The 71,413-nt window shown below is 33.3% G+C and overlaps 6 protein-coding genes and 1 pseudogene across 10 annotated transcripts; 5 read left to right on the forward strand and 2 right to left on the reverse strand.

Moving 5' to 3' along the window:
- Positions 1-6,635: 6,635 nt before the first annotated feature.
- Positions 6,636-7,429, reverse strand: LOC148190827 (uncharacterized; annotated as a pseudogene).
- Positions 7,430-23,384: 15,955 nt separating this feature from the next.
- Positions 23,385-25,470, forward strand: LOC124827008 (beta-conglycinin beta subunit 1-like). Its single transcript, XM_088101926.1, has 6 exons — positions 23,385-23,773; positions 23,853-24,028; positions 24,120-24,200; positions 24,324-24,623; positions 24,749-25,025; positions 25,132-25,470. Exons 1-6 carry the CDS (start codon positions 23,443-23,445, stop codon positions 25,332-25,334), a joined length of 1,368 nt encoding a protein of 455 aa, XP_087958052.1. The 5' UTR covers positions 23,385-23,442; the 3' UTR covers positions 25,335-25,470.
- A 3,490-nt stretch (positions 25,471-28,960) lies between these two features.
- On the forward strand, positions 28,961-35,641 carry LOC148190828 (acyl-coenzyme A oxidase 4, peroxisomal-like). Of its 3 annotated transcripts, none has more exons than XM_088102215.1 (13): positions 28,961-29,103; positions 29,885-29,989; positions 32,207-32,313; positions 32,434-32,511; positions 32,590-32,713; positions 32,827-32,900; positions 32,984-33,043; positions 33,187-33,296; positions 33,770-33,929; positions 34,321-34,397; positions 34,472-34,643; positions 34,770-34,862; positions 35,249-35,641. In XM_088102215.1, the coding sequence occupies exons 2-13, from the start codon at positions 29,905-29,907 to the stop codon at positions 35,372-35,374; spliced, it is 1,266 nt and encodes a 421-aa protein (XP_087958341.1). In that variant the 5' UTR covers positions 28,961-29,103; positions 29,885-29,904; the 3' UTR covers positions 35,375-35,641. The 3 variants fall into 3 exon arrangements, with proteins under 3 accessions (XP_087958341.1, XP_087958340.1, XP_087958339.1); XM_088102214.1 differs by having other exon boundaries at positions 28,984-29,252; XM_088102213.1 differs by lacking the exon at positions 28,961-29,103 and adding an exon at positions 29,650-29,785.
- Positions 35,642-41,756: 6,115 nt separating this feature from the next.
- LOC124830599 (protein trichome birefringence-like 3) lies at positions 41,757-44,622 on the reverse strand. Its single transcript, XM_047304369.2, has 6 exons — positions 44,427-44,622; positions 44,076-44,316; positions 43,420-43,591; positions 42,985-43,184; positions 42,677-42,835; positions 41,757-42,372 (listed from the first exon to the last, which is right to left on the reverse strand). Exons 1-6 carry the CDS (start codon positions 44,605-44,607, stop codon positions 42,042-42,044), a joined length of 1,284 nt encoding a protein of 427 aa, XP_047160325.1. The 5' UTR covers positions 44,608-44,622; the 3' UTR covers positions 41,757-42,041.
- Positions 44,623-51,246: 6,624 nt separating this feature from the next.
- LOC148190829 (uncharacterized) lies at positions 51,247-55,630 on the forward strand. Its single transcript, XM_088101187.1, has 4 exons — positions 51,247-51,331; positions 51,971-52,506; positions 52,593-52,654; positions 55,528-55,630. Exons 1-4 carry the CDS (start codon positions 51,247-51,249, stop codon positions 55,628-55,630), a joined length of 786 nt encoding a protein of 261 aa, XP_087957313.1.
- A 4,142-nt stretch (positions 55,631-59,772) lies between these two features.
- Positions 59,773-63,474, forward strand: LOC124834088 (bifunctional monothiol glutaredoxin-S16, chloroplastic). Its single transcript, XM_088101707.1, has 2 exons — positions 59,773-60,231; positions 62,773-63,474. Exons 1-2 carry the CDS (start codon positions 59,848-59,850, stop codon positions 63,274-63,276), a joined length of 888 nt encoding a protein of 295 aa, XP_087957833.1. The 5' UTR covers positions 59,773-59,847; the 3' UTR covers positions 63,277-63,474.
- Positions 63,444-70,089, forward strand: LOC124834089 (receptor-like protein 8). 3 transcript variants are annotated; one of them, XM_088101701.1, is made up of 6 exons: positions 63,444-63,568; positions 63,705-63,729; positions 64,921-65,030; positions 65,138-65,212; positions 66,525-66,593; positions 67,261-70,089. In XM_088101701.1, the coding sequence occupies exons 4-6, from the start codon at positions 65,152-65,154 to the stop codon at positions 68,754-68,756; spliced, it is 1,626 nt and encodes a 541-aa protein (XP_087957827.1). In that variant the 5' UTR covers positions 63,444-63,568; positions 63,705-63,729; positions 64,921-65,030; positions 65,138-65,151; the 3' UTR covers positions 68,757-70,089. The 3 variants fall into 3 exon arrangements, with proteins under 3 accessions (XP_087957827.1, XP_087957828.1, XP_087957826.1); XM_088101702.1 differs by having other exon boundaries at positions 65,148-65,212; XM_088101700.1 differs by lacking the exons at positions 63,444-63,568; positions 63,705-63,729 and having other exon boundaries at positions 64,064-65,030.
- The last annotated feature ends 1,324 nt before the right edge of the window (positions 70,090-71,413 follow it).

Genomic DNA, 71,413 nt, shown 5'->3' on the forward strand with positions numbered 1-71,413 from the left:
AGATCTAAAAATGGTTTGGTGAGTGAAAACACATAAGGATGTTAAAAATCAAGATTCTTTACCATGAACATGTTTAAATAAGTGAAATGAACTTGTGATCATAGCTAATTAATGCTAAACAACAGTTTTTCTAAGATTCACTTATCCAGATGTGTCAATTTAAACAACTCAACCAATCAATCTTAGATATAATGAGTCAAATAACTTATGGACACTTAATTAGTCTCAAAAATAGTTTAGAAAACTTGAATAAGACACTATGAAAAGATTGCAAGATGTTCAACAATGAACTGGTGGAAAACCAGAATTTAAAACTGGAAGATTGACGCACACAAGGAAATGCAGTTTCGACTAACTTCTTTTAAAGAGTATTCTGCTGTGATTTTCACAATGGCAATCAAGCTTATGCAGAGGATATCATTGATTGTATGGTTTGCACATTGTTATTAATCACTTGAGCAATTCACAACAAAATTCAACACAAAACTGATTCAGATTTTATCTTCCAACAATTTTTAAACAAAATAATTTACAACAGAATTATGCAAATTGGATCTGTTCATTCACTTCATCCAAGCTCTCAATGTGAATTATCATAACTCATATGGTATACATTTTGAACATATAAATAGATCTCCACAGAAACAACTATGTACCAGAAATGCCAATTCAATCATTAAATGACTTAATCATCCAAAAATGCTAATGGAAATCTGTCAGCCAGCTCATTCAAATGAATCTTTCATTGCTTTTGGTGCTTGACAGAGATTACACCAAGGCTAACTTCAAAATACTCATGAAATTGAATACTAAACCAGTTAAACACAGATTCAATTTATAATTAAAAAAAACAAAGCACTGAAATAACAATGTATATGACTAAAAATAACAAAAATAAAATTCAGCACATGAATGTCTCAAATAGATGAATTTCATTGATTAAAATGTGTAAAAAGGCAAGAACACACCACAGGATGAATGAAACAGTGATTGACATATCATTTGACCAAACAGAAATGAATATAACAGTAATCAAATAATGGAAGATCAAAAAGACAAGCAGAAAAAAATGCAACAACATAGGTTAAACAACACCTAACTCAATCATGTGGTGCTCGAACTAAGGCTTTGGATACCACTTGATGGATTCACTTCCTGGCCTGGACCATCAATTTCAAAAGCAGAATACCATGGAGCTTTCCTCTCCTTTTGTAAACTCATCCTGCAAAACAAAGCAATAGAGTTTTTGGTCCCCATAATCTCATTTGGGTCCTTTGAGGTTAGAGACAAATTACTTTATAATAGGAATCCAAGCATATTTTCCATTAGGAACATCAAAATGTTTGATTCTACATTTGTTAGAAGTGTGTCCCTTTTTCATACAATAAAACCATGTGACAACGTTTAAATCTCTATAACAAACAGTTTCTTTTTCAACCCAAACCCTAAGGGTTCTCTTACCTAGTGGTTTCTTATGTTGATGCATGTTTTTCTTTTTAAAATTATTTCTTTTAAAGCTAGTTAGAGCATATGAGGTAGACTTGGTTGCTTTAGCAAGTAAGTTCTCAAGTATGTCAATATCAAACATATGAGTCTTACAAGATAAACATTCAACAGGTTGTTCATTTGCAATAAAATCAGATAATTTAGTTTCAAGATTACTAGCTTTATTGCTTAAAACTTCTTCTTCATCTAATGTTTTTTCATATTTCAATTTTAATTCATTATGTTCTTTCTCTAGCTTTTTATGAGCAGCATCAAGTTTTTGATATTCATTCATCAATTCAGAGAAAGCTTTTTGTAAATCTAATTCACTAGACTCAAAGCTAGAATCACTTACTTGACTTCCAGCATCTTCTGAGTCCGCCATTAAACACAAATTTGCTTCCTCATCTGACTCACTTGAGCTTGAATTACTAGAAACATTTTCTTCCCAAGCAATGTAAGCCTTCTTTTTCTTGGGAAATTTCTTTTCCTTTTTTTCTTCACTTCTTTTGTTTTTAGGAAAGTCAGTCTTTACATGTTCTCTTTCTCCACATCTATAACACTTGATGCTTGATGGAGATCCTTGAGTTTCCTCTCTTTCTCCATGGTGTTTATCCTTTCCTTTTGCTCTCATGAATTTGGCAAATTTCTTTATCATGAGGCTCATGTTTTCCTCATCATCAGAGTCATCATCCTCGGTTCTTCTTGAACTCTTTCCTTTCGAAATTTCAGATTTAAATGCTAAGGTCTTGCTTTTGCCTTGATCCTCCTCTACAGTCAATCTGTTTAACTTAAGCTCGTGCTCACAAAGCTTTTCGAAGAGAATCACCATTGACATTTGAGAGAGGTTTTGAGACTCCGAGATGACAGTCATCTTTAGTTGCCAAGACTTGTCCAATGATTTCAAAATTTTTATATTTAATTCATCAACATCAAAGGTCTTACCCAATCCTGTTAAATGATTTACCATGTGAGTGAAGCGCTTCTAAACATCAGAAATTGATTCTCCAGGCTACATTATGAACATCTCGTACTCCTGAATGACTGTGTTTTTCCCTGCACGTTTCACATCATCAATACCCTCATCTGTGACTCTTAGAACCTCCCACATTTCCTGTGCTATCTTACAAACAGAGATTCTATAGAATTCATCAAGCACAACAACAGATGCAGTAATATTATGAGCCTTAATATCACATTGGGCTCTTCTATTTTCCTCAGCAGTCCAGTTAAAGTATGGTTTTTCTACTTCTACACCATCAACATTACTTTTAATAAAAGGGACCATTTAGTACAGCTTCCAAGATGCCTCTGTCAACAAACCTTATAAAAATTTCCATTCTGACTTTCCCGAAGGCATAGTTATCACCAGTAAAAAGTGGTGGTCTGTTGATGGAAGCTCCCTCGGCATATACTTGATTTTAATGACCGACCATTTTCACAAAATTTAAGAGAATATCAAAGCAACCTCTGATATCAATTGTTGGTTTATAACAACTAGTATCGTAGAGTCGCGCAACGGAATAAAATTGCGGAAAGCGTGTTCGGTCAAATCAAAAATTGGTTCCTTTAATTTTCTTATAAGCGTTTTATCAAACAGTTGATGAATAAAAAATATAAAGAGTGTAGGGAGTAGAAAAATCACACAAATGATTTTTATCCTGGTTCGAATCAAAAGATTCTACGTCCAGTCGTTAATCACTATGAAGAGTGATTAACTTTTTCACTAAAACAGTTTCACAATTACAATGAAAGTGAATAGAAAATAACAATAACAAAACACGTTCCTTCTACAAACGAACCGGAAGAATGCAGCAAGATCCTTCCTTCGGCAAATGAACCGAAAGCAACAACTCTGCCAACTTGAAGAAAAGCGCTCAAACCTTGGACATACAAAGCGCAAGCTTCTCCTATTCACAACACTTGACAAGAACCATGAACTAAAACTTGAGAAATTCCTCAGATCACACTGTATTCTCAAAAGGCTTAGCTCTGAACTTTCACTCTTAGAGAGCTTCTCTTAGGCACACTACTCTAATACTCTTAAAATGAAAAGTTACTGTTAAGAGTTGTGGAAAACACTATTTATAACCTAAGGTTCGTGCAAATTCAGAAGCTGGAAAAAAAAACACATTACAATTGTCCGTGATAATTGATTATTGTAAGTGATAATCGATTATCTGCGAGACTGGAACAAATTAGATATTTCACTTCAACCGATCGGCTTCAGTTCTTCAACTTCTTCCACTGTTCGATTCAAGTTCTTATTGCCTTCAGCCATTCGACTCAATTCTTCTTCACTCGAATACCTTCCAACTCTTTAACTTTTTATGCTACAATGTTAGTTGGACTCAATACTGTTTGGCTTGTGAGCAAAGCCGTTTGGTCTTGTGCATGTGTTGTTTATCTTGTCTTGTTCGACTTTTCATTGTTATACATCGTTCGACTTTCATCTGCAATGCGTTGTTCAGCCTTTATGCTGTGTTTGACATTCAGCTGTGTTCAACCTTGATCTGATTGAAGTCGTTTAGTTTTTAACCGCATTCGGTCTTTGACTGATAGTGACTGTTCGGTCCTCTACTGTGTTCGGCCTTTAACTGTTTGTGACCATTTCGTCTTTAACTGTGTTCGACCTTCATTTTTTAGTGATCTTTCGGTCTTCAACTGTTACTTTTCGTTCGGTCTTAACTGCTCGGTCCTGGTATCTTCTCTTAAACATAAATGCTTTTAAACTTCATACAATAGAGGTCTTCATATTCTTCACTTTGTAACATCATCAAAATCATTATCTTCAAGACACCAATGCTCCTCATTGGTAACAAAAGATTTCGATTTACCACTTCGGTTTGTCCATCTGTTTGAGGATGACACGTTGTAGAGAAGAGAAATTTTGTACCTAAGAAATGGCTAAGAAATTTTACATCTTTATCTGACACAATGCTCCTTGGAATACCATGTAGTCTCACCACTTCTTTTAAAAATAAATTTGCCACATGGTTGGCGTCATCAGTTTTATGACAAGGAATAAAGTGAGATCTTTGAGAACTTGTCTACCACAACAAAAACAAATGTTTTTCCTCATTTGGACCGTGGAAGTCCAAAAAAAAAATCCACAAAAATATTGATCCAAGGAGATTCAGGAATAGGTAATGGCATAAACATTCCATGATGCATACATTTAGATTTAGCATGCTTATATTATGTTTCATGTGAAGGAGAACACGTCATGTTTCATGTGAAGCCAAAAGAAATTATCATGTAATATATCCAATGTCTTTTGAATTTCAAAATGTCCCATTAACCCCCTTCATGAGCTTCTTTGACAAATAATTCTCTCATTGATCCTTTAGGCTCACACAACTTAGTTCCCTTAAAAAGAAAGTCAAAACTATAAAAATCATTAAAAGCTCATTGTTCACAATCTTTATAAATTTTTCCAAAATATTGATCATCATCATACAATTCCTTAAGCATTTAAAAACTAAGCACTTTAGTTTCAAACCATGGACAATAAGGCATGCCTCCTAGATAAGGCATCAACAACATTTGTTTTGCCTTGTTTATGCTTGATAACATAAGGAAATTGTTCAATAAATTCCACCTATTTGGAATGTCTCTTATTGAGTTTGCCTTGACTTTTTTAATGTATTTAAGGGACTCATGATCACCATTGATTATAAATTCTTTAGGAAGCAAATAATGTTGCCAAGTGTGCAAGGTTCTCACTCTTTGTCACAAGTGGAATAGTTTCCCATTGCCCCTTTCAAATTTTCACTAAAATAGGTTATAGGATGTCCTTCTTGCTAGAGAACACCTCTTATGCCAACATTGGAAGCATCACACTCAATCTCAATTTTTTTTTTTCAAAATTTGATAAAGCCAAGACAGGTGCATGTGTGAGTTTGTGTTTAAGGCTATCAAAAGCATCTTATTGTTCCTTTCCCCACTTAAACCCCACATATTTCTTAATAATTTCATTTAATGGGGATGCTATGGTGCTAAAATCCTTGACAAACCTCCAATAGAAATTAGCTAAACCATGAAAACTTCTTACCTCACTTACAATTTTAGGAGTGGGCCAATCCCTAATGGCCTTGACTTTTTCTTCATCAACTTGGACTCCTTAAGCTAACTACAAACCCTAGGAAAACAACTTCATTTGTACAAAAAGTGGATTTGTCCATATTGGCATATAATTTCTCCTTCCTAAGCACTTCTAAAACTTTTCTTAAGTACCCCAAGTATGAGTCAAGTGTTTTGCTATATATCAAGATGTCATCAAAATACACAACAACAAACTTACCAATAAAATTCCACAACACATGATTCATCAATCTCATAAAGGTACTAGGTGCATTAGTTAGCCCAAAAGGCATAATCATCCATTCATACAAACCAAATTTAGTTTTGAAAGCAGTCTTCCATTCATCTCCCTCTCTTACCCTAATTTGGTGATAACCACTTTTCAAATCTATCTTTGAAAAATAACAAGCATCATGCATTTCATCAAGTGAGTCATTAAGTCTATGAATAAGATGTCTATACCTGATGGTGATGTTATTGATGACTCGACAGTCAACGCACATTCTCCATGATCCATCTTTCTTAGGAACAAGGATGAATGACATGGTGCATGGGCTCAAACTCTGTCTAACTCATCCTTTCTCCATGCGTTGTTCCACTTGCTTTTGTATTGCTCCTATAGGTTGGCCTGTTAGGAAGAGGTGTACCCAGAATAAGGTCCATGTTGCATTCAATACCTCTTTTAGGAGGTAAGCTGTGAGGAATGTCCTTAGGAAAGACATCTGCATACTCCTTGAGAAGTTTCTCCATACCTAAAGACAAAGAAACTTGCATAAAAGACAAACAAATATTGTTATGCATAAGCAAATATAAAGGTTGTTTCTTAACCAACGCTCTATGTACATCTTTTTCTCTTAAGAAAATGCTTTTACAACTCTTTATTATTTTACTTTCCTTTTTCTTGCGTTTTTCTGAAACTTTCTCTCTTGTTTTCTTTTCACTTTCATCTTACTTTGATCCTCACAAATAGCTCTACGAGATAAAGGTGTTAGAGACACCTTTTTCCCTTTAAACAAGAAAGAAATTTTATTGGTTATACCATCATGGGTTCCTTTTCTATCATATTGTCAAGATTTTGCCAACAACAAGTGACTCGCCTCCATAGGTACCACATCACATACTACCTCATCAACATACTTACCTATAGGGAAAGCAATATTCACCTGCTTATCCACCACCAATTCTCCATCCTTACTCAACCATTATAGATCGTAAGTACTAGGGTGTATAGATGTCACCAAACCAAGCTTCTCCACTAACCGTTTACTTGCTACAATTGTACAACTTCCTCCATCAATGATGAGTGAGCATACCTTTCCCATAACCATACATCTAGAATGAAAAATATTCCTTCTTTGAGTCTCATCCTCTTCCTTATTCATACTACCCAACAACCTCCTAACCATCAAAAGATCGCTCTCCAAAGGTGGTACTTCAAACTCCATGTCCTCCTTTTCCCTACTAGTTGATTCTCTAGCGGAATGCTCACTAATGTACTCCCTATTCTTCAACAACATCATAGTTCTTCTGTTGGGACATTGAGCTGCTTTATGTCCCCTACCTAAACATTTAAAACATTTTCTGAAGTAAAATGTGAAGAATCATCATTATTAGATTAGGAAGTTACTTTACCACTTGAAGACTCCATTTCCTTAGATTTAGAAATGGTAGAAGTAGTTCCCTCCTTCTTATATTTCTCTTTATCCCTCGATGAAATGGATGACTTCCTGTAGGAGCTTCTTCTCTTGAGTTGTTGTTCCACTTTGGTGGCTTGGTGACTAAGATCCTCTAAAGTATCGTAATGGTACATTTCCACCACATCTTAAATCTCTCTATTTAATCTATTCAATAATCTAGCCATTGTAGCCATAGGTGTTTCTTCTACATCGGCTTTCATTAAGCTAACCTCTATTTCTTGGACATACTCTTCAACACTCCTATTTCCTTGTGTAAGTCTTTGTAATTTATTGAAAATCTCCTTTTTATAATAAGGAGGCACAAATATTTCTTTCATGGCTACCTTTAATTGCTCCCATGATTGACAACCTTCTTCTTCTAGCTATGTCCACGGTAATTTGATTCCACCAATTCATAGCATAACCTTCAAACTCTAAGGATGCCATTAGAACCTTATCATCATCCTCATAATCATAAGAGCTGAAGGTTTGGTTAAGCTTAATTTCTCATGCTAGGTAAGCTTTCGGGTCATTAGCTCCATTAAATTTAGGGATAACAATCTTCTTCCATATCTTATCTTTTCTAGACGTGTGGTTTCCAAACTCTTCTCATCTTTGGCCTCACCTTTGTCTAAAAATATAGACATCTTCATCATTATGAGAATAACGGTCTTAATCATTGTGTCTCCTTCTCCTTTTCTCCACTTCCTCCAATCTCACACTCACATCTTCATTAGACTTTTGGAGCCTTTCAAACTGCAATTGAGTGTGTTGTTGCATTTGAGCCATTTGTAAGTTCAACTTCTCAAGTGCAACCATAATATTTCAGTCTTAGGTGATGGAGGATCACTAGTTTGGGAAGAAGTCATGTTCTACAAGAAAAATGTTAGTAATAATAATAATATATTTAGGACCTCACCACACCTCTAAGTGTCTCACTCAAATTTCACTCGTGTATCACACAAATAGGCTTCTTTTTTTTAAGTACTCTCTTGCTTTTTTTTTCACTCAAATTCCCTTTAGTGCTCGGAAAAGAAAACTCCAATAGCTTAAGCAAAGATTGAACAAACAATGTGAAAATTGTACGAGATCTAAGTATTGACACAAGAGGTTAAAGCAAATAGAAAACTCTAGACAAAATTCAAGAAATTCTTAAAAGACACAAAATAATAAAATTAGAAAATTATAGGACTACCAAAAAGAGTTAAATGAGACAATACAGGACTCTAAAAGTGAGATAGAATATAATTTAATAGATTAACATTCATAATGCAACATAATAATTTGTGTTAAACTCTACAATCTTTTTTACTCCTGGATCCGTACTTTCTCTCTTTTTTTTTTAAATATATATTTGTGTTTTTTTACCTGAATCCTATATATATATATATATATATATATATATATATATATATATATATATTAGTTTGGCAGTTCAACACACAAACAAAGATTGTCTTTCAAACATAAAACTCATGCAAGATCAAGGTAAATATTTAATTGCGACTACAATTAACATAAAAACACAAAAAAGAAAAAAAGATAATTTCCACGAATCAAGTGTAGAAATACACAAATTAAAAGAAGAACATAAAAATACAAAAATTAAAAACTCAAGGAAATTGGATTTTGTTATTTTTAATATGACAAAAAAATAAGATAAAGAGGACATTCAAACCAGAACTTTCTTTGATAATGATACGATCTTGTCCAGGAAAGAGTATGATCTTTTCTAAATTTGAATTCTCAAGGGGCACAATAAAATAAATCAGAGAAGAATGCGGAATAAAACAGAGATGAGGATGCCACAATCTAGCATATTGATATAAGTCAAGAAAGATTCGCCACAAAGATGTTAATATTTGATAAGAATAAGAGTTTTAAAAAAGGAACCAAGAAAATCCTCTCTAAAAAATTCAAATGCATATATTATAACTCAAAAGTGTCTACATATATATTTGGTTCCCTTATATATAGGCACAAATGTTTAAGGTACCTAAGAAACCCTAAAAGGCCAAAGGCATTGAGCCCAAAAATAATTCAAATTAGAAAAAAGAAAACAAAAACAAAAACAAATTATTTACCATTAAAAGAAAATTGCAAATATTTTTAATTGCCTAAACTATTTTTATAATTATGCTCCAAGTCATGATCTTCAAGTCCCATGAATTCCAATCTTCATGGAGCATCATGAGCCTAAAGGAGTTTTGTTCTTCCAACTATTTTCTCCTTGACCTTGTTATAGGTCCTTTGAATTGTAAAGGTTCTTCCTCAAGTTTGTCTTCAATAGGATTAAGGGATAATCCTCTATCAATGCTAGGAATGGAAGCCTAACTAGGGAGAGAGAGGCTAAAGGAGACTGTCAAGCTCTCTCTTGGTGACTTGTAGGCAAGAAGATAATTTTGGAATAAATCAACAAAAACCAATCTTCAATTAATTCAATGGTGTCCAATACAATCAAAGAAGCAAGTTATTTAAAGGGAACCAAAGTCCCAGTCAAGCCAATAGTAGCTAGCTATGACAAATGTGAGCATCCATGTGGAAAGGTGTCCTTGAAGCTACTGAATGCTCCTTTGCAATCTGCTTGACGTACGTGGAAGCTTCTTGTATTTTGGATGCTCACGCAAAGCGGCAAAGGCTGGCACTGGGCGCTGGTTTTGATTAACTTCAATTAAGTGGCTGAAATTGTATGTCTCTTGTTGGACTTCTCAGATAGCTTGCTGGTCAATTTCAGATACATTTTTCCAAAGCTTCCAAGTGAAAACTTGGCTCACTTCCCTATTCTTAATGCTTCCTTCCTTCTCTTTGTCTTTCTTCAAGTTTTATGACCTTTATTGTGCTAAGGCTTGGCCTTATTCCATCATGGGTGGTACTATTGAAATGTGTGGTCGTGTTTTATTTTGGGTTAGATGTGTAAAATATTGGATTTGGTAGAGTTATATGTGTTTTTGGTCAAAATAAAGGGGTTTTGGTATGTGAGTTTTTTAGTTAGGGGTTAGAAAGAGTCAATTCAATTTTAAAGTATGTTTAGAGGTGAATTAAGACTTGTTGGAGATGTTAATTAGTTGAATTCTAATCTAGAAAGAGTTAGTAGTACTTTGGTGGTGCTTTGGTTAGTTTTTAGGTGCATTTTAGAGATTTTAATTAGTGAAATTTTAAATTAAAAGTTTTGGGCTAGAGGTAATAATTTGTAATGTGTTTTTGGGTCTATTAGGACTTGTTCAAGTAGTTAGGCTGTAGAAATTGGGTGTATAAGGTAAAATCTGAGTTTAAGTGCTTTTGGAGTATCAAAAATGGTTTGATGCAATTAATCTATAGTCTAATAATCAAATGGATACTTACTTTCACTTATAAATGTGTTTCCCTATCAATTATAATGTTTAAGGAACCAATTTGATCAATATAACAAGTCTCAAGTGTATCAAAAGCCATTTTTGAGTGTGCTATCAACTGGTTTGGGGCTCGAGCGCCCCTTGGGTGCCCCTGAATTAGAGTTTCCAATGCTGAGCGCCAACTTTCTGGCATTGAGCGCCCCCTATCCAGTAGGGTTGGCATTGTGTGGTAGCTCAATCTAAGCTAACACACAAGGTTGTCTCATGTATATTTACTTTGAGTATAACTTTTCAAATTGAGCTTTTGTTGTTTTTGTCACACCCGGGATCGCGACGAGACGACGAGCCGAAAATAAACGGGTTTAGGAAAATATTTTGAGAGTCGCCACCATAATTTATTCTGGAAAAACTATGAAAAACCATAAAATAAGACATGGTCACGAAAAATAGATTTTAGGTTCGGGAATCGGTTACGCGTAAGGAAGGTATTAACACCTTACCGCGCCTGCCCAAAAGCAGTACCTTTAATTAAATGTATAAAGTTGACGTGGTTTTCTCAAAATGTTTAATTTTCCCTAAAAAAATTATAAAGAAACTATTAAGAAACAAAAAATATTTTTTGTTTTATGAACCCGACAAGGATTGACCTTGCTCCTATGTATATCCATTTAATGGAAAATCAGGGATCACATAGTTCTTTATCTAGAAAAAGGTTTGTGAGTTTATTTAAAAATCATTATGGATTGTTTGGGATTTTTGAAAAGCGAACCCCGACAAGGATTGACATTGTTTTTTTAAAAGGTTTTTTGTATTCTTTTATTTGAAAAAATATGGTGGAAAAAAAAAAGAAAAGAAAAGAGACCGACCATAAGCCGACGCGTACCCATACCCTTTTATTTTACGATTTATATTTTTTTATAGGAAAATACGTGATAAGAAATAATTTATTTTTTTAAAAATTGTTTATTTATTATTATTTTTTTAAGTAAAATTTTAAAAAATAAATATCACGTGATGCGAGAGATATAACCAATAAAAAAACATTATAGTTGTGAAGTAAATAAAATAAAATCTTTTAACAAAAACCTTCAAAGTACAATAAAAGAGAAGGAGAATACTGCAGAAATGACATACCCTTTTGGCTTTAAGTATTCCCCAGTTCTTCCTTGCTAGTTTTTTTTGGCAGAGTTCCTCTAGTGTGAGAACTTACTTTCTTCTATACTCTCTCCCACTCTTTCTATCTCTATTATTTCAAAGTGTACCTCTTTTTTTTTTGTCCCCTTTTTCTATCACAGGGTGCATATTTATATACGCACATTGTAATATTATGATAATCTTGCCTTAAATGTGAATTAATTGATAATGAAAAAAATAGGGAAAGAAAATGTCTTGGTTCCAAGAAAATCAAATAATATTCAAGAAATTGATTATAATTATTGTCACAAAATTTGTCCATTTTTAAAATCATATTTTCCTCTTTAAAAGCAACTGACATAACAAATTATATTAATATACTATTTTAATTACTGCTTATAATTATTGGCGTAATGTTGATTCAAATTATTACTATATCAAACTAATATTTCAAAAATATTTTCTAGTGATGTGTCCTGCATTAAGGAAATTTATTTTATTATTTTCTTTTTTCCTTTTTTTTTGTTATCCACCATTAATTATTATTCTCTTATTCTCTATTTTTATTTATTTACTTACTAGGACAAAATTGAATGTTGACAGCTGCCCCTCTTTATTTAGATTTTGCTAGATAACATGAACCTTAGAGTTTTTGTGTTATCATAGTAAAAGCTAAATAAAGATAAAGACACTAATTTCGTTCGGGTCTAAAGAGAAGGAAAAAAATTACCTCGAAGCGTACTTGGTAGAGAGTGTAGATACCTTGTGGATTTTACTGAAGGGCCATGATACTTGTGGAGGGTGTGTCATACCCTATGAACTTTGCTGGAGAGGTATATGAACCTCATGAATCGAAACTCTTTTTTTTTTGAGAGGCGCAAGAACCTCGTAAAATTTTCTAGGGAGGCGCACGAACCTCGTAAAATTTGATGGAGAGGCGCATGAACCTTGTGAAATTAGTTGGGGAGGTGCACGAACCTCATGAAATTTGATGGAGAGACGCACGAACCTCGTAAAACTAGTTGGGGAGGTGCACGAACCTCATGACATTTGATGGAGAGGCGCACGAACCTCGTAAAACTTGATGGAGAGGCGCACGAGCCTCGTAAAATTTGATGGAGAAGCGAACGAACCTCGTAAAATTTGATGGATAGACGCACGAACCTCGTAAAATGTGACAAAGAGGCTCACAAACCTCGTAAAATGTGACGGAGAGGCGCACGAACCTCGTAAAATTTGATGGAGAGGCGCACAAACCTCGTAATTTTTTTTTTAATTTGAAAATTCCAAACTTTTTCACTAATGTACTTGTTGAATCAATTTCCATTGAATTCATGAATTCCTTTTGGATATTGATGATGCATGGTGTGTTATGCTTTTTTCTTTGAACCCCTATGATGATGCATGCATGATGCTGAATGCATGAATGTATGGGTGAAAGAAAATTCATGTGAGACCCAAATATGGTATTATATTTCCCGTTTTGTTTTAATTCCACGACATCCCTTAAGAACAAAGTCGCACCCCGTGAACTTGCCTGTGATGCTTATTATTTTCAGGAGGTAATTCGAAAGTTAAGAGCGACCTTACAAAGAAAAATAATTATTAAATAAAGCATAATACAATAATGTCAATTCCACTTTAAAAGCATTCCCTATCATGGAATCATTATGCATAGAATTTTTTGACTACGTCAAAATTAACCGGCAAGGGTAACTCCTCCCAATCCATTCTTGTGAGAATAAGTGCCCACCATCAAATGCCTTATTTACCACATATGGGCCCTCATAATTTGGAGTCCACTTGCCCTTGTGATCCTTTTGTATTGGCAAAATCTTTTTTTAGGACCAGTTCGCCTTCTTGGAGTTCCCTAGGGCGTACCTTCCTTTCGAATGCTTTTGTCATTCTTCGCTGGTATAATTGTCCTTGGCATGCTGAGGTCAACCATTTCTCCTTAATGAGATTGAGTTGATCAAACCGGGTTTGAAACCAATCTGCTTCTTCTAAACGGGTTTCCATTAACAATTGTAAGGATGGGATTTCTACCTCAAAGGGTAGTACTGCTTCCATTCCGTATATCAAAGAAAAAGGTGTTGCCCCGGTCGACGTGTGTAGTAATGTGCGGTAACCGAGTAAAGCGAAAGGAAGCATTTCGTGCCAGTCCTTATTATAGCCTTCATGAGAATTAAATTCTTCAAATTGAGCATGGAAACTTATGTAGATGCTTTATTTTAGTTTGTTGCTGATTGATCTGTGTAAAAGCCTATACATTGAAGACACTTTTGTGGTCTCTAAATTCAAAAACTATAACAATTGATAACAAACCTAATGAAAAAGGAGATAAAGTACATGCTTTAGGGTTGCCACTAAAAATAAGAATATGGATTGTACACTTTTTCTCATCTTTGCCTTTTATTTCTTTCTTCATTATGCTCCTGCCAGGACCATGCCCCCAGCCCCTCCCCCCACTATGCTCCTTCCTTTCTCATTTAACTTCCACCCAAAAATCATACGCCACGACCATGCCCCTCCAACATGCACCTAGGGTCTCAACCACTTGTTCATCCCATATCTATGCAAGAAAACAAAATCTCTCTCTTTCTGTAACATCAAAATCTCTCACTTTTTTATTTTAAAACTACAATTTAGATGTGTCATGTAGTGATTGCTTGTTCCTCTCGGCCAAGACTATTCAAATCTCACTTCTGAACTGTCTTAGGGTGCTCTATCGAGTTTCTTTTAGAGGATAGACACTCAATCTTACAATCCCTCAATTATTTGGCTTGTGTCTCAAAATTTGGCTAGTGGAGTTGCCAAATTTTCACTCTTTTTCTCACTGCAGAATGGTGTTTCAGGAAGCTATTTTCCCCTGCTGTATAGGCACTTAGATCAAGAGCTATACAAGTTTCCACCCCTCAAGATGCTACCACTATCTACACAAGTGCTGTCTGGTTCATTTTTTTCTAAAAAAATGACTCACAATTTGGTGGTTTAAGACACGAAATGTCACAACAGTGGTTGTAGCTCAAAACTAATCACTCCAGCAACTTGATTTAGTGATTTTAAACTTGTTGAAACTTTGAATTGGCTCAAATCCAAACTGTTACTCAAAAACACCTTGCCACGTCCTAATTTTGACTCACAATTTAAGGTTTAGTATACTATTCTGCACTCAAACCATTATATCACTAATTGAACTCTGCTAGCAACTTTTAAACATTATTTTAGACTTGCTCAAACTGTCACACAACATAGAAACTTCTAGCATTCGAAATCTGACTTTGGTTATGGCCAAAAATGTGGAAAAATCACTCCATCACACCACAAAACCTGAGTTTAAAAGATTCAATGGACTAGGCAATGTTAAAAGTTACTATAGAATGTGTAACTACACAAGACCAAGCTAGAAAACAACAGCTAGGTGGAGTTAAACTTGAATTAAACTCACACACAACTCAAACAGCACAGTGCAAAGCTGAAATCTGAATTGCTTATTCAATGCTGGTGCAATATCAAGCTTCTATTTCAGTGTACATTTCTTGGTTCTACTGCTTAAGACAAGTTTGTTTGATGATTTTACATATTTTTGAAGTGATAGCAACTCCTAATAATTACAAAATTGAAAATTGACTATTTGAGTTGCTTGAAATCTGATTTCAACCACTGTCACTGTTTTTCCATCAAGCTTTTTCATCGTGCTTGCTTTCTTTGACTATGTCTTAGGTACTTATAATCTTCTAGCTTGATTATCTTCAGTTAGTTGTAGTGCATTAGGCCTTCCTAGAGTCCTTGGTGCTGCTATCCCCTTTTTCATTCTTTCAAATCTGATTTATGCTGTTTTTGGTGCATTTTGTTGCATATTTGACTATAACAAGAGTGATTTGTTGAATCTTGCTGTCTTTATGCATTTCTAATGTTTGAGCAAGTTTAAATTGCCATTTCAAAGTTGTTTGCACTGTTCATTTGGTCATTTTCAGCCTAAATGCATAAAAATGATATGAACCGTTTGATCCTTTCATTCTAGTAACTAATGTCAGACAGGTTTATTATGTGTCATATCCACCATTCCACAAGAAGAAGAAGAAGAAGAAGAAGAAGATCATGATGACGATGATTGAATGTTGGACATCTATTGTAGCAAATTGAACTATCATTTCAATAGAGTTATGTAAAATACCATCTTCTTCTTGTATACCGCCTTCTGAGACTGTCACACCATCTGTTTATCCATATTCAGCTGGTGATGGTGAAGGTGTTGACCTGCCCTCCATGATCGACCATGGATTGAGCCGTATGGTAAAGGGTAAGATTTTAATCCCTTTTTTAACCATTTTGATGTTTAAAGATTGCCTTAATTCAAATGACTTTTATTATGCAGGTTTATTCCATCCAGGGTTGCTTCCCAGGCCATCACACGATCAATTAAGCAACAATTTTTAAGTCCATGGCCTACTTGGGAAGCAATACCTGATGACGACAAAAAGTCATTCTAGCAGCATTTTCAGGTGAATAATCCATTAAACTAATTGTCATTCTTATTTTAGTATGTTCATTAATCAATGTTTGTTTTGTTTAATGTTACAGATGAAGGTGTAGTGGAAACATGAACATGAAACACAGATACAAAGAAATTTCTACATGAAAGCATCTCATCGACTGTCAAAGATGTTTAGGGATGCCCGCAATGCAGGAGAGCACCCTTACTAGCTGGGCGAGCACATTTGGAACTCTTTACTGGCTCATTGGAATTCAGTAGAGTTTCGCAATAAGTGTTCCAAAGCCCAGAAGAACAGAGCTTCTGAAAAGGGTGACACCCTGCATACTGGTGGGTCGATCACGATTCATGAGCATGCCTCTCGTATGGTAAAGTTTCATTACTTTTCTGTTTCTTTCGTATATAACTTATGTATTTTCTATTTCATATGTACACTTCTAACTCTAAATTATGTTACAGGCACAAGCTCTGGGACGGGCAATCCATGTTGATGAGGTCTTTGCACAGACTCATGTTCGGAAGGGCACTAATGAATTCGTTAATGAAAGATCTTGGAAGACTCATGTAAGCAAATAACACTATTACTATTAGTAATTTTTCATTTATGTTATTCTATCATTCCTTAACATTGCTTTTAATGTTTGAACATGAAGAATTTTCTACGAGACTTTCACAGGTTAGATCTGAACATGGGTCAGCTCCTATACTAGATGATACGAATAATGCAGAAGACGACATTCGTAGGACATAGTGTTGGGTCGACATCGTTGGTGGGAAGAAAAAGGGACAAGTGTATGCTGCAGGACAACTTGCTGCAAACTATACAGCATCGAGAGGCCATTGTCCGCCTTATAATGCTGACGAGGCCGTTGTCCGTTGTCCGCCACTACTGCTGACCAACCTTCTTCTTCCACCACTACTGCTAATGAGGCCGTTGTCCGCCTCACGCAGGCACTAGAGCAACGTGACCAGGAAATCACTTATTTGAGAGCAGAGTTTAGAAAATTTAAGGCCCTGATCATGAGAGTGTTGCCTGAAACTTCACAGGATCAGTTCATTATCCCTCCGACCTAACCACGACCCTCCCCGTCACTCGCCGTCCCTCAACAGCCCACATCAGTCCAACCCACACCAGTCCAGCCATCTATAGAGGAGCAGGATGATGAAGATCATTCTGATGATAACTATGTAGATTATTAGTTTTATTTTGTTATTAGTAGTTATAGAAACATTTGGATATTAGAACATTTGGAGTTTAGATCATTTAGATGTTAGATCAATTGGATGATTTGGATGTTAGAACATTATGTTAGATTGTTTTATGTTTCATTTATAAACACATGTTCTATGGATGATTGGATGATTTAGATGTTATATTGTTTTTCTGATCAATGATTGCATGATTGAGATGCACATCATGCAAGTATGTATGTGGTTGGAAAATGTTATGCAGGTCTGTTTATGTTGTGAACAATTTATACAGATTTGTTTGGTTTGATAAGAAATACAATTGTGCCTGAGATTTGCCTGGAACTTACTGCAGGCTTATGCCTTCGGTAATTACCAAAGGCTTATTCCCTTCGGTAATTACCGAGGACCAAAGCCCGTCGGTAAATGTTAGCGGCAAGAAATTTACCGATGGTCTCTTGACCGTCGCTAAGCCATCGGTAAATAGTCATTATCGAAGGCTTCTGGCTGTTACCGAAGGATTGTAGCCTTCCGTAATGCCTTTTGTTTTGTAGTAAATTTGAGTTTCAAACCACCAATTTCAAGTTATTTTTTTATGCAGACTTAAGATGAAGCCACTGTTTTGATTAATTTTCATTCAAATTCCTTTTTGAATTGTAGAGAAAGTTGGTTCATTGTTTTGATTAATTTTCAACAACCAATGCCAAAGAGAGTCATCCTTTAATGCCAAAGGGAATATCTGTCCTTTTTCAACAACCAATGCCAAAGGGAGTCACCACTATCTTTTCAACAACCAATGCCAAAGAGAGTCATCCCCTTTTCAACAACCAATGCCAAAGGGAATATCCCTCCCTTTTAACAACCAATGCCAAAAGGAACCCACTGTCAAACAATTGGCCGGATCCAACGGTGAATGACTTCACAACGATGAAAACAGTAGTGTAGATTTTATGTTATGCGAGAATCGAAATTGAGAGGTCACTTTTTCAAACATTAGACATTGGATCCCCTTCCCCGAACGTCAATAAGCTACAAAAGTACCCCAAAAGTAGCGCCATAATGGATTCTTTTAAAAATTAGATGTCGATGGTGGAGGGGGGCCGATGTTAAATGTCCTTTTAAACTCCAAAAACTAAGAGCGGGAGCTTGACTTTCTTTCACGTTTTCGTGCAGAATAGTATACTAAACCATCAATTTTGAGTCAAAATTAGGAAGTGGCGAGGTGATTTTTTGTGATAGTCTAGATTTAAGTCATTTTAGAGTTTAAACACGTTTGAGTTCATTGAATAAAGTTGATGGAGTGATCAGTTTTGAGTTAGTGCTATTATACAAATTTGAGTTTCAAACCATCAATTTCAAGCTATTTTTTTATGTAGACTTAAGATCAAGCCATTGTTTTGATTAATTTTCATTCAAATTCCTTTTTGAATTGTAGAGAGAGTTGGTTGATTGTTTTAGATTGAAAATAAATGATAAAAAAAGTTTGTAGAACCGTGTAGTTTCTGTTGGTATCTGAGAAAATTATCTATTTTGATAACTAACTTTGAAATACAAGCTCACACAGAATACTTCATTCTTTCTTTCTCACAACACTCTAAAAACTTACATACACCACTATATTTCTCTCTTCCTTCACAACACACTACACAAGCACTATTTATTTTTCTTTCACTTCCTTGATGATGATTTTACACACACACGGTGCTTTTATTTATAACAAAGCAAAGACAAAACAATCCAAAACATTTGTGGTAGTGGAGTAGGCTGAAAATGGTGGACACTAGGATTCAAGTAAAATCCAAATTATAGTGGTATGGTGGGCAACTTAATGGAGCAAAATGGATGGAGCAGAATGGAGATGTTTGGAGAAAGTGGAAGACCCATGATGGGTGGTTGGTTGTCCACTAAGTTTATTTTACAAAACTCCTCCATAAACTTAATGGACTTTGTATCCTTCTGTCATGCTGATCAACTTCCTTAAGTCTTGAAATGACCTTGTTGGTAATGGTTTCGTGAATATATCTGCAATTTGCTTCTTGCTCTCTACATGTTCAAGTTCCACGCTTCCTTCTTTCAACTTTTCACGAATGAAATGAAAACGAACATCAATATGCTTGCTTCTCTCATGATTTGTAGGGTTCTTTGCTAACTCAATTGTCGATCTATTATCTACTCGAATCAACACCTTTTCTTCTTGCATTATCTCCAAACTTTTCAACAGGTTTCTCAGCCATATTGCATGTCGGACACTCTAGGATGCTGCCACATACTCAGCCTCACATGTGGATAGCGTCACGATGGGTTGCTTCTTTGATAACCAAGTAAATGTTGTATCTCCCATGAAGAAAACATAGGCAGTTGTGCTCTTTCTATCATCTATATCTCCACACCAATCACTATCTGAATATCCACTAAGCCGATAATGATCTGAGTTGGTGTACAATAATCCAAAAGACATGGTTCCCTTTACATACCTTAGTATCCGCTTTAGTGCTTTCCAATGAGAATACCTTGGCTCCTCCATAAATCAGCTTGTGATTCCTACACTTACCATCAAGTCTGGTCTTGTATTTGTCAAGTACCTTAGACTTCCAATCAAACTGCGATACCTGGTTGCATCAACTCGATTTCCATCTCCGTGTTTGGACAGTTTTGTTCCAGGTTCCATAGGAGTAGAAACCGGATTGCACTTCATCATCTTCGCTTTCTTCAATATCTCCTCAGCATACTTCTTTTGAGACCCAAATATTCCTTTTGTGCTTTGGTCCACCTCCAAACCGAGAAAGTACTTCATAACACCCAGATCAGTCATCTCAAATTCCTTTTTCATTACCTTCTTAAACTCTACGACCAACTCATTTCTGCTTCCCATGAAGATTAAATCATCTACGTATAGAGCAACGAACAACATATCTCCTTTGTTCTTCTTTAGGTATAGAGCATGCTCATACGGACACTGCTCATAACCATTCTTCTTGAAGTAGGTGTCAATTCTCTCATTCCAGGCTCGAGGAGCTTCTTTCAAGCCATACAATGCTTTCTTCAGCTTCAACACTTTTTTCTCTTCACCTCTTCTCATGTAACCGAGAGGTTGCTCTACATAGATCTCTTCTTTTAAAATTCCATTTAGAAATGCTGATTTCACATCCATCTGTTGTATCTTCCATCTGTGTTGGGCTGCTAAAGAAAATAGCAGTCGGATTGTCTCCATTCTTGTTACTGGAGCAAACACTTCATCATAGTCAATTCCTTTTTGCTGTTTATAACCCTTCACCACGAGACGAGTTTTGTAACGTTCCACATCTCCATTTGCATTGATTTTCTTCTTGTATACCCATTTTAAGCCAATTGGTTGAGCTCCTATGGGTAGATCTGTCAGCTCCCAGGTTTCATTTTTTTCAATTGAGCTGATTTCTTCGTTCATTGCTTTCTTCCATCTTCCATCGATCACAGCCTCTTCAAATTTGACATCTTCTGCTCTTGCCAACAAACATATTACATGTACCTCATCAGTGGAGTTGTAAATGTCTTGTAAACTTCGAGATCTAGGTTGCACAGGTTCATCTTCTTCATCAGAATAATTGTTGATTCTCTCAACTATAGTCTCCAGGTTTCTTTCAGCAACTTTCTCAGATATTGTTGAGTTCTCTTCTCCAGACTCCGAGTTCCATGATGACTTCTCGTTCATGTTGTCCCAGCTCCATTCACTTTCCTCATTAACTTGGACATCACGGCTTACAACTACCGTGTTTGTAATTGGGTTATAAAGTTTGTATGCTTTTGCTTTTTCATCGTACCCAATAAAAACATATTTCTTGCTTTTGTCTTCTACTACTATAACTACCTTTGATTTATCCACTCAGTAGCACCTATGCTAACTACTACTATAACCATTATGGTAACACCACTATCAATATAGCATAACTTTTAGAGCGTGTCAAATACCATGATCATCATCTTAGATACACCACCATCATGATTATCCCAATCATGAATCACACCTTGAGCATCACCAACCATGAACTCCATCATGACAAGATTAGTCACACTCTTGTATCTTACCTGCAGTCTAATCTGTAGATTCCCATACAGATACACTCGAGTCATCCTTCTTTTGGCTTCAGACCTGTTCTTCTATCATACAAGGCAGAATATATATCCCCCCCACCAAAGAAAATTCACCACTCAAATAGCGTTCTCTTATCTACAATTATTTGCCAAAGAGAACGCCACTCTATTTTCAACAACCAATGCCAAAGAGAGTCATCCCCTAATGCCAAAGGGAATGTCCGTCCTTTTTCAACAACCAATGCCAAAGGGAGTCAACACTATCTTTTCAACAACCAATGCCAAAGAGAGTCATCCCCTTTTCAACAACCAATGCCATAGGGAATATCCCTCCCTTTTAACAACCAATGCCAAAAGGAACCCACTGTCAAACAATTGGCCGGATCCAACGGTGAATGACTTCACAACGATGAAAGCACCAGTGTAGGTTTTATGTTATGCGAGAATCGAAATTGAGAGGTCACTTTTTCAAACATTAGACATTGGATCCCCTTCCCTGAACGTCAATAAGCTACAAAAGTACCCCAAAAGTAGTGCCATAATGGATTCTTTTAAAAATTAGACGTCGATGGTGGAGGGGGGCCGATGTCAAATGTCCTTTTAAACTCCAAAAACTAAGAGCGGGAGCTTGACTTTCTTTCACGTTTTCGTTTGGGTTTTCGTGCAGAATAATATACTAAACCATCAGAGTCAAAATTAGGAAGTGACGAGGTGATTTTGTGTGATAGTCTAGATTTAAGTTATTTTAGAGTTTAAACACATTTGAATTCATTGAATAAAGTTGATGGAGTGATCAGTTTTGAGTTAGTGCTATTATACAAATTTGAGTTTCAAACCATCAATTTCAAGCTATTTTTTTTATGCAGACTTAAGATCAAGCCACTGTTTTGATTAATTTTCATTCAAATTCCTTTTTGAATTGTAGAGAGAGTTGGTTGATTGTTTTAGATTGAAAATAAATGATAAAAAAAGTTTGTAGAACCGTGTAGTTTCTGTTGGTATATGAGAATTATCTCTTTTGATAACTAACTTTGAAATACAAGTTCACACAGAATACTTCATTCTTTCTTTCTCACAACACTCTAAAAATTTACATACACCACTATATTTCTCTCTTCCTTCACAACACACTACACAAGCACTATTTATTTTTCTTTCACTTCCTTGATGATGATTTTACACACACACGGTGCTTCTATTTATAACAAAGCAAAGACAAAACAATCCAAAACATTTGTGGTAGGGGAGTAGGCTGAAAAGTAAAATCCAAATTATAGTGGTATGGTGGGCAACGTAATGGATGGATGGAGCAGAATGGAGATGTTTGGAGAAAGTGGAAGACCCATGATGGGTGGTTGGTTGTCCACTAAGTTTATTTTACAGTTTCAAGCAGTAAAAAACCAAAAACACAAAATTATTCTGTCATTTTATCGTTCATATATGAATGATGTCCACGACATGAGTTATTCTCTTTTTGTTGAACTCTAAATAGCCACGTATAACACAATCAGTAAATTCATGGCAAGAAAAATTAATCGAAAGAAATGAGACCGATGTAAAGACAACAAAAAAGCACTGTATCTTTTCAAAAACCATGTCCACGTTCACAAAATAGAGACGAAAACCGCACTGGATGATCGAGATGCCGCGTCCATGTATGACAAAAGCCATGCACACCAACACGTACTCAACATGCACTTGAAACACCTAATACAGTTCTTGTTTCTTAGTCCACACACAGCCAAATGCTACTGAGCCTACCTCCATCATCACCACAACCACATTCTCTTTCGCCACCTCAATTTCTTCACCTGAACACATGTCAACATGTGCAAATGCGTGTCATTCCATGCCCAAATCTTCATGCATGTTGCAAGGACCTTCTCTCTTATATAATGCCTATAAATACCCCTAAGATCCCTCACTTCATTCATCATCCATCCAATACCCCAACCCAACTGATATTCAATACTACTACACTATGCTGAGAGTAAGGGTTCAGTTGTTGCTGGGAATTCTTTTCCTGGCATCACTTTCTGTCTCTTTCGGCATTGACCGGGAGCACCAAGAGAGCCAACAAGAGTCTGATTCAAGAGGAGAAAATAACCCCTTCTACTTCAGCTCCGACAGGAGGTTCCACACTCTATTCACAAACCAATATGGTCACCTTCGGGTCCTCCACAGGTTCGACCAACGCTCCAAACAAATTCAGAATCTTGAAAACTACCGTGTGGTAGAGTTCAAGTCCAAACCCAACACCCTCCTTCTTCCTCACCATGCTGATGCCGATTTCCTCCTAGTCGTCCTTAATGGTAAGTAATCAACTAATCACTACTCACTCAACATCATTACACTTGCTTTCAATGATGGTAATCAATTTGTTAATTACAGGGAGAGCCATACTCACTTTGGTGAACCCTGACAGCAGAGACTCCTACATTCTTGAGCAAGGCCATGCTCAGAAAATCCCTGCAGGAACCACTTTCTTTTTGGTTAACCCTGACGACAACGAGAATCTCAGAATAATCAAACTCGCCATACCTGTTAACAACCCTCACAGATTTCAAGTAGCGCATTTTTGTGATTCCGAACTAACTTTTTTTATTCTAACTTGCATTTTCTCTCTGATTAATTTGACGTTAAATGCTTGTCCTGTAGGACTTTTTCCTATCTAGCACAGAAGCCCAACAATCCTACTTGAGAGGCTTCAGCAAGAATATTCTAGAGGCCTCCTTCGATGTAAGCAAGATCACAACATCTAATTAACCACATATTTGCCTTGCCATTTAGCTAGTAGTTTGTCTAAATTTCACATTTGTTGAATGATATATATCATTATCTATATTTGCATGATTTTTATAGAGCGACTTCAAGGAGATAAACAGGGTTCTATTTGGAGAGGAGAGACAACAGCAGCAAGGGGAAGAGAGTCAGCAAGAGGGAGTGATTGTAGAACTTAAAAGGGAACAGATTCAGGAACTGATGAAACATGCCAAATCTAGTTCAAGGAAAGAACTCTCCTCCCAAGATGAACCATTCAACCTGAGAAACACCAAACCCATCTACTCAAACAAATTCGGAAGGTGGTATGAGATGACCCCAGAGAAAAACCCCCAACTTAAGGACTTGGACGTGTTCATCAGTTCTGTGGATATGAAAGAGGTAATACAAAGGAAAACCACATGGACAAACTCAGCAATTGATTTCTACTATTCACTGTCTTCGTAATTGGAAAATCTCAGTACTGAGACCCTAATTAATAATGGTTTCTTTCTTAAAAAATTCAGGGAGGCCTTCTTTTGCCACACTACAATTCTAAGGCCATAGTGATAATGGTGATCAATGAAGGAGAAGCAAAGATTGAACTTGTTGGCCTAAACGATCAGCAGCAGCAGAAGCAGCAAGAGGAAAGCTTGGAAGTGCAGAGATATAGAGCTGAGTTGTCTGAAGACGATGTATTTGTAATCCCAGCAGCTTATCCAGTTGCCATCAACGCAACCTCCAATCTAAATTTCTTTGCTTTCGGTATCAATGCTGAGAACAACCAGAGGAGTTTCCTTGCAGGTATATATATATATTATGTATCTCCTTCAATTTGAATATACCGCTCTTGTTTGTTTCTATTCCATATGAAACTTGGGTGATGGGGTTGTTTATTTACAATTTGAAGGTGAGAAAGACAATGTGATGAGCGAGATACCTACAGAGGCGTTGGAGGTTAGCTTCCCTGCGTCTGGTAAGAAGGTTGAGAAGTTGATAAAGAAGCAGAGTGAATCCCACTTTGCGGATGCACAGCCTGAGCAACAGCAGAGGGAGGAAGGGCATAAGGGAAGAAAGGGTTCATTATCTTCAATTTTGGGCAGTCTCTACTGAATAAGTTTTTAGTAAGATACATGTGAGAGAGCTCACACTGAGCTTCGAATTAACGTGTCCGACATTGTAACAAATAAGTAGAGCTCCACATGGCTTTTTCTACTATCAATAATCAATAAATTCAGCCTTTATATCATGCTTCTGTTTTACCTTCTTCAACTGTCTGGTCTGTCTGTGCTCGCTTAACTTTGTTAAGGTTGTCATGTACCAAAATACATATCCAATTAACTTTTAAGTGAAATGTCTCTGTAAAGGCTTTAATATCAAATTTTATAAAATAAAATCTCTTACAAAAGATAAGAGAGGCTCACAAAAGAAAAAAAAAAACAGGAAAACGAAGAAGGACTGGAAACGAGGTTCCCATGGTGTCCGCTTGTACCCTCTGTAAGGAACTGGTTGGAGAGAATTAGACTATATGTGTGTGTTACGTTTGAGTAAAAAGCAGGTTTGTCAATTATTTTGTGCTGCTGTAATTAAGTTAACTCAATAACAGTTGGATTTTTTTTATACAGCAGCTAACTTACCTTGATGTTTGAGTAAGGTACATGTTAACAAGGTCTAAGGCAGGTGCAAAACAAGCTTTGGAATCTGGACTTGAGAGAATCTGAAAGAAGAAGAGGCTTGTGAGCACAGCAGTGAAGGATGTCAGAAATAATGGACCTGTATCACCTGTTACAGCACCAGTTTTTCCAAGAATTTCAGACTTGAGAGATATAAGCCCTTAGTAAATCCCAAGTCTAGAACAAGCTGAAGAAATTGATTAAAGTTTCATTTTCATTGTGTATACCAGCCTTTAGAATAATCACATTACAATAAGCAGAGTTAATGCATCGCTGTATCCCTAAACATTTTATCGTGGTGCATAGCATAAATAATACTCATTGTGTCGTATATAAAAAATAAGAAAGCAAAATCTGCGAAGAATTTGAATTGCGAGGGTAGGTAGTCAATTCTTAGTAGTGTTGATGAAAAGCTCTGAACTGTGAAAAATTGTTGTCACTAATTCATAGTAGATTGAGTTATGTGGTAGTAATGTTGGAATTTTTTCAATCAACTCAACATCTTCCATTGACTATTTCAAAAATTAAATGAGGAAGTGGAGAATCTGATGCTGAAAGAATCAATGGTGGCTTAGTTGCAAGTTTACTGCACATATTTCCAAACTCTATATCAGTTGCATTCAAGTTGCAACTCCATTCTGGTTCAATCTTTCCTACCCCTCTCCGCTAAATGTTTTCTAGTCTTACTGTTTTGAATATACTTCTGAATAATGTTTCAGTATTGTTCTGTTTTAGGAGTAGTAGTTTAGACATAGAGTTAAGTTGTGCATTCTAGTTTTACTTGTCTGAATACCTGTTAAGTACTTTAGTTTAATGCATTGAAACTTGTTTGTTAGTTGTTGTACATAATGCTTTGGGTAAAGATTCAGTTTCATAGGTTCATCTACTTACTAACAGTTAATATTCTTCACATTTCAAATTTTAGTGCATAGATGAAATTTAAGATTCTGCATGATTCTTTCAGTTCTCTTTATTTTTCGTTGTCTTTTTGCTGTTTGTAACTTGTAGGAATTATTTTAGTTAGGTATTAAGTGTTATTTAGGATCAGTGTAGTTTGTTGTTTTGTTATAACTAGTTTTAACTAGTTTTCTAGGTTTCCATAGTGATATTTTGCATTTGTTATATTCTTGAGTGGACATAGATATAGTTAGTTGAGTTAGATGATTTTAAAGTTGTTTATAGATTTAATTTGCTGTTAAGTAGTTTTTTTTTTTTTAAAAAAAATCAGATTTTGAAATCAGTGCAGTTTTTAGTTTTTTCTTTTATAGTTTTGGTGTTCTAATTGTAAGTACTGTAAACAGATTTTGATTTCCTTGTAATTTCCTTTAGCTAGTTCAGGTTTTAGTAATCCTTTAGGATTTGAAAGATGTAAATATAGTGTTTTTACAGTTTTAATTGGTAGCTTAGTTCAATACACGCTTTTAGCAATTTTAGCCTATTCTAGTCATCAGTTTTAGGTTCTAGCTGGTCATATTTTGAGTTTTAGGTAATTTTAGTAATGTGAGTTGTTTCTTAGTTAGAATTTACTATTTTAAAATTGTTAGGATAATTTCTTTTCAGAGTTTTAGGCTAATTTAGTACAGTTAGCACTTTTTAGCTATTTTAGTGGAGTTTTTGAAGTTTGAGTAATGGCTTTTAGAGGTTCTATTAGGAATTAGTTTTTGAGGTTATTTTGAGCTAAATAGAACTTGTGTAGATAGTTTAGTCACTGTTTCAGGTGTCTTTTGTAGATTTTCCACCTTTACTATTTCATTATTTTCAATTTCATGATATGTTTTTATGTAGAAATTTCTGAATTGAGTAGACAGCTTTCCAGTTAGTTTTTACACTTATCTGACTGAAGTTGAAGTTGTAAAAGTTTGAAGCTTTAAAGCTTTGAAGTGCTTATTGAAATTTTATGGAATATATATTTGGTTCGGTAATAACAATAATAAACTTATAATAGCTTTCTGTAATATAGTTATTCATATATTTGTAATATGTATCCATTTAAAAAAAAATACTGATAAGAACAAACTAATACATTTTTTTTATGATAATAGTGAATAAATTACTAGTTTAATAGTTTATATACACTTAAAATTGTTATTAATAACTATAATTTTCAAATTAATTTTTAAATTAGTAACTATTAATAGTATATATTCACACAAATTTAAATTACTTTTATTAGTTATTAATATTCTCCAAATTTAAGTATGATTTAAATTAATAATAAGTTCCAAAATTTTAATTCATTATATAACATTTAAATCAATATTTTGAATTTAATATTTTGTAATTAATCTCTAATATGTTTACGTTAAGGTAAATTTTTTAAAAATTGATTATACAAATATAGACAAAAGGTGAGAGTCACTTCTCATTAATTTTTTTCTCATTATGCTTTGATTTTTGTTTTCAATATATTGTTATATTACTGTATTTTATTGTAAATTAGGTATCATAACTTAAAAATATTATTAAAATAATATAAAAAAATTTGTATATAAAGTAAATGAAAAATTTCAACATATATTGTCGTCTAGGATGGCAAAAAAATCCGTGCCAACGAATATTTGCGGATAAAATTCGCACGGATAGTTGATATCCGCTGATATTTACTACCCGCAACCCGCGGGTAGCGGATATTTTAATACCCGCTTATAAACGGGTTGAGTACGGGTATTATACTATCCGTATCCGCGGATACCCGTTACTCACAAAAAATAAAAATAAAAATTTAATTTATATTTTATTAAGTTAAATTTAATTAAAATTAACATTAATTTATATTTTACAAGATTAAATTTAATTAAAATTGAATTTATATTTATATTTAATTTAATTTATATTATATTATATATATTTTTTAATTCTATTTAAATTTTATTTTAATAATTTATTAAAATATATATTTTTTAAATATTTGTGAATATTCACATATATTCGCGAGTTTTAAAATATCTGCAGATATTGAGTAGCAAATCAAATGAATTTTTTTTTTAATCGAATTATACCGACCCGCCCGTTGTCATCCCAACTGTCATCTTATAATACGAACAAAAAAGTCACGGTTTTTCTGGTAAGATTATAATAATCGCAGTTTTCCAATTTTGCCAAACAAGACAACACTGCACACATGGAGGGATGGGCGTAGTAATCATCAACACCAACACGTAAATTGTGCTGATGCGGAAAATCATCTCTCCTTGGATTGCGTGTTATTTGTTAGTTCATAGCCCGAAGTTCCATTTACTCTCTGTTCTTCCATTTCTTTTCTTATCATATCGTGCCACTTGACCTGAACCCCTAATTTTCACTTTCCATTTCTTCGATCTCTCTCCGACCATGACGATTCCCTCTTCTACGAATCCAGGTCAGTGATTTCTTCTCTGTTGCAGTTTTATTTAGTGTCACAGTTTGCATCATTCAATCATTGCGATCGGTTTCAATACGACCGAGACTTTCTGAGCATGTTCAAGCTCTCTTTGATTCGAGCAGGATTTGCTAAATACCTTTTCCTTTGTTTTTCACATCTATTCTTTGATATTGTTAGTTTGGTGTTTGAAATATGTGTGAGAAAATTGAAGTTGATTTTTTTTTTGTCAGACGTGGTTAGTTTAGCTTTAATGTAAATAAAGGTGCTTTTCTCAAAGTAAACATTATTCTGTAGGAGATGTTGATATATTGTTTAAACCTAGCGTGCTTAGTTTGGTTGACTGACACGTTGTTAATTCTTATTTATCTAATGCTACGATCACTACTATTAACAGTGTTAACATTTCATTAGCAATGGGTTCGTTCAAGGATCAGTCCTTATTGCAATGTCTAACCTTTGGTGCACCGTTATTGTTGTATCTCGACCTGAAAGAAGCAGCCAAACATATTATTTAGTTATCATTTGCTCCAGTAATTTGTTTATTCCTGTCTTCTAATCCACAATTGATGTTTTGAATTTTTCTGGCATTTGATTCCTGTGCTTTTTAATGAATGCTTTGGTTTGTCCAGACGGATCTGTCAAAAATGCAATGCCTTCGTATTTTTATTTACCACAACTGGATGTTTCTGCCGCATTTCCGCAGGCAACACCAGCATCAACGTTTCCTCCTTCTGGTAAGAAATTTCTTTGATTATTTAGGTCATAATAGAGTAACAATGTTTTCTTTGATTGAGCTTAGCTAGGTGTGTGGATTAAGTTGTTGGGGCTTGTATTTTGGTAAACGATATACACTTATTTTGTATAATAGTCCATATATAGTTCAGGTGTAAAGCCCCCCTCCTACAAAGGCTTGCAGCGCTTCTAAGTTCTAACTTTGTGTTTGTTAATTGTTACCTTTAATTTTCAATTTAATGTATATTTTTAACCATTTGTGACATTGTATGAACTATTCTCTACCCTCTCTCACCCACACATATACATCCACACATCCACACATGTGAGTGTGTTCAAACATTCAAAATTGAATCTATATTTCCAATAGCATGTTGGGAATGATGTCTTTGACTATGCACAACATGGAGGAGGAAAATCTGACAGTGGACTATGCACAACAGGAGGATGATAGATGACGGAAATATTAACTTGATGGAGACACATAAGAAGATGAACCTTATAGTAAAAGAAAACTCGTTGAAGCTGACATCTACATAAACAAAATAACACTTAAGAGAAGGAGAAAAACACTTATATTCTTTTTGGGATCATGTAAATCCTAAAAACACGTGTTTGTGTGACCTAGGAGATAGCTTATCATGATCAGGATCAAAATTGTGAACAAAACATTTAGATCCAAAAACTTTCAGAGACAAGGGATGAAGAGGTTCATGAGAAAACAAAATAGAATGAGAAATTTTGTTATCTAAAACCGAAGATGGCATCTCCACCTTCAACTTTCTTATTGGTTAAATGTAATTGGGTTATCAAGAAACTGACCTTCATAGCCCATAATCTTTAGTGATGCATCCCCCTTTTCTCTCCATCATAATTTTTGTTTCTCTAGCAAATCTCACTTCCCTTTTGTTTTTTTCTTCACTATAGAGGCTGTGATTCCTTATTGTTGAACCTTCTCCCACATCTTGAGCAGTTTCCATAACTCTAATCACGTCCTTTGGATCCTGTGGTAGAATCTGATTTTGAACTTTAGATTGCAGCCCTTCAGAGAAATGTCCCTGCAATTGATCTTTTGGTGTTTGGTTTGCTTGTGACACCAACCTTGAGGAGTCATTCCCTTCAAACATGGACAACTCCACTGTTTTAACCTAAGGCCTCAGCAACACTTCTCCCTCCTTGTCTGATCTACTACTATGTAGATATCTTTCTTCCCTCTTCTCTTCATCATTAACCAGGTACTCTCCTCCTTCAGACAATTTCTTGCTTTTCAACATTTCTTGTAATAGTTCTTTGATTTCTTTCATGTCTGGCTAACTTTCTTTAATAACAACCATTTCTTGTTCACTGGCTCATTTTTCCAACACACTTAAACACCTTACGATGTTGACCCTTTGCAGTAGACCTGATAGATTAGATCAATTTGTTAGGAACCAAGAATTGAAAAGAGAAAGAAAATAAAGGTTTTTTATTGAATAGAATGAAAAGAACAAAAAATAGGAGATTACTCTCTCCTTCAAGGGCTTCCCCTTTACAAAGAGCTAAAGTTCAATCTACAAAAGTTCACGTCCCTTCCCTTTCATCTCCTTCCTTCCTACTTATATCTAACTAACACCTCAAGTAACTAATTCGTGGATATTCTTACTATCTTAACTAATTTCTCTTCTTTGTGTCCTAACAGAAATACACCCTTAAAATATAATTTTCTTCTTCCTTTGTTTCCTTTTCATTGATGTTAAGAAATGGACTTTAAGCTTAACTTAACTTTACAAAATCGGCTTGTAAGGTAAGTTTTTCACCCACTTATATATTGTGAATTGACCTTATCTTTAGTCAATGTGGGACTTCCAACACCCCCTCACGCTGAGATATATATATCTCCTGCATAGGACTAGACATTAATGGTTGGTCAGGTAGAAGCCCGATTGAGGGTGAAATAATAGACCCGACAAACAACAAACTTTGATAGGATAGGTTCTAACTCATGGCTCTGATACCATGTTAAGAAATAGACTTTAAGCCTAACTCTACCCTACAAAACCAGTTTGTAAGGTGAGGTTTGCATCCACTTATATATTGTGAATATACCTTATCTCTAGTCAATGTAAAACTTCCAACACATGCATGACTTGGTATGCTGGTATTTTTTTTTTAATATTTTTATTTAAACAAGTTATGCTTCAGGAATTCACTTTCAATTTTGTCTGATGTTTGAGAAACAGCTTCAGATTATTTTCAATTGGACGACTTGTTAACAGTAGAGGAGCATGCCATTAGGAGGAAAGTAAGAGAGTGTATGGAAAAAGAAATTGCTCCAATAATGACCGAGGCATGTATTTGTGATGATGTTATTACTTGAATTGAGAAAATTATGACAGGAAGTTATTCTTCCATAATGTTCCTTTTTTCTTTCTTTCAATCCCATCATCTTTCAACTTGTTTTCTTCAGTACTGGGAGAAGGCCAAATTCCCATTTCATGTTATTCCAAAGCTTGGTGCCTTGCACATTGCTGGTGGCACGATCAAGGTTCTCCCTATTGATATTTTCCTCTGTTGTTTAGATATTCCACATGATAAATGAAGTTCTTAGCTATCTGATTCTCAGGGTTATGGCTGTCCTGGTCTTTCTATCACTGGAAGTGCAATAGCTGTCGCAGAAGTTGCAAGAGTTGATGCCAGCTGTTCAACTTTTGTTTTGGTCCATTCATCCTTAGCAATGCTTACTATTGGTAATAACCTTGTTCATTTCATGTAAATAGTTCCCTAATTTTAGTTTTATTTGTATTAGATGATGCGATGTTAATAGTTCCTGATATTTTATAACTTTGACTGTCAAGTTTAGCATTGTGTGGATCAGAAGCTCAGAAGCAAAAGTATCTGCCTTCTTTGGCACAGTTTCAGACTGTAGCATGCTGGGTTAGTTTGTTTTTCTGGCAATGTATTACTTTATGTTTCTGCTCAAAAACTACTTCTGAAATGAATTATTTTCTTAACAATAGGCTTTGACCGAACCTGACTATGGAAGTGATGCCAGTGCTTTGAAGACCACTGCCACAAAGGTCTGTCACCTTATGCGGACCTTAACTAGTATTTGCTTTTTGATTCCTTTTGCCTTAATTGTCTTGTTAATCATTCTTAGTTTAATTGTTCCAAATTTCAATAGTACTGATATTGTGGAGTCGCTTTGCTTTTAAATGAACAGGTGGAGGGAGGATGGATACTTGAGGGCCAAAAGCGGTGGATAGGAAACAGTACATTTGCTGATGTTTTGGTCGTCTTTGCTAGGAATGCAGCAACAAATCAAATAAATGGGTACGAAATGAGTCCTTACATTCATTATTTAGTCTCTGTATGCTCATATATATGAAAATGAAATATTAACTTAGTTTTAGTATGCCTCTTCATCTAAATGTTAGAGATTCAGTTATGTATTAAAATTTTGTGGAGTGTCTTGTACCTTGCCCTGCTTCCCAACAGGGAGGGAAATTAATAAAATAACTGACATATTTTGATATGGAAAAACATTAGCCTGATATGATGCCTGCACTCCATCACACAATACACGGAAAGGATCTATGAAGAAGGAATTCCTTCAATTTTGGGGATGCCACGGAGAGTAAAGAATGTCTTAGATGAAAGTTTGTATTACTAGGCACTAACAACAATAACATGCTTAGACACTCTCTCGCACACACCCACTCCTAGCTTCTGTTTCCTGTGAACCTATTGTGTCTTACTTTGCAATTAAATTTTATTTACAATAGTCCCTGCGCTTTCTATTTCAGATTTATTATTAGAAAGGACGCACCTGGTTTAACAGTAACCAAAATAGAGAATAAAATTGGACTTAGGATTGTACAGAATGGTGACATTGTTATGAGAAAAGTTTTTGTCCCTGATGAGGACAGAATTGCAGGAGTAAACTCTTTTCAGGACACAAACAAGGTATGACTATGCGTGTTGTTTCTCTATTTTTCTTTCAATAAATCAATATGATTTCAACAAAAAGTTATTGTTTTGAGTTACTTGTTAATAAAAGTTATACTAGATGAAGCGGTAGATATGATATATTAATCTTTGGTTGGTGGTGTGTCCTCAATTCTCATTTTGACAGACTGTTTTTGTTTTATTCAAGTAAACTTTAAATTCTAGCTATACATGTCCTCCATCCTCGTTGTTTGGTTTAATACCGGAGATTGGAAAAATCTGGTTAAGAATGTAGATGGAATTACAATCTTTACTCAGTCAGTATCTTGTGTATTTTTCATCTTTCATGTTTGGGGCTTGATTTACAACATTACCATTGCTTATATATTTTTTACTCTCCTAAAACCAGGTGCTTGCTGTATCACGTATAATGGTTGCTTGGCAACCCATTGGTATATCGATGGGCATCTATGATATGTGTCATAGGTATTGCTTAATTACAATGTAATCATACTTACTCTTTCACGGAAAATATTTTCTGAATTTGGATTGATCAATAGGTATCTAAGAGAGAGAAAACAATTTGGAGCTCCATTAGCAGCTTTCCAAATTAGCCAACAGAAACTTGTCCAAATGCTTGGAAATATTCAAGCCATGATTCTTGTTGGTTGGCGCCTGTGCAAATTGTATGAGAGTGGTAAAATGACTCCAGGTCATGCTAGCTTGGGAAAGGTAGTTTGTAACTTATGTCGCAATTGTGACCCCCTGCTTTCTTTCCTAAAACCAAAATCAAGTAATACTACTTGTAACTCTTTTTAAGATAGATGTATGCTAATGAATTTTGCCATGACCTTTCAGTCATGGATCACCTTGAGAGCAAGAGAAACAGCTGCTCTGGGCCGAGAATTGCTAGGTGGCAATGGAATTTTGGCTGATTTTCTTGTGGCAAAGGTATGATTGATTCTTAATACAAGATTTATTATGTCGAGCCTCAAGTTTGACCAATGATATAAACTAGGTAATTTAGTTGTCTGTTGATGAGTATAGATCGTCTGCATAAATCTTGCCTAACAAATGGATGAGAAGGTTTTAAACCCAAGTGTAATGTTCTAATGATCTTTGTTTCATTCTGTAGTCATAGAAGCTATATACAATTTATAAAGTTAAAATTTGTGGATGAAGAGCATCTTAATTTTATGGACATCTGAGTGGCAGCATTTATATGCTTTGCAACTGATTGACTGCTTTAATTCATCTATTTAGATTTAGATACTAATTGAATCAAAATTTGGTTAATTAATTTTAAAACATTTTATTTTTCATATGTTATGTTGCAGGCATTTTGTGATTTAGAACCCATCTATACCTACGAAGGCACGTATGACATCAACACTTTGATTACAGGTAGAGAAGTTACTGGCTTTGCCAGCTTTAAACCAGTTGCGCAAAGAAGTCGATTGTAGAAGTGTAATGCATTGTTTCTTTTGTACACTCCACTGGGCAACTTCAATCTATGCATTGTGGCTGTGACTACTGTATGTTGGTTAATTAATGTATGAAATTGAGCAATGGGAAACAATTAATACTTATAAAGACGCTTGTGTAGATGACTAATAATGAGCAAAGAATCATCAGATTCTATTTTTGTTGTGGGGGCATTGTACGGGAGAGAGTACGCTGCTGATAGTTAACAGATCTACATGTTTTAAATTGATCTTTTGGCATTGTCACCTGTGCTGGTCTTGGTGTGTGATTTAGGGCTGGAAATGTCAGGCAATTGTTGCCTTAAAACGATTCTAACCTGCTTCTTGATGAAAGAAATGGAAGCAATTGAAGCGAGCCTTACAAAACCTTCTAAAACTCGACTTCATTTGAAAACTTATTTGAAAGCTTTTTAGTCCTTAACACATGTAAACTTGTCACCAAAAACTCCCTGCGCTGGCCTGGACCTGCCATTAAAAGACTTATTCAAAAACAGCCTTCCATGGCTTGCCATTGCCTTATCGGTGGCGCATGCATTTATGCGTATCTTACTCTCCTTTGGCTAGATTTTCTGACTCAGCCAATCCATTTTCTGCTTCTTCTCTTAAGATTAATCCTGCGAATCAGTATTCACTATTTGGAGAGTCATTATTGGGCTTGAATACCTCCACCAAAGCAAGGTTTTTACTTAGTAGTAGAAAACAAGGAAAATGTTATGACTTGTGAGCAATTTCGGAATCCCTTGTAGTCGAGTTTGTAAATATTCTCTCGTCGACATGTTGTAATTCACGGTGGCGCAACTTAATTGGAACAAATTGGTTAAGATGGTATCATCCATCCTCGGAAATTAATAGGCTGTATGCGAGGAACGGAAATAATACATTCTACCATGAGCTAATATATAGGTAGCACATCATTTCCTTTAATCAAATTATCCAAGGTGCATTATAAGGAAGCAGTCAATGTTTGGTTATGCACACAATCAATAATCAAGAAGTTGCGTGATGGAGTTGTTAAAATGATGAACAAAACCTTATTTTGTAGAACAAAAGGAGTATATTTTTTCATTCTAGTTGGATAGATAATATTGGGTGAGGCGATCAGTACATGTTTCTTAATGAACCGTTCACCATATATGACCATTGATTTCAATACTTGGTTGAGGTGTGGTCTAATAAATGAACTAACTTCTCAACATTGAAGGTATTTGGGTGTCTTACATATTAATGAAGGTAAATTTGCTAACAAATCCAAGAAGTGTTTGTAATAAGGGAATAAAGTATAAAAGGTTTAAGAATAGAGACTTTGAGCAGAGAAACTAGTGATCTTAAGTAGAGTGTTTTCATTTTTTTTTCTTTTGGTTGAGTCCAATATTTCTAACTAGTTAATTTCTGGTTTATAGTTAGAAAGTTAGCAAGTGATTATTCGGTTAATACTTTGTAAAACAGAGTGTAACTTCTTCTGCTGTCTATATAATAGCATTCTCTAGAGCCTTTTATGGTGTTCTTCTTTCGTGAAACTCCACCACTGCTTTTCTAATAGAAGCTTCTTCCTTTAATCTATTACTCTTTCATTCTAGTTTATCGCATTGTTTATGGAATTATGAAGCTGCTTTAGCAGCATTCTTAATTAACCGATTACATCACAAATACTTGACAACAAGTTACCTTATAATGTCCTATACAACAAACCTCCTAACATTTCACATTTAATGGTTTTTGGTTGTCTCGTGTTTTGCATGGTGATTTGGATGAGAGTTTTTATGAAGCCTCCTCCTGGATTATCTCTTTCGGATCCTAACTTTCTGTAAACTTACCAAATCATTATATAGTACAGATTTAGGTGACTCGACCCCATACAGGAACAAGTATAAAAATAGAGAATTGTAGAAATAGTTTTATACTAGTTTAGACCAAAAGATCTTACATCTAGTTATTAATCTCTCTAAAAAGGGATTAACCAATCGCTAACAAACCACCATAACAATCATAGATAAAAAAGTTTAGCTTAGAGATAAAGAGGAACAATACCTCATTTGAAACACACAAAGGATGAACAATTTTTCCTAGCAACAACCGTAGCACTCAATCACTTAAGACACATTTAGTGAAAAATCTCACTTTACCCACACTAGGTCTTCAAAAGCCTCTTTTAAAAAAAAAGAGTTTCTTTTAGCAGCACACCATTAAACTTGTGAAAAGAAAAATTATTTTTGAAACCAGGTTTAGGTAAAATATATAGACTTTTATTTTCTAAAATTAGGTCAAGAAATTGAAGAGTCTAGTCACAATTTTCGTTGATAATCGATTATCTAAAGTGATAATTGAATATCATAGAAACTTTTCGTGAAACTTTTTCTCGATGTGATAATCGATAAATATTTTATGTCAATCACCTCAATTTTACATGTTTTGTATATTTTGATAAAATTCAAGAGTCAAAGTTGAATTATGAAGAAAATAGAGAAAATATGAGCATTTCATAGCAAATTGACTTCAGCATGACAAGAATGTGAAATCTGGAAGCCATATAAAGAAAACTCATCTTGGAGGGAAACCTCAAGCCTTGACCTAAGGCTCAAGCCATGAAGAATCCTTCATTTATAAGTAATCTCAGGAGGCTTCAATCTAAAAATACATAGCTTATGCCATAGAGCAAACCCACCTTGGGAGTAAACCTAATGGCTAAAGCCATGGAAGCCATCGTTGAAGTCACTTATCAAAGTAAAAAAAAAAAGGATTTCACCTCTATTTTGGGAGACTTTTGTAGAGTTGTTTAGAGAACTTCCAAAGACTCTTTTAGAGAGATTTAAAGAGAGACTTTCGAGATTTTTCTCACACACTTCCTCTATATTTTAAAGAGCATCTTTAGAGGACTAGAAGATGGAGTTTCTTCAATGATTAACTTCTTTCCATTCATTATGAAGAGAAAAATCTCCTAGGTGTGAAGACAAGATCATCTGAGAGAAAGACTAGGATCGTCTAAACCATCTCTGATTTTGAAGTTTAACAAGCAACATTAAACGAAATAGCCTTGGGTAAACAATCATGTAAAAAAATACTCAATGCCACAAAGAAAATATGAAAATAACATAGGAGTACAAAGTCTACATTAGAAGCATCAATGTGTCAAGCCAAATCTAAGTAAAATCAAGATTGGATCTACGTAAAACAACACAAGAGATAAGCTGATAGAACGTAGAAGAATCCTACACATAATATGTTTAAAAATATACAATCACAATAAATGAATTAATATAAAAAAAATGTCAAATAAAACAATAAGCGCAAGAATCGATCAAGTAACATGCAAAATATAAGAATACACTTAGAGGACGACACACAACTAATCAATACTGCAAGAAGAAAGAAAGATTGATAAGACAAAGATCATGATTGTCTAGTGTCTTCACATGATCTAAAGACTAATAGACAAAGACCACGAGCGAAATAGATAAAAAAATTATCATCTTTGTAAAACCTAAATTAAAGGTCTGATATAAAAGATAAGCATTTATGACAAAGCTATGAGAAAAGCTTTAGTGAACGTTCTAATACATAAGTAGATGCACCACTAAACGATTTCCTGATATAATGTGTCAATGAGAGTCTTGCTAAACACATTCGCGTTATACCTAGCTAAACAAGCTAGACGAGCTCTCAATATAAAATCATGTTTTTGGTAAACGTACTAAGGGTACAAACTGTTGGGATAAACTTAAATTTTAGGGTTTTATTAATAATTTTGTTTAAATCTTATTTTATTAGTTTTGGGTTTAATAATATGTAGTTTGATTTGATAGAGATAAAATAGGGATACAAAGTTATGATTTTCTGTTTATCTAGGTACAATATTATTTTATGATAGATTAAGCAGATTTTATTTTTAAGATAGTTGATATTTTATTTTCAAATTTTATTTTTATTCCCGTAATATTGTAAGTATCACGGCTATTTAAAGTTCTTCAATTATCAATGAATGGTAGACTCAATTTCAGGAAAATATCAGAGTGCGTATATTGTGAGATTTTCTTAACACAAACATTGTTCCAAAAATACATGATGAAAGATGTCTTACTGTTTTATCAATGATCAAGCTAGTTGAAACATCACATTTTCTACCAAATCCCTTTGGATACGGCACTTAAGATACCACAAACTCTTTAGTATACTTGCTGATATATTTGGTTGTTGTGTGACAACCCATCAATACATCAACTACCTAGAGGACGCAACTTCAGAATTCTATTATGACTTGAAGAAAAAAATATCCTTCATTTCATTCTTGAGGTCAAGAATGTTTTCAAGGGAAGGACATTGTTATAAAATTAGTGTTTAATTTAAAGGGTTATCGGTTAAGCAAAGACTAACTTTTAAGTGATTAGTGCATACACTAAATAAACAAAATAATTGTTGTAAAAACTGCATTCTTTGCATTCAATATACACATCAAGTTTCTTTTTGAGTCTTATGTTTAGTTTTGTTGTTCCTTTTTTTTTATAGCTCTTTGTTACCCTAAACTAGTTTTTCTATGACATATGGGCACAATACTGATATAATACTTCCTTCCAAACCAATTTTGGGATGACACAATTCAATTTTTTTTTATGGTGTACAACCTCTTAATCTTCTTAAATAAGTGAGGGACTCCATGAAACTCCCTTTATTGTAAGAAATATTATTGCATAGTGATCAAACATTGTTATGTCTTAAGCATATATAATTTTATGAAAGTACAAAATATAATGAAAAATATGTACATAAAAAATGAGTTCATAAGGATTTCTAAGGGAGAAAGCTTATGTTAGTTAAACTCCAACCATTAAACAACATTCAATACTGCTTCACGAAAATCATAAGCTTGGCTCTTGTTAGTTTGTGTTGACAACAAGTTTTATTTGAAATACTCTCTAATATTATGATTTACGGTAAAATAATTTGAGTAGTACATAAACTATTTATAGGCCCTCAGTCTTGGCCCTTCAACTACATGCAATAAATACAACTATTACCAAAATACAATAAATACACAGTTACCCAACTACTACCAAAATACTATCAATGAACTTCTAGTCTTAAACACAACTACCCAACTACTACCAAAGTACAATTTAATGAACTTCCTAATTATTACTAAGAAGTACTCCTATCTTTCTCATTTTCCCATCTACCCTCGTTTAAGTTTATCTAACAAAATCCCCTGAAAATTTAAATACTTCTTTTTATTCATCATTTAAGTTCTTCTATCCCGGCTTCCCACATGCAATAACTCCTCTCATCCTGTGCTTGTTCATTTTATTAATAGTCAAAGTCTTCACTTTCTTCATGGTCGACTTTTCTTTGATTCTGGTTGACTTGTTCTCTCCATTCTCAGTGACCAATTTGTTCTTAATTTGGTTCTTTTCTATCTCAATGGCTAATTTGTTCTTGTTTTTGAATGACTTCTTCTTAACCTTGATCGACTTGTCCTTTGCTAGGTTCTTTATTATCCATGTGGCAAACTTGTTAGTAACCAGGTTCCAGTCAATAGGTCGAGCTCCTTTTGAGAGATCGAACCATTCCCACATATTGTTGTACTTAATTGCACCTATTTTTTTATCCATTGCAAGTTACCATTTCTCATCTTGCTCCTCTAGTGCAACTCTCAGATCCTTCTTTGCTTGCAACTGTTCTTACAATTTTGAAACATTTTGTTCAAGTTCCAAGTGTCCCTAATGCAAAAACCTACTTTTCTTCTCTCCAAGCTTGCGTGTAACTTTGTATTGTCTCTAACTTCCTTTATAATTATTTGCTACAAATCGCTCTTGCAAGTTCTAACCTTTGAATAAGAAACTCATCTCTACACATGTTCGAGATATTTGAGCTCTCCACTTGCTCCACCGACTTAACTGATGTATCAATGTGCTCTACAAGCTCTCCATGTCCCTTTTTGAGCTATTATAGATCTCCACACCTTTTGCCAAGCTTTCTATGCTATTCAGGCACCCTATCAAGTTGTCTGGGCTACATCCCATTATCAACAACATTGTTTCTTCTTCAACTTCTTCGGTGAAATTGGTTGTCTCTTCTCTTCTTAATACATAACTACTCAACTACTACCAAGATACTATTAATGAACTTCTAGTACCCAACTACTACCAAAGTACAATTTAATGAACTCCATAATTATTATTGAGAAACACTCCTATCTTTTGTTATTTTCCAACTATCCTCATTTACGTTTACCTAACAGTTTGGTCCTTTCGTAATATTATACAGAATTGGATTTGTTGCTTATAAAGTCTCATTACCATCTATAGTGAAGATCCAACTAGTTTTTCCTGTTTCTTTGTTGAAACCGTGCAAAGGAGAACCTTAGTAAAAATACTTGCCTTTTCCACTTTTAACTAATGAACTTTGTCCAGTTATCCAGCCACTTAAGGCATTACAATCTTTCCTTTCCTTTCATTAACACATTGTTAAAGAAAGATGAATGTGATTACATGGCTTCTTATATATAATTGACATCTTCATGTCAAGAAAAGACCAAAAGATGATACAAACGCTAATGAAGGATGAATTGGGACAGTAGCTTTACATATTTGACATCTTCATGTCAGGGAAAACAAAAGCAAATGTCCTTGTTACACCAATACTGCCAAAAAAGGTGTTACAACATTGCCAAAAATATTTGATTCCATGTATCTGGAACTCCAGGCAAACACCAATGAATGCAATCTGCATTTCGTGGGTTGGCCCTTTCCTCCTCAGTCAAAATTTTGCCCCCAGTTTCACTGTAAACAGAAGAATGACCATCAATCCTATACTCTGAGATCTGTGTTATGTTGATCACATTCACAGGAACTTTCATTCTCTCCACCACTTTGGCCACCACACTCATCATATCCTTGTTTGACCCACTTCCCCAGTGGTTCTTCTTCTTCACTGGCTTTGTCTCATTGAAGCATTTGATACCATCCTTGTGGCCCCAGTCTGCACTTCTGAAAACATCACATTTGAATTGTTAGAATGAATCATGAGTTCAGGGTTTACCTAACATGATTTTTAGAGCCATTTGACATAAAACTTAGGACCTATCTCTTATGCTTTTACCATCAAGATAACTTTTGAACTGTTTGAACCATACAAACATGAAGTTAATTATGAATTTAACTAGAGTGTTATGCATGCTATATTTTAAAATAATTAGATCAATGTAGAACTATTTGTAATAAGCTGATATTATAGAAGTCTTATTGATTATGGAATGCCAAAGCATGGAGTTTGAGAGAAAAATAGACAAACTTTGTGTGTGCAGGTGACATGGTTGTGAAGAAGACCCTGGTTTTGTTTGGATCAATAGTTGAGTCAACCCAATTGGCCCAAGTCCTCAAACCAAATTTGTAAGCAACTGGCGTATCCAATTCTTCATACCCTTCTTCTCCATTGGCAAATGAACCCCATCTGCAATAATTAAGCTAAAGTTTACTTGGACATCATTTTCCTAAGTTTAGTTAAACATCAAATGTTACTGAATTTTCACAAAAGAAATGATCATGAACAACAATGGTGAAAGCTTATGCACTGATGATGATCCACCAAAGAGAACTTACAGTGCTTTTACTCTAAGGCCACTCATCCACCATACATAGGTATTGAAAACAAGGATATCAACTCCTGTCCAGTTTTTGGCACGCTCTGTGATTTCATCCACTTTTATTATTCTCTTCTTGGGGTCTCCTATGATATGAATGTCACTGTTGGACTCCACTAAAAATGGTGCCCAATAGAACTCTATGGTAGCATTATATTCCTAAATGAAACACATGTAATAGAAGAATTAGCCTTGGTTTCTTAGTTCTTGAAGTGATATCCAACATTTAGCATGTTCAATTCAAAGGATATCTATGAGCAGTTTTTGAAGTTTTATTGCATTTACACGATTCTATTATGCCGTGAACTATCTAGAAGTTGAAGAACATAAAGAGAATGATTTTATGTTGCATAGCTAACACTATATATGAAGTGATATCTACTTGTGTCATTACCTTGGCTCTGAAGACAGAATGCACACGCCCTCGTTTCATTGACTTTTTCTTTTCAGGTATCACACCTTGCACCAGACATACAAAAGATTCCCACTGGTTTCTTTGCAGCGAATCCCCTACAAATAATAGCCTCTTTCCTTGAAGCTTTTTGAGGGCCAGCTCTGGATTAAACCTACCAATTGTTGTAAGTTCAAAATGTAGATCACATCAGTAGGACATACTCCTCTATGAACATAAAGTACAAGATAAATAAAGCATGGTTGAACTATTTTTTGGTTTATATAGTCTTTTGTATTCCAAAAAGTTTATGAAGTTTTAGTTTCTGCAGAGTTTTTCTTGTTCGTTTATCACCACTAAGATGATTCGTTAGCAGTTTTATATCACTGGAAACTCGTGTTGAATGGACAGATACAATATCAATAAAATCTGAATCTAACTTATATAATAGATTGACACTATCTTTAATTCAAAATCTTAAAATAATGAGAATATGAATCTTCTTTTTTATAAATACTCAACCTTTTCATCTTCATGTATAAGACTTAAACTCGCACTTAAATTTTTAATAATATAAACTAAAACTTACGGAACCAAATGATTTTGAAGACCAAATGAATAGTTTAATCATAAAACAAAATGTTATCTGTGAGACTTACGGGGGCAAGGTGCAATCTTCTGGCTGCCACTCCCAATGGAGGTAGTCAGAGTCATTCCTTCCATTTTTGACACATGAAAATTGTCTATCTATGTATGGACAACTTGAGTCTGAGTACAAAGGCTTCAATGAACTGTTAAATACCCATTTTCCATTTGCAACATTGCACTCTTCTGGGTCAAAATCGAACCTATCATCAGTCCATGAGGCATTTGCAAACACTTCCTCACTCTTTTTATCATCTGTTGAGCATCACAAAATGAGACATGGCTGAGTTAGAACCTAATGGTGAGAAACAAATCATGCAAAGATAATATGAGATATAATTTTGGAATCTGTGAAGCTAACTTACTAGACTTTGATTTAGTGTGCTTTCTAGTACATGTTTTGAACTTGAAAATGGAGCTGGAGTTAGGGAAACTTAGTCTCTCAGCATACAAAACTGCTATGAAGAGAAGAACACAGATTGTGGTGATAATGATGGGCAGAGGAAGCTTTACTCTGGGAGGCTTCATTGTCCCTGAAGGGATCATGGGAAGGGGGCTTAGAGAGGATTAAAGATAGCCAAATGGGAAGAAAAAGTATGAACCAATACACATCACAACAGAAGGATGGTGACATTTTTGAGACTTGAGAAGCTTTTTGAGTAGGAGTGAAGTCAAAGCATAGTATGCTTTGGATGTGAATAATCTATGTTAGAGGATACTGGAGTTTAAGAAATGATTAAGAAGGTTAAGATCTTGAACTTGTCTTATGTCTCCATGTAGTGAAAGCTATACATTGATCCAACCACTATGCTTATGTAGGCCATGAGGAACAACATAGTTTAGAAGGTTTGTTGAATCTCTCATATTCACACTCTTCCATGACTTGTGTTTTTGCATGATTACATATTTGTTCATACCAACTGATAGATGATGTTTGTCCATTACAGTTAGAGAAATAGTTATTCTTATACATTATTTCTTCTTAGCCAATCTTTTCACATAATTTTTTTTATATTTTGCTGCATCTGTGTCTGGCAATGGGTCTTTCTCCATGTTCTATATTCATGAACTGAATCCAAACATTTTTCTTAGGAAGCACAAACATTTAACAGTAATTGTTGAATGTGTCTTGGAAATGTGGTTGTGTCATAGGGACATTCTGATTGTTACACGTAATTGTTTTGGAACTTGAAAAAGAACTTCCTTTTCACTTTCCTACTTTGTTTGGTACATAATCAATTTGTTATATCAGTGAATTATAACCTTTTTTTTATATTATGTTATTTACTTAATTTAATGAAAAATATCAAGTTAAACAAATTACTTGTGTATTTCTAATGGATGAAAAAATGGAGACTCTTAAATTAACGAAATTTATTATTTTCACGGGTATAACAAATGGTGACAGAAAATGGACATTTTTTTTTCCTTATTAAAATTGGCATCATCAATTTTTTTTTCTTTTTTTTGTTTGGAAATAATGATTTGTAATATGAGTTCTTAAATTTTTATGATATTGCAAACAAGGAAGAAATGTGGTTTATATCTTAATGTCTACTCATTAAAACCTAAGAGAAAAGAAACGATGGAGTGACTTAAGGAGATGGTGACTATCATGGATTTAGAGTGGGAAAATTTTAGCATATAAGAAAAAAATAAATTGAATATTTATTTTTTCTTCAAATAACTTAGAAAAAGAATGTACATGAAACTTGACATTAGATGAAATGGAAATAAATAAATAAATAAAGATACAATATATATATATATATATATATATATATATATATACTCTAAAATAAAATCATTCAATTTCGTCATCCATTTTAATAATATTAGTAGTGTATGTGTTATTTTTTTATAATAACATAAAAATAATGAAATTATAATATTAAAAATAAATGTAAGTAATTTTCATAATTTGATAATAGATAGTTGTTATTTATTTTTTAGATAATTTTTATTTACTTAATTTAAAGAAAATGGTTAAATTCTTAAAAAAATATATTAAATAAAAAAAGGGTTGAGTTTTAAAAAAATTGCTACTTGAAGGGTAAAATTAAAAAAAAAATGTGGACTTGAAAGATAAAATTGAAAAGAAAATTAAACACAAAAAAGAAATTAGTTTGATATAATAGTATAGATAATAATATGTTTAATTAAAAAATAAAATAAATTGTAATAGTAAAAATTTCATCAATGAAAACCACCCAAGGTCTTGCCTTTAAACATTTCATAATTTAGTCAAATAATTGCAACCTGATACAAAAACTATGTTTAAAAAAATGAAAACCTAATCTTGAACTTTCCTTACACTATAAACAATGGTAACATTTAAATGAAAATTATCACAATAATCCTAAATCAACCAAACAAAAACTGATTGGGCACCAGGCTTAGAAGTTGACAACTAACAAAAACTAACTCTAATCTAATCATTATTCAAACCTCCAGCATAATCCATCATCATCCACTCATCAATGCCATTATTCACAACTTGCACTTCGGAAGCGATTTTCAACAACCCGTTACTTAAAACGTGGATTTAACCTAATGCCATTATTTTGATTTTCCAACTGCGTGTTAACAACATTAATTATTTCCTTAAATTTTTGTACGGATTTATTATTTTTACCTATAAAAATAAAGTATTTTCCTTAAGTAATTTTTAATTATATTTTTTATCTACTATACGAGACTTCATTTAAAAAAATGAATTTAGTTAGATTTGAATCATCTGTAATATTTGTTGGTTTTAATTTCTCTATGTTTAATATTATGTCGTTAATCATATATTCGAATAGATTTATTGTCATATGTATTTTTTACTCTCTTCGAATTCGTATATTTGAATCCACTTTAACAATCATACTTGATCAATTGAAGAAACTGTTTGTCAAGATTATGATTTCATAGCTAATAACTTTGCTTGAATGGTGGGTTGTTTCATTTCATAACTTTTGACAATGTAATAACTAAAATTATTTGCATTTAGTTAGGAATATAGACACTCATGTCCATAGTTATCTCTTCAACTCTGAATTTTTAAACTCCTTGTTGAAATTGAATGCAATATACGTAATAGATTGAGACTAAACCACCTCCTTTCCAACCAATATTTGGAGATTTAAATGCTAACAATGTGGTTGTTTCTCTACCCCTTGTCATAATTCATTTGTCATAATTCATTTGGTTAAAGAGTGATGTATACTTGTAATAATTGAATAAACCATGTCATAACATCCTTTATTTCACCTTCAACAATGGCAAAAAATAAAAGAAATATGTTTTGGTTGTCATTGAGCAAGTGTAGTCAACAAAGTGTCATGATATCTTTTGGTAAAAAATGTCATATCATGATATGATAAGGGTATTCTGACTTTTCTTTGTAATTTTTATATTTCAATTAAATATAAGAAATAACAATGCATATAAAGAATTAGATGTAATTAATATTAGTGGATATTAAAAAGTATTTATTGAGAATTAATGTGGAATTTAGAAAGTCTTTCTTAATTTGTTATATAAAAGATAAAATTTGTAATACAATCATATATATATATATATATATATATATATATATATATATACGCGTTTTCTCTTTGAGAGTTTTGTGGAGTTCTGTATTATAAGAATTTCAATTTTGATCTTATCAAGGTAACTTGTGGCAATCAATGTCATAACTTACACTCACCTTCTCATCTTTTTTGAGTGTGGTGTCAATATCCTTCCTTGAAAATATTAGAACAATTCCTCTTGGTTTCTTATATCATATCAACTTGCATTATTGGTTTCATAGTTGAACTTGTCAATGCATGGCTTGAAAGGCCAAAAGACACGTTTTAATATATAAGCAAAGTTATCCCGAATATCATCAAAAAGATAAGGATGGGTGGCATATAATACAGTTGTACCCGGAACATATATATTTGTGTACAACTTGCATACATCATGGAAGATGATTATATGATTTGTCCCAATTGTCAAATTCAATTATAAGATCCTTTTGTTTAATTATCCATGCTTTTATTGTAGCTAACTAAATAACCACGACAATTCTTTATTTCAATAATTAAACTTTTTATTAAGATAGAGGGATTTGACTTGACCAAATTGACCATAATGGAAGCAATTTGGGTTGAGTCCAAATTTATGTGTTCATTAGAAAGAATGGTTGACAAAGATGTGTGAGACATTTCAATTTTTTTTATTTACCATTGTTGGCAAATTTTGCTAAAAGATGTTTCGATGCGCATTGACAACCATTCTAATAATAAATGTAATGTGCTACATATTTGTCATCTTTGATTGCATAACTACAAATTTGTATCTTTAGTCAATATGATATTGTTTAATCGTAGATGAAGTATTCTCTTTTGTATTGAAATGCATCCATTTTGAAAGGTCAAACTGAAAAGTATGGCTTGTTTGACTAGATGGGTTGAATTTGTCGAGTAGATGATGTTGACAAAACATCTTCTTATAATATAAACTCATTGTGGTTGTCATCTTCATTACAATTAGTAACCATATCTTTAATGATAAGTTGTTCCTTGGTAATTCTAGAACTTCCACTAACATACTAATTATCCATTTTCCATGTATAAAAACAAATTGAAATTTTGATGTATTTTTATTTGTCTAAAATTTTGCATTACTTGTTTCCAACAATACGACATACCTCTGACCAACCTCAACCACAACCCTGTTATCAACATATTGGGTCTTCTTCATAAGGTCAACCATTTCATGACCAAGAATTTGGTTAGTTAGATCGGTTCGATCTTCAACAACCTCTTATGTCCATATACATGAATCATCATCACTATATGTCTTTTCATTCTCCATACCAACAAGTTCCAAACACATAATATTTTCATAGTACCCTCAAGAGGACATGATAATCAAGGTGATAATGATGAAGATAAATATAACAAAGATTATTTACTTTCACCTCCTTTGAAACAACACCCTTAACGAATGCCTAAAAGACAAACAAGAAGACCTCCTTGTACCATGTCCTCTCATAGATATATTATTTCTCACAATCTATCAATATTAATATTATAATTTAATTATAAATTACATTATTTAGAAAACAAAATTATATATTTTTTTCATTATTTTGGAAAATAATCAAACAAATATTAATATACAAATGCATAAAACTAAACATTAATTTTTGCATGTTATTCTTAATCACAAATCTTATACTAATTTCTCTATTTTTAATAAATATTATTTATAATTGTAAAACACCAGAAAATGGTATTTTAGAAGTGGTGATAGTTTAAAAATAGTGAGACTCGGTTATTTTAATATTAAATGATTTATTTATAAATTGTTTTGTTATAAACGAGATTTATTATTCTAAAACGTATCATCTCTTTAGAAACCACTTTTCTAGAGTTCTCTACCTTCTCTCTAAGAGTTTTGACTCTTGAGTCATCTCTTTGGCGACCAAGAGGTGTTTAGATGATCAGGTCAACGAGGTCTACATTTCTAGCTGATTAATTTCTGTTTTACAACAAGTAAGTTTTGACTCCTTTTTCCTTTCCCGTTCTTAATCTGTTTTTAGAATAATCTTGTATTGTTGCATGTGTAATCATGCTTCTCTTACTCATTCTTGGTTTATCTAGAGTTCTAAGGACTCTCCGTTTTCAATTTAGTGTTTTGTAGGTTCGTATAAATATTCCTTGTGTTTCAAGTAATCGACGAAACATTCTTTGAGTTGGGTTTGTTTCTTGTAAGGTAAGGGAAGCTAGAATTCTTGCTTTAAGTTTGTGTTTATATCATAAATTTTGTATTCATATGAATTATGGATTATTTTGGAGAAACTCGTATGATTGGGTGTATACTATGTATGTTTAATTGATGATTTGATAGTATGATATGGAATATAATTGGAATGGTGTGATTGTGATGTTTCCACTATTATGATTGTGTACTTGGGAGTTTTATTGTGGTTTGAATCTGATTTTAAAGTATTTAGAGTAAGTAAAAGTCAATTATTTGAGTTTTAAGCTTAAAAAGTGAGGTTTGATGAGTGAGTTTGAGAAATGAGTATTGGAGTGAGAAAGATATTGGTTTAAGACTGTTATATGGTCATTTGAGACTTGCTTAAGGTATTATTTTCTTGAAATCTGATATGGAACATAGAGGTAGTTCATTGTTAAAGTTTTAGGGTGTTTTTAGTGAAAAATTGGGGGTTTGGAGTAGTGGTATTTATGAGTAAGAGGTGTGTACTATTTTGGACAGTTGATAATTGATTGCAAGAACTATTATGACTTGTCTAGACTCTTGGTTAAGAGAAATATGAGGTAAAATGAATTAGTAGTTGAAATGTTGAGTTTTGTATGGTTTTAGTTTCAATTTTAGGGATTTTAACTAGTGAGATTTCAAATTTGAAGTTCTGAGTTATAGGTGATGATTTGTAATCTTTTATTGAGTCAATTAGGACTTGTCCAAATGGTTAGGATGCAGAAATTTGGTGTAGAAGGTCAAAATTTGAGTTTCGGTGCTTTTGGAGTATCAAAAATGGTTTGATGCACTAGTCTTGAGTCTAATTATCAAATGGAGGCTTACTTCTACTTATAAATATGTTTTCCCATCAATTCTAATGTTTAGAGAACCCCTTTGATCAATAGAAAAAGTCCCAAGTGCATCAAAAGTCAATTTTTAAGTGTTCTGTATGTTGTCATGGCGCTTGAGCACTCCTGGGCGCCCTTGAGCGCCACTGCACCTATTTTGGGGGGTTTTCAGGGTTCTAGATATCAGTATTGGATGTTTTTTAGGTCCTTTTGGACCCTTTCGGAGCTATTGGTGAGAGTTTCAAAGTTGTTTTCCTTACCTAAATTTGAGTATCAAGATGCCATGAAGAAATTATGTTATTATGTGACTTCTAATGACTTATATGGTTGTTTTTGGTCGTTTAATATATAATCTGAGATTTCATGTGATAGTATGCAATGTTTTTGTGAAGTGTGTGTGTATATATGAGTATGAGAGGGATATGTTGATGATGAATATGCGATTGATTAAGTAAATGGTTGATGGACGTAATTCCATGATTCTCGTGGAGATGATACATGGTGGTGCCATGTGTTGTTGTTGTATGAATGTATGTAACTTTGTATTGTTGGTTTATCTTGACACTCTCAATAACCCTAACTCAAGTAAAGATGGATGGTTATGTTGTGGAGGGTAGTAGAAGGTCTTAGCTTGAGAGGCCTTTCTCCAATTGGCAAAAGGGTGTTTGAGGATTATCCTGGTGAGTGGTGGGATGAAACTCATTGGCAAGGGCTCTGTAGAGCAGTAGAGGACATCACAAGTGCAAGAACCATCATAGTTCATTCATACTGAATCTGGATGGTCAAATCTAAGTCTGTGACATGTTTAGGATGAATGTTTATTATGTGTGTAATATAATGTATAATGGAATGTTTATTGTGTTATTATGAATTGTTTTACCACTAACTTACCCTTGCTTCTTGTCTTATAGTGGTTCCATTATCATATATGTAATATTTCATTTTAGTAGTATTTTACTATTAAAAATGGAATGTTACAATAATCACATACTATTAATTTTCAAATTTCACAAATAATATTTTTATATAAATGATTAATAATAAAATATTAACTACTTTTAAAATAAAATTGTATGTTAAAAATAATAATTGAAAATTAAAAAAAAAATCTCATACAATATAAAAACAACGGGTTAAATATGTTTTTAGTCCCTAAACTATCAAGCGAATTTGTTTTTAGTCCCTCTTTCAAACTAAGCTACATTTTGATCCTTCTACTTAAGGAAACTATAATTTTCGTCCTCCAAAACTAACGGCGTTAAAAATCAGCTGAGGTGGCTAACGATAGTGTGCCACATCATTTTTTTTATGACACGCAGTCAATTTTTTCCAGCTTTTCTCCCTATGCGCCGTCTCCTTCCTTGCATCTTCTGCACATTCTTCTCTTCGGTGTTTTCTTCAAAACTTTCGTGTGCTCCGCCGCTTGATCTTCGATGCCGTCAGCTGCGGCGACACCTTCCGCTACCGCTATCGCCAGCGTGGCAGCGGTGAAGGAAACGTTGGTGACTTTATCTTGGTGGCTAGCCATGCAGAGAAGGAGGAGAGGTCAGAGAAGAGGTCGGATCTGCTGAACGTGACGGAGACGAAAACGGATGCAGAGGCGGAGAGGAAAGAGGAGGCATTGGCGGAGCTGAAGCAAGTGGTGGAGGATTTGCGCAAAGAAGACCTCTCGATGCAGAGAATCGCGACGGAGAGAGTAAGGTCGCTAGCGAAGGAAGATGCCGAAGCGAGAGCGAATCTCGCAATGCTCGGAGCAATTCCTCCTCTCGTCGGAATGCTCGATTTGGAAGACGCTCATTCGCAAATCGCTTCGCTCTATGCTTTGCTCAATCTCGGAATCGGTAACGATGCGTGCGTAATTTGCATTTTCATTCAAAATCCACCGTGGTGACATGTTAATTACACTAGAATCATTTGAAAGCTCACTGTCCCAATTCACAGGTTCAATTGAAGGAGCGGTTGCTTTTTCCCCAATCTGTAAATCAGGTTTTTTCTCTCCAAAGGTCTGTTTTTTATTTTTATTTTGTTTGTTTCTCTGAAATTGAATTTGTGGGATTTCTTTCAATTAGACACGTGATCCAATTCCACAATTTGTCCCTTGAATTTTGGTTAATTTTTCATTGAGTTTCTTTTTCTGCTTGTGAATGGGTGGAAAGTTGGTTACTTTTATTCCCAAACATAGAAGTTGTGCCATGAAGGAGACGCGCGGTGGACGGGGATGAAGATGGCGAGGTGGAAAAAGAGTTGACGAGGGCGGTGGATGGGACGAAGATGCAAGGAAGGAGAAGCTCTAGTGAGGGAAGGAGAAAAGCTGGAAAGATTGACTGCGTGTCAGAAAAAAAATGATGTGGCACACTACCGTTAGCCACCTCAGCTGATTTTTAACGCTGTTAGTTTTGGAGGACGAAAATTATAGTTTCCTTAAGTAGAAGAATCAAAATGTAGCTTAATTTGAAAGAGGGACTAAAAACAAATTTGCTTGATAGTTTAGGGACTAAAAACATATTTAACCCTAAAAACAACTGAAGTCGTGTGCCAACCTCCATGACTTCAACTTAAACTAACAGTACATTGCACTTGTGCCAATTCAGGAACCCTTCATATAAAAAATAAAAAAAAACAATAACATGGACTAAAGATAGTGAAAGTCATATTTAACCCACACAACTCCTCGTTTTGGATAACACAATTTCTCTATCTTTAATCATGTCATGCAAACATGATTTACCCATATGTTTAAATTAATGATGAAATTATTATAAATGACTTTTAAAAAATAAAATTTCAAAAATATTATAATTTTCATGAATATCATGTAATTAAATATATATTTATTATAAAAATTATATTTTTCATGAAAATGACAACTTTATAACTATTATATTATATAATAAACTCTGATAATTTTAAATAATTTTCATATTAAAATTAATATATATAATCATATTTAACGTGTTTTGTGACAATCTTATACCTACAAAACTAAGTAATTATTGTTAGTATTGAATAACTTTATCTGGATGACAATGAGGATGAGTTTTGTTATCACATACTCACCCCGAAAGTTAAAAAAAAAAACATTCTCATCATATGAAATTTTTGTCTCATCCTCATCCTCATCCTCACCAGGTAATGGGTGTATACATTTATACTGTATCCATGCTTACTTTCTTACTGTTTCAATATTAATTAATTAATTTTTATAAAATACTAAAAAATTTGTGTAATGGAAATATAATATTATCAATATTCAATATCAAAAGGACATATTTTTTGTTTCTGCAATATTAAATATTTAGAAAAAAATTATAATTATATACATTTCAAATTAGAATACCATATAAAATTTTATTAGAACCAAAATATTCACTAGTGCAAAAATCATTTTTTATAACAAGTTTTTATAGTGCTTGAAATCCACCCGATATAATAAGTTATGCGGTGACAAAATTGTAAATAAGTTAACACTTTTTATATCGGTTATAGCTATAATCGATATAAAAAATGGAGATGATGAAAATTTTGTAATAAAGAATAAAATTTTCTATACAGATTCTAGTTATAATATGTGTATAGAATGTAGGCACAATAACATTTTTTTAATAAAGAATAAAACTTTTTATATTAGTTCTAGTTATAACCGTTGTAATGAGTGGTTTCTTATTTCTTTTATTTGTAAAGAAAGGGTTATCAAATCCCTAACTCCAATTGTCCTTTTTCCCCCTTTCTCCTTCTCACCTAATTCTCCTTCATGCACACTATAAACCAAATATGTCAAGTCTTGTCCCGTTCACTAGAGCTCGTGCTCATCATCGTCAAAGACGTTTGGATCTACATAAAAGGTGTTATCGCTCGCATGAGGTGTTGATGGAGATCTAATGAAGTCGCGTTTTGTAGTAAGGCGTGAGGCAATCAAGTTTTGCATGTTGCTCATGGTAGCATATATGCTTAAAGTGTAATGGAGCTCACGTTTTTGCGTAGCTGCACGTAAAAGTATGATGCAAAATTTGTAATGTTGGATGGTGATAAATAAGATTCATTGACAATGAGACTAAATTATTATATATACTAATAGAAAATTTTTAATACAATTATAGTGATAGAATTAAACTTATGATAATGAGTTAAAAATAAATATAATTATATAAAACATATAAAAATCGTATTTTAAATGATAAAAATAAACAACAAATAAAAATATTAAAAAAAAGTAAAAGTAATTAAATGTGTATCTTAGAAATAATTTGAAACATAATCTCGCATAAAGCAAAACAAATATATAGTTAAGAGTGTGATATAATGAAAAATTGTTTAACAAAACAAAAAAAAAATCTTTAAAAGAAAAATAAATAAGAAGAGAATAAAATGATAAATTATTTTATATACATAATAAATAAAAGATTTATGTTATCGAACACTTAAATTAAGAGTTAAAAATTCTTATGTGAAAAAAATAACAAAAATATTAAAAATAATATAAATATTCAAATATAAGAGAAAGTATCTTGACTTGAAAATGTAAATTAATTTCATAGTATACCAAACAGTTTAAAAGAAATGTATAACTAAATAAAAAAATTGTAAAACTAAAGAATAATATATATATATATATATATATATATATATATATATATATATATAATTATCAATAAACTATTAATATTTTAATAATTTAAACAAAAATGGAATGAAACATAAATAAATATTAAAACATTATAAAAAGATATAAAAACGAAACAAATATATAGGACTGAGCATAATTTACCAAACTGTACTAAACTACAGTTATCTATACTGTATTATACTTAAAAAAACTAAATTGGTGTATACTAATAACTAATTAAACTAGTCTTTGCTCAATTTCTTTCTCTGTCAGAATTCATATTCCATTATCACCGTCTGCAGCTGATGACCTCTTTCTCTCCGTCATCGCCCACTTCCTCTCCGTCGCCGCCCATCTCTCCTCCCCTCTCCCCTAATTAGCCCTCCGCTGTTCGACAAGTCTTCAAGCCTTCCGTACTTGCTTTTCACTGCTCGACCCTAGCCATCTTCTAGGGGTTTTGTTAGAGCTTCTCTCGCATCTGTTTAAGTACTCCGTTGCCACCACAAGATTCTTCGTGGAGCATAATTTTGCTGCCATTTTTGCTATCTTTTTCTCTTGGGAGTTGACTCATCATTTGCATTTGGTTTATTTTTCTCAAATTTATGATCTCTACATGTTTGTTGATATGTCTGAGAGAAAACTAAGCACATTAGATCATAGTTGATTGTAAGCATATAAGTGTGGTCATTTTTCTTGATTTCTCTATTACATCCTAATTGGTCTAATATTACTTACCTTACCACATAATAAACCATAAGATGTTGTAAAAGTAGATCTAATGTAGGATCCATATTTATGCAGAGTTTTTAGAAATTTATATTTGGATCAGTCTTTGGACAGTAGGTTATTTGAAAGATATGTTTTACATTTGGAATTTTGTTAGTTATTGACAATTTGTGAATCAGTTGTTAACTTTTTCTGTTCTGATTTGATTTTGTATTGAAAACTTAAACTTTATGAGTTAAATTTAATGTAATTAACAGTGCAGTTCAGATTACACTATAGTTTAGTTCAATTCAGTAGAGTTCAGTGCGGTGCAGTTTGGTAGGATAAAAAATAATTCAAGTGAATTATTTTTGGATTTAGTAAAGATTTTAAAAATTTCAGTGCAATTCAGTTTGTGTGCGCCCCTACAAATATATATATATATATATATATATATATATATATATATATATATATATATATATATAACTATCCCAATCCTTATATCCCATTAAAATAATCGAACAAATCCCTGGGTGCATATTTATTTGCCGTACCTAATGATATCATGTTCTCTCACAACGAGTATTATATTTCCTGTCGAGAACCTTAAACACGTGTATTTGCAGTTTGGTTTTGATTCCGAAGTCTCAAATGCAAATCAAATTGAATCGACTAGGAATAACTCAAATCACTTTATTATTATTCTTTAGATTGATTTTAAGTCATTTTATTAGTTTAGTTTTCAATATCTGCGTAAAAAGGTAGAATGAGTTATATATTTTGTTTTAACAATGATCTAATAACAATATTTCTTGAATTTTTCTATTCTTACTAGTCTTTAGCCTAATTTAAGTGATTTCTTCTTGCACCCTCGTACCTTCTTACAAAATACCTCCTAATTAAAAAAAAACATATAACACTTTTTTATGTTACATTTTGGATTAGATGTCTAAAAGTACTGAATGAATCTTTTAGATTATATAACATGAAAACAAAATTATGTCATTACAATATTGCAATTATAAAATATACAACTCCATATTTAGACTCTCTCAGAAAAAGTGCACTCCTTATCATCAATTTCTGACACATTTTATTTCCCTTTTAAATTTATGTATACATTAAGAGTTTATTGTAACCAATAATATAATCCAAGAATATTTAAACAAAGGCAGGTGAACTATTTTTGATTTTTTGGGTTTGAAAAGAAACAACACAACAATAAAATATTATCATGTTTTAATTACTCAATCTGAAAAAGTGTAATAATATAAAAATTTAAGTATTATAACTTTATGTGTTTTAAAATAACGAGATCGAGTGTTTTAATTTTAAAATAATTCAATAATATAAATAAAAATTTATTAAACTCATTTCATTACTTAAAATACAAATCATTTATCTAAAAATTCGTTCATTGCGTTTTTTTTACTTTCTTTCTAATATATCTGACCTTTGAATCATTTGTTTGACGATCAGGAAGTGTCTAGGAGATCACAACAGAGTAATCTTCATTTTTATCCGATCAATTTTTTGTTTAAAGCAAGTAAGTTTCTACCCCTCTTTTTTAGTTTTTTTTTTCATGATAATGCTTAGGAACCCTTTCGCATGTGTCATTGGTCTTCTATTCTTTATTCTTTGTTAATTTGATGTCTTAAAGACTCACTCCGATCATAATTTGATGATTTGTAGGTGTTCTTAGATTTCTTTGTGATTTAAGCAATTGTGGTGTGTTCTTAGAGCGGTAATAGTTCTTTTTAAGGTAAGGGAAGCTAGTGATTATGTTTAAACTTTGAATTTCAAGTATTGATAGAATTTATTATGATGATATGATGAGTTACTTTTAGTAATATGATTGTTTTGGTGAAAATTGTGTTTTGATGAGTATAATTAATTGATTGCTGCTTGATGCCTTGTATGATTTTGTGTTGGATTGGAATAACCTTGTAAATGTTGTGGTTATAAAGTTGTTGGTGTTATCTTGGTTGACATGTGGAGAAGAATGGAACTAGGTCGAGTAGTAGGTGTTTTTGGTTAATATATGGGGTTTTAGTATATGAGTTTTTTAGCTAAGGGTTAAATAGATAAATTCAGTTTTAAAGTCTGTTTAGATGTGAATCGTGACTTATTAAAGTCGATAATTAGTTTAAATCTGATTTAGAAAGAGGTAATAGTACTTTGATGGTGTTTTGGTTGGTTTTCAAGTTTATTTTGCAGGTTTGGACTAGTGAGATTTTAAATTATAGGTTCTGTGTTAGAATGATCATTTTGGAGGGTGTTGGTAAGTCAATTCTGACTTGTTAGAGTCTCTATGTTACTTAAAATTGAGGGAGAACTTGTAGAATTCAATTTTGGTCTCAAAGGGGAGATTTTATATGTTTTTAAGTGAAATCTTGTGGTAAAAGAGTTGCTAACTAGTTTAATGTGGATTAAACACATTTGTTTAGGTTTATAATAATGTAGAATCCAATCAAGAAATGTTAGAAGTTGGTAAAAGTGTTTAGGATAGGTCATGGCGTGGTTAAGGATGCAAATTATGTAGTTTTGATGCTGTAGAATTATGTAGTGAGGGTGGGCAAGCAAAATGAGTTCGTTGGGCGAGTTTAAGGGAATTCTGGCAGTGATTTCCAGAGGCTGAGCGAGCCAACTCACTTAGCTTGGAAGGCTTATTGTTTTGCCTCTCGTTGGGCGAGCATGAGCTACTCGATAGGTGAGCCTGTGCTTGCTGGGCAACAAGTTTTGGGGCCTTAGGCGAGAGGGTTGAGTCTTATTGGTTGTTTAAATTGTAATTCTCCAATATGTTTGGAAGTATTTGATATGATGATTACTTTTATGATCTGTGGTATGGTTTAGAACATATATTTGAATGGAATGAGGTGTGTAAAAGTTCTAAGGAGAATTCTTAATGGTTGTATTAAAGTATTGTTTAGTAGTTATATCTCTAGCGATTATGGTTTTCTTTGGTTGTTTAGTTGACCTGTACATAGTTTTGAGCCTAGAACTTTATAAAGTTTGTTTTTATGATTGTTGGATGACTATAAGAAAAGTTTATCATTCCAACTGGTTAACTGTTCTACCTTATTATTAATATGATGATTCTTTTATGGTATTAATACTATTTCAAATGAAAGTGTTACCTTATTAATAATATGATGATTCTTTTATGGTATTAATACTATTTAAAATGGAAGCGCTACAAAAAGAAGTGCTCTAAAATTAATGAAAAAAGTAATTTTTTTTCAAATAATATAATAAAAAGTTATTAGCTTTATAATTATTAATGAAAACATATTCTTTGCACGTATGTATTTTTTTATGATAACAAAAAACAATAAAATTATTATTATAATTGTAATAGTAATTTTAAATAATTTTTTACAATTTTATTGTAGGCAAAATCTATTTTGCTAAGTAATTTTTTATTATAATAATTATTTTAATTTTAAAAAATAGATAAATTAAAAAAATGGTCAAATTATAAAAAGGATGTTACGAGATGAAATTGGTAAAATAATTATTTCAATTAAAAAATACATAAAATTAGAAATAGAATGTGCACATAAAGAAATTCTCTTTATTATATAATAGTATAGATGAATTATCTTGTTTTTTCCCGTATATAATTCGAAGGGATTATTCAACACTTATTAGAAATTCTAATCCAGAAAATAACATGAAAACAATATAGTACTATAATATTTTTATTAAATTACGGGGAGTGCGAGAAAAAAAAGGTGTGGGCCTACTGGAAGAAATAGCCCCAATTTAAAACAATCGCACTGGGCTTAGGCCTAAATTGTATTACTTTGATGAAGCACCCACTCACTTGTTGAGACAAAACAGTTAGCTTCTTCTCTCTCACTACACCATTGCCATCGTTCATCAATGGCTTCCCTCAATCTCTCTTCGTTGCAATCTTTCTCCTTCCATCGTGTACTCTCTTCTTTTCCCCAAAATACACCTAACCTTTCCTTCAATTGCCAACCAAAAACCGCCACGAACGCGCGCCCAATTTCTCTGAAACCCTACGTTTTAGAGAAGCCTCGCACGCGTGTGGTGGTGCTAGCCGTGAAAAGCCTTGACGAAACGGAGGCAGTGACAGTTTCGCCTGAGAACGACGGCCCTGTGGGAGAATTGCCGTCGGGCGCTGGCGTCTACGCCGTGTACGACAAGGTAGGCGAAGTTCAGTTCATCGGTCTGTCGCGAAACATTGCGGCGAGCGTTTCGTCGCACTGGAAATCGGTGCCGGAGCTGTGTGGCTCCGTTAAGGTTAGTTTTTTTTTTTTTTGAGTTCTGAATTATGAAGTGTGTGAGAAAGAGGGAGTTTGCAAAGAAACTTTCGATTGTTATTCTTGTTGTTTCACGTGGTTTTTGGTTAGTTAAAAATTATGACTAGGAGAATGGTTCATTTTGTGTGGTGCAACCTTTGGTTGTTTGATTATGACTGATATTAAATCAAGTTATGTCTTTATTAATTAGAGAGAAAATTGGCATTTGCCTTTACAAAAGAAACTATACATATCCTTTAGGTACTATTTAGCCCTGTGAAATGCTGTGAGCCTGGACAAAGAGGTTTTGAATTTTATGATATTGAGGGTCTTTCCAGATAAACCTTATCATAATTATTTATAGGGAAATAAAATAAGAAAGAAAAACAAAATGAATTTGTCACTTGCTGAGATTAGCTTATAATATATAAGCTAATTTGTAGATATTTTTTTCATTTATCTTTTCTAAAAGATGGTTTTTAGCTAATGCGTATTTAATTTAGCATGTGGGAAACTTATTTTATTTTATTTTTGTTGTTTTTCTTAGATTTACTTATGGAGAAGTTTATCTGTCCTAAGACTATGATAGGAAAGTCAAGTTTTGGAGGAGAGGAAGGATGACAACTGTTTCATTTTAAATTAAGAAATTTGTACAATAAAGATTTGTTTTTTAAATTAAGGGAGTTGTACAATAAAGATTTGCACATTAAGTTGATTTAATTAGAATGTGCAGTGTAAAGTTCTTTTGCATGGTTAGTCAATCATAGATTGACGTATATTATAAGATTGTTGATTTTGTGATAATTACTTTAATAGTCATATTTGTGGTGGTTTCTAATTTTCATTGATTAAAAAATTAAAATTAATATCTTTAACTTTATGTTAATCTATCACTTATTGTTCTATTTTAAAAAGATTATTTAGAGAATATTTATCCGAAATGAAAATTTTATTCTCTCCCCCTGTTCTCTTCACAACCTAATCCCGAAACATGGCTAAAACAATGGGGAATCCATACATAGTAGTATTTTACTCAGTCTTCCTTGTAGTGCTGAGGGAGGGAAAAGATAATACTGACTTTTGATTTGTTCATGAAAATTCTGATGGCGATGCTTTCCATGGCAAGAATATAGCAGCGTGTTGTGATTTTGGTTCACTCTGTAATAAAATTCAAGCTACAGACTGACAAGGTGCTAATCAGCACAACTACGTTATTTAACACCATTTCTAGACAAGGGAAGGCAACATACCCTAATGGACGTTGATTTCTGCCTCCCACTTCCTCTACCCGTGTTGTATTGGACAACATTAAAACTTTTCCTCAATACTATCAAGTTTCAAAATAAGCCAACTTTAATATTCATAGTGGCAGCAGTACTAGGGAACTAGTAATTCCTTTCTTGGATAGTATTTCCGTGGGGGAAAGGTAGTTATAGACATGTGGACTGTGGTTTGTGGAATACAATGTAAGAGAAAGGAAATTGATTTTTTACAAATGTCCCTTAGCTAGTTACCTTCCTATTCTCAATGATTGAAGTTGGGAATTTCAGAAATTGCATTTAAAAGTAGTTGAAACTTGAAGCATAGTATCAACTACCCGGTCAAATGAGGAAAAGGGAAAAAATGTATAATGGTATGAATTGATAATTGTGCTTTTGAGCCTTTTGCATTCCTCGTTGTTTGATTCATAGGCCAGTTGAGATGAAATAAATTTTTACTCCGACTGATTGTTTTCATCCTTTCTCTGTTTTTATGTAGCATACCTATTTGCCCACATCCCTTTTAACTTCATTTGCTTACTTTGGTTTATAGTCTCAGTGCTGTGTTAATGCAAGAAATTTTTCTTCATTGAATGAAATATCTTCTACATGAACATGATCTCTTACAATGTGCGGCCCAAGATTAAATCCACATAAAACAGTGCTTGAGAGTTCAGATCTTCGTTTTACAATTAGAAGACTGCAGTATAAATTGTTCTTTTTTTTCTATTTCTAGTGATCTGGATGAGGTTAGTATTGACCTAACCTTGTAATAGAACTTAGATGATGTTCACCAATGATGTTTATATACTTTATAGGAATTTTCCTGTGTAGTTTATTTGGAGTTGCATGAACCAGGAACATCAGTCCTTCCAACCTTGACTTATGTCTTCTCATAATATTGCCACTTCTGTTCAACCAATTGAGTTAGGTGCTTTGAGAAAGGTGATTTACTCATCTCTATGAACTACTTCGGTTAAAGAAATGGAAAACAATACAAATGATCAGAGTAATCATGTTAATAATAGCTCGTAAATCACAATCTGTGTAATTCTCTTTTTGCTTTTTTAAAATTATATAAGACCACTAAGTAGACTAAAAAGCACAGATGATAAACGGTTTTGGAAGTGATACGATCTCCTGAAACTATTTTTCTCTTTTAACGCATCATAGTAATTTGCTTTTCTTGAAATGTTTTTAATGAGTAAGATCACTATTCTCCAGATTTCACTTATAATACTTTTCTGATGGTGGGCTTTTCTTGGTGAAAATTTTTGTTGCAGGCTGGGATAGTGGAGGAACCAGACAGAGAAGCTCTAACCCACGCATGGAAGTCTTGGATGGAAGAGTACATAAAAGTCAGTGGAAAAGTTCCACCTGGCAATGAATCAGGAAATGCCACTTGGGTCAGGCAGCCACCTAAAAGGAAGCCTGATCTTCGATTAACACCTGGTCGCCACATGCAATTAACTGTCCCTCTTGAGAACCTTATTGACACCTTGGTTAAAGAAAACAAGGTAGTTGCATTCATTAAGGGCCCTAGAAGTGCACCTTTATGTGGATTCTCACAGAGGGTGATAGCCATTCTCGAAAGTGAAGCAGTAGATTATGAGAGTGTAAATGTGCTGGATGAAGAGTATAACTACGGATTGAGGGAAACACTTAAAAAGTATAGCAACTGGCCCACATTCCCTCAGATTTTTGTAGATGGTGAACTTGTTGGGGGTTGTGATATATTGACCTCCATGTATGAGAAAGGAGAACTGGCTAGCTTGTTCAAAAAGTAATTGCAAGTTACCTGCATTTGGGCATTCTTTTTGAACTGGGAGGATAGGAGTGGGGAGTGAGAGAGTATGGGAAGGGTTTGCGCAGGTCATTTCATGCTTTGTTGTATTAATTAATATTTTATATACATTGAGAGGAGAAAAAAATGAAAATTATCTATGTATATTGCTTTTTATACAAAATGCTTGTCTTTTTCTGTACGGTCCGTGCACAAATCTGATTTGCATTTCATCCAGGACTTTGCAAGATAAATTCGAACTTCATGCTCATATATCAGTGATTCCTTTCAAATCGGTGAGTACCACACAGGTGTAAAATGTTACTGATTTTTTTAATCAGAAAATGTTACTAATAGAATGGAGATTTTTAACTACTATATATTGCTCAATCATTGATGCCTTAAACTTGTTTTTGTTTACTACTTGTACAGGAAAAGAAAGAAGATGTCAAAATCGGTGACCTTCTTAACTACTTGATCTATAACTTGGTTTGTTTTTCTACTTATAATCAATTTATGTATTTTGACTTTTGGAAAAGTTTAGTGAATATTTTATGAAAATAAAGAGTATAAAGTTATTTTTGTTTATGAAAAAGGTTTATATAATTTTATTATTTCAATATTTTAAAGTATTCAGGAAGATATGATTTAGATAGGTCTCATAATGAGTCAAAATGTCTTTTTTGCACTACTAATTGTTATATTATTACATGAACTTATCACGTTTGCTTAAGGTGATATTATGATTTTCTAAATTGAACTTTAGAATCATTACTTTTTCGTGATTTTGCAACATTTCATTTAACTCCAAAGCATTCAATATCAATAATATAATTCTATTTTGGTTTAGAGACAAGTAATTTTACATTAGATCAATGCGTTCAATACTTTTCATGACAGCGTTGAAGAAGTCTCGTACACAGTAATCGTATTAACTTCAGTATATAAAATTGGATATTAATTAACCTAATATTTTGGATGAAGATGATCGGCACATACGGATTAAACAGTTAGAGTTTTAAACAAGAGGTGCTGAAGCCTGTGTGTGAAAGAGATATAGGATGTGACTTGATTTCGTTCATAGCAGCTTCATTTGACATAGGAAGAAATTTTGTCCCACCCCTCATTAATTTCAATCTTCTTTTTGAAACTGTCTTTGTGATTGGAAACTAGTGACGGAACAACACGCCCAAAATACTTTAATGCTACACTCATTGTCAAGCCAATGAAAAAACACCTTTAGCCAGAATCTCACGGCAAAGACTTCTTAAAAGTTTGAAATGGAAGCAGCAAGTCTCCTAAATTTTCCTTTGTTGAAATTTCAAAGAGTTTTGCATGATATATTATATGTATTGGTAAGAAATGGAAGGAAATGAGTTCATATTTGCTTAGAAATGAGGTTGGGTGTGGTGGTGAGTTTGTTGTTGTACTTTGTGGCACTTTTAGAGTGTGATGGGTGTTTGGAGAAGGAGAGAATCGGTCTACTTGAAATCAAGAGCTATATCTTATCACTAGGTCGGGATGAGCAGAATGAGTTGGAATTGGGTTCATGGGTTGAAAATAGAAGTAGTGATTGTTGTGCTTGGAACAGAGTCAAATGTTCCAATATCTCAAGTGAACAACACGTAACACACTTGTTTCTGGACAGTCTCAATTCAAGAGGTGCTCATTTGATAAACGGTTCGTTGTTTAGTCCTTTTCAAGAGTTGCTCAGCCTCGACTTATCCAGGAACGACTATCAAGGTTGGAGTAGCAAAGGTTAGTTTCTCCTTCATATTTTACTATTGCATCAAATTCCTCTTTCTACTTCAAATTTTTTATTCAAGCTCAAAGTAGAATTTTGTAATGTATATGCTTCTTTGAAGGGTTTCCAAGATTGATGAAGTTGGAGAACTTAAAGCTTTCAGATAACTCAATGAATGGTATTCTATCTGATATGGGTATGTACCTCTTTCTTTCATTTTTTTTTTAACTTTTTATTTATGATCACGATCTTTAGTTTATATCATAAATACTTTCTTGGTTTTTCTCATATGATGTTATTTTTAAACAAAAATTATGGAAATGGACAAATTTTAAAAAAATTACTTTTAATTCATGTTTATATGACATGTTTTCATTCGTAAAGAAGTCGTGTATGTATGGCAGAACTTATACTTATTAAACTTATACTTATTAAAGAAGTTGTGTTAGTTTTATACCACTTTTTTCGTTTTGTATTTTTTTTTAACTTGAACTGAACTCATGTAAGAGTGGTACGATTTTGGTGTAATTTGATTTGAACTTTTGACACAATTTTTTATAATTTTATTTGAATTAAAATTCTGCAAAATTATTCTGGCTTAGTATAATTTGATTTAAACTAAATTTATGCAAAAATAATATTACTTTAATTATTTTTATATTATATTTAAATAGTTTCGTTCTTGTACAACTTTTGTTTAAATTTGAAAAAAATAAAAATCAAAGTTGTTTAAGACCAACCACTTCCCTTTAAGAAGTTTGAAATTGTATCGTACATATTTGACTTCTTCACATTATAGTCATATCATGCAAACACAGCTTATGCATAGATTTTTTAAAATTTATCAATTTCTATAATGTTTGTTTAAAATTACACTTACATGAGTGAAAAAACTTTCTTCCTAACATATTTTATTGTACATATAAATTCACCGTTACTATTTTAACATAAACCTTTGATTAAGATTAAGATTAGAAGATACAAGTCATTGCTATTTATGTCAAACATTATTGATAATTTTGAAAGTATTAACGTAGTGAGTAATTTTAGAATTACTAACCTTTTATCATAACATTTATCTAAAGAAAAAGTTCATAAAGTTCATTTTGACTTGTTAATTTGTTTATTTTTATTTTGGTTTAATTATGTTTTTTCATTAAAATATAGGATAAATATTTTTTAATTTCTTAAAATTTGAAAATATTATATTGCACTCTCAAATTTAATCAAATATGATTTTATTTCCTAAAGACTAAATTTGAAATTAGTATGAGTCGTTAGTATAGTAAATTAGTATATCATTTCTTAGTATTGACAAATTACTTAAAATTACGAAAGGTAATTTTTCTTAAAAGAGTATTTGTTTTCCTCAAAGGTTAATTTCTTTTTATTTACCAATTACTTAAAATATATTTAAAAATTAAAATAATATAACAATTAAACTAGTAATCTGCATCAATTTTTTCATAATTATTATTCTGTCTCTAACAATATTTTTTCTACTGCAGATATTCAAAATTTGCGAAGGTTGAAAGTGTTAGACTTGGGCACAAATAATTTATACGGCTCAATTGAAGGTAATAATCATACAAGTATATAAAACTAGCTTTGTTTATTATTAAATTTGAGAATTTACGTAAACTTGTAACTCGACTCGTAAACTCAACTTGTAAACTGGTAAGAGTTTGTTTCAGATGAAAAAAATTATATAAATAATATCTTAATTTAAATAAGTCTACAAAATTATATAACTTTAAATAAATAAAATTTATAATTATATTGTTCATAAAAATAAATATTGTAAAACATAAATATTTGAATTATTGTCATTAGTTTTGATGCATTTTATTAAACATATAACTTTCAAGCTCGCAGAATCGCTCTAAACTCGTGATTTTACACGATCATACCGATTTCACAGTCGATTCTATTGAGTTTATGCAAAAAACGAGTTTACTTCCGAATTAACTTAGAAGCTATGTCTGAGATCGTAAACTCTTACGAATTTACGAGTTAACTCGAGTGTTTGATAACCATATATATATTAGCTAGTTTTCTTTTTATGAAATTCCAGGTATAAATGTTTATAAAAGGATACCTTAAACTAATAGTTAATATTATCTCTTAACCTTAATGCCTCCTAGTATTTAATGGTGTAACATTAATTTTAATTATTTTGCTCTAGTTAAGGTCCATTTCTCATTATAAAACCTTAATAAAACCATGATTTTATTACATTTTCAGGATTATGTGAAATTCAAGATCTTATAGAGTTAGGTCTCAACTCAAATAGGTTTAGCGGTGAAATTCCAGAGTGTCTAAGCATCTTCAGAAACCTCCAAGTTCTTGATCTTTCTCAAAATCAATTCAGTGGCACTTTTCCATCCTTCATTGGAAATATGACATCCCTTTCATATTTGTCTCTCTTTGACAACAACTTACAAGGCTCATTTTCATTGAGTATTTTGGCTAACCATTCAAAACTTCAGGTTCTTTATATTTCTCCAACAAGCCCTAAAACACAAGTTGAAACTGAAAATGAACAATGGTTTCCAACATTTCAGTTAAAGTATCTCATCCTTCGAAGTTGCAACTTAAATTTGGATAAAGGAAGTGTTATTCCAAGTTTTCTCCAATATCAGAAAGAGCTCCAATATATCGACATCTCGGACAACAAATTGGTTGGAGCATTTCCAAATTGGTTGATTCAAAATAACTCAAGACTCAAATATTTCTTGGTTTCGAATAACTTATTTGATGGAAAACTTGAATTGTTCTCCATCAGACAAAATATAACTTGGCTAGATATCTCAAACAACAATGTTTCTGGTTCACTCCCAAAAGATATTGGTACATTCCTTCCTGTGGTCAGGAGGTTAAATCTGTCAACAAATAACTTTGAAGGAAGTATACCTACTTCAATTGGTGAAATGCAAGAACTTTCCTCCTTGGATTTGTCTCACAATCACTTCTCAGGTGAATTGCCTGATGAATTAGCAATCGGGTGCATTAGCCTCCAAGAATTAAGGCTTTCCAACAATCTTTTCCATGGGAATATTCCTAAATTTTCCAATTTTACATCTTTGTCAATCTTGTTTGTCAATAACAACAACCTCAATTGCACTCTGAAAGAAGTATTGCAAAATTTGAATGGTAATGGATTAATGGTAATAGACATATCCAGCAATTCAATCTCAGGCTCAATTCCTAGTTCAATTGCAAAGTTATCACGTGTGTGGATTCTTCTCATGGGAAATAATCAATTGGAAGGTGAAATCCCCATTGAATTCTCCAACCTAGTGATGCTTTTTGTGTTGGATCTTTCACAAAATAGATTATCTGGGTCAATCTCACATGTTAATCCATCAATCTTGAGGGTCTTGTATCTGCAAAAGAATGCTTTCTCAGGCTCCATACCTCTCAGATTCTTTGAGAACCCAACAAGCCTAACAACTCTAGACTTGAGGGATAATAATTTTTCTGGGAATATTCCCTACATGATTGATAAACTATCAGAATTACGAGTGCTTTTACTTGGAGGGAATAATTTTTCTGGTTACATCCCTGTTCAATTATGCCAATTACAAGATATCACCTTAATAGATCTTTCACGCAATAAGCTCAAGGGTTCAATACCATCTTGCTTCAACAATCTTTCATTTGGACTAGAAGAGAATCATGATTCTTCGGACCACACAGTCGCCACTACTACAGAATTGATCATAGATAGCGCTCAATAGATAGCGCTTTTTTAAATAAGCGCTATCTATTAATGCACGGAACAATAGATAGCTCTTATTTAAAAAAACGCTATCTAAACCTATGACCATAGATAGCGCTTTTTAAAAAAAACACTGTCCATAAATAATTAATATTATCTTTTTTATTCATAATTTAAAATAAGCTAAAAGATAGCGTTTGTTTTAAAAAACGCGGTCTATTTCAACACAATAGATAACATTATTTGAAACAGCTGCGTGCTCTTTTACATTTCTCTTTGGGAGCTTCTTTCAAAATTTCCCTCGTTTTCTAAATTTTCAGTTTCGCTTCGTTTAGATTCATCAAACCCATTCCCCCAAATTTGACTTCGTATTTGCCCCCAAATTTCAGTTCGTATTTGCCCCCAAATTTTAAAAAACCTATCACAATATCTCCTAAATCACATTTTCGCGTTCCCTCTACAACCACATTTTCCCTCTTCACAATTCTAATTTCTCTTCCCTGCATCGCAATCTCGAATCTCTCCAGAAGCTTCTTCTCACCAAAGCCATCTTCATCGACGAAGACACGTTCTCCAAAGCCTTCCTTACCGCTGACCAAGCCCGCTCCATCAAACTGCTCCAGCAACGAGTTGAGACATTGGAGAGAGAGGTTGACTCTGCCATCACCGCTGCCGCTCGTCCTCGCTCTGAGAAACGACAAGCTGAGGCCGCTCAGAAAGTCGCCGACTTGCACGCATTGGAGAGCTGGAAAGCGTTAAAAAATGAAAGTGCAATGGTGAGACCCACTCACATGGCTTTGGCATTTTCATATTATAAAGCACTCGCTCACTCCATATACAGACATCATCACAGTGACCTTAAACGACACTGTTTCGATCCAAGATGTCAGTCACGTCACGCCAAGATCTTCTCTTGTTCCACCATGCCAAACCCTAGGCTCCACCAAGCAATGCGGGATTTATCGGGAGAGGGTTAGCGTAAAGGTGCCAAACGAAGAAAATGCTTGTTTTCGTTTTCGTCGTTGTTGTCACCTTCATCTCCCTCTAGGAGTTTTGCTAGTGCCACGACCACGTTTACACGTTCACCACGACCACCTCTAGGAGTTTTTATTTAAATTGATTAATAATTTCTTTATAATAATTTAGTTATCAGTTTAATGAAGTGACAATGACTTAAGGTTTGAATTTTGAATGAGATTGGCCATGTTTAGAAAGAAGAAATTACTATTTAGATGTGAATAATGTTTGAGTTTGATCATTCTTTGTTAATGATTTCGGTGATGTTACGAATTTTTGTCAGTAATGTGTTTTGGAGATTGGTTTCTGGTTTTCTTTAACCTTTTCTTTTTCTTCTGGAGATTCATACGACAATTGAAATAGGACATCGGGAGTGAAGTTCATGGTGGCGCTTGATACCGGAAGTGACCTGTTCTGGGTACCCTGTGATTGCACAAGATGTGTTGCTACTGATAGCCCAACCTTTGCTTCGGTACGTTTTATTTTCCTTTTTTTTGTGACCGAAATGAAGTTGTTCCTATAATATATTGTAGTTCATTGTAGGGTTTTTCTCTAATTGTCTTTTTAAGGGCATGTTGCAACCAGGACACTTCTTTAAACATTGCATTGAATAAATGATTTTATTATTAGAAGAAATGTATCTAGTTAGATGCGTGTGTGGTGTAGTGGGGTTTTGGTTGATCTATTTTTCATATCGAGTGTTTTGTTGCTTTATTTGTTTTATTTGATAAAGATTTTATTTGAGTGCCTTGTGTTTACGGTGGGTTGAAATGTTGATTGAAAACTAGAATGTCATTACACATTGGGTGATTGTATGTTTTATTGAAATGTAGTGTAAATGTGAGTGGTTTGAGTCGCACTTGATGAATTATGTAATTTATGTTAAATTCCATCAAGTTTGGTGTTGATGAAATGGTAAGTAGTTTGTGTTTGGGTTCTAGAAATTTTCATTATATGCTCTGTTTGGCCTGTTCATAAACTGATTTGGGAAAAGGGTATAGTGACGTTGAATCTATCAAGTGAAAGAGAGAGAGTGGGGGAAGTGGTTCTGTGATCTTGTTGGAAGTTTAGACGTCTTAGAACTTACTAGAATTTAAGTGCAATGCTTATTAATGGGTTTGAGTCTTTTTTTTCTTATTTCCTAGATGTTTCACGTGACTATATCTTTGGTTGTTTAAGTGCAGCCAGCATATGATGCCTTTATGTTTTCCTTCGGAGGAGTTATCTGTTTGGACTAAAGTATGGTTGAAAACTAGTAATAGGTTGGCGGAAAGTGGTTACAAGTCTGATTCATAGTATGTTGATTTAAAATGAATAATCTTATTATCCGATACATGCTTAATTGAACTAGATTAGGTTGTCTTAATTTATTAAATCTAAGAATAACAGTAATCATCTTATCTTCAATCTGTTTAATAACCATAACCTCAATGTGTTTTGATATGTGTTAACTGATTTAGATTTCATAAGTTAAGTAATGGGTTAATGAATTAGGTGCATTATTTTAAAAAGTTCAGACTGTATCTCCTGGTGCATGGGGAATACAATATTTTAGTACAAAATTGGTCACAATATCTCTACATCTTTACTATGACCGTGCATATAGGCCATGCTTCGTAGTACTGCAGATCCTTTATGTTTTTCCCTTGAATCTTTATA

Source organism: Vigna umbellata, chromosome 11 (assembly GCF_029865625.1).
Source record: "Vigna umbellata cultivar VRB3 chromosome 11, Vumbellata_1.0, whole genome shotgun sequence".
NCBI classification, from domain to species: domain Eukaryota; kingdom Viridiplantae; phylum Streptophyta; class Magnoliopsida; order Fabales; family Fabaceae; genus Vigna; species Vigna umbellata.

Excerpts from the sequence above, each read along its gene's own strand:
- LOC124827008 (XM_088101926.1), top strand. The coding sequence starts at position 23,443 with ATGCTGAGAGTAAGGGTTCAGTTGTTGCTGGGAATTCTTTTCCTGGCA. Across the intron at positions 23,774-23,852 it reads CCTCCTAGTCGTCCTTAATG|GGAGAGCCATACTCACTTTG; the intron begins GTAAGTAATCAA and ends TGTTAATTACAG. Across the intron at positions 25,026-25,131 it reads CCAGAGGAGTTTCCTTGCAG|GTGAGAAAGACAATGTGATG; the intron begins GTATATATATAT and ends TACAATTTGAAG.
- LOC148190828 (XM_088102213.1), top strand. The coding sequence starts at position 29,701 with ATGTCTAACCTTTGGTGCACCGTTATTGTTGTATCTCGACCTGAAAGA. Across the intron at positions 29,786-29,884 it reads TTTAGTTATCATTTGCTCCA|ACGGATCTGTCAAAAATGCA; the intron begins GTAATTTGTTTA and ends TGGTTTGTCCAG. Across the intron at positions 33,044-33,186 it reads TGAAGACCACTGCCACAAAG|GTGGAGGGAGGATGGATACT; the intron begins GTCTGTCACCTT and ends TTAAATGAACAG.
- LOC124830599 (XM_047304369.2), bottom strand. The coding sequence starts at position 44,607 with ATGATCCCTTCAGGGACAATGAAGCCTCCCAGAGTAAAGCTTCCTCTG. Across the intron at positions 44,317-44,426 it reads GCACACTAAATCAAAGTCTA|ATGATAAAAAGAGTGAGGAA; the intron begins GTAAGTTAGCTT and ends GATGCTCAACAG. Across the intron at positions 43,185-43,419 it reads ATTCTGTCTTCAGAGCCAAG|GAATATAATGCTACCATAGA; the intron begins GTAATGACACAA and ends TGTTTCATTTAG.
- LOC148190829 (XM_088101187.1), top strand. The coding sequence starts at position 51,247 with ATGGTTATGTTGTGGAGGGTAGTAGAAGGTCTTAGCTTGAGAGGCCTT. Across the intron at positions 51,332-51,970 it reads GGTGTTTGAGGATTATCCTG|TCAATTTTTTCCAGCTTTTC; the intron begins GTGAGTGGTGGG and ends TATGACACGCAG. Across the intron at positions 52,507-52,592 it reads GAATCGGTAACGATGCGTGC|GTTCAATTGAAGGAGCGGTT; the intron begins GTAATTTGCATT and ends CCCAATTCACAG.
- LOC124834088 (XM_088101707.1), top strand. The coding sequence starts at position 59,848 with ATGGCTTCCCTCAATCTCTCTTCGTTGCAATCTTTCTCCTTCCATCGT. Across the intron at positions 60,232-62,772 it reads AGCTGTGTGGCTCCGTTAAG|GCTGGGATAGTGGAGGAACC; the intron begins GTTAGTTTTTTT and ends TTTTTGTTGCAG.
- LOC124834089 (XM_088101700.1), top strand. The coding sequence starts at position 64,667 with ATGAGGTTGGGTGTGGTGGTGAGTTTGTTGTTGTACTTTGTGGCACTT. Across the intron at positions 65,031-65,137 it reads TCAAGGTTGGAGTAGCAAAG|GGTTTCCAAGATTGATGAAG; the intron begins GTTAGTTTCTCC and ends GCTTCTTTGAAG. Across the intron at positions 65,213-66,524 it reads TGGTATTCTATCTGATATGG|ATATTCAAAATTTGCGAAGG; the intron begins GTATGTACCTCT and ends TTTCTACTGCAG.